The 72,089-nt window shown below is 37.4% G+C and overlaps 2 long non-coding RNA genes across 4 annotated transcripts in view; both read right to left on the reverse strand.

The window, feature by feature from the left end:
• Positions 1-2,571: 2,571 nt before the first annotated feature.
• Positions 2,572-36,420, reverse strand: LOC112661167 (uncharacterized). 3 transcript variants are annotated; one of them, XR_007405274.1, is made up of 4 exons: positions 13,056-13,160; positions 9,146-9,288; positions 6,966-7,106; positions 2,572-2,993 (listed from the first exon to the last, which is right to left on the reverse strand). It is a non-coding gene; the product is annotated as an uncharacterized LOC112661167 (long non-coding RNA). The 3 variants fall into 3 exon arrangements; XR_004808667.2 differs by lacking the exons at positions 2,572-2,993; positions 13,056-13,160 and adding exons at positions 6,615-6,812; positions 36,359-36,420; XR_007405273.1 differs by lacking the exon at positions 2,572-2,993 and adding an exon at positions 6,615-6,812.
• A 24,845-nt stretch (positions 36,421-61,265) lies between these two features.
• Positions 61,266-72,089, reverse strand: part of LOC125753443 (uncharacterized) — a 16,834-nt gene continuing 6,010 nt past the window's right edge. The window contains exons 2-4 of the long non-coding RNA XR_007405313.1: positions 71,990-72,089; positions 69,749-69,833; positions 61,266-61,923 (exon numbers count right to left, since the gene is read on the reverse strand). The exon at positions 71,990-72,089 is cut by the window's right edge and continues 73 nt beyond it. This is a non-coding gene — a long non-coding RNA (uncharacterized LOC125753443). The remainder of the gene's footprint in view (positions 61,924-69,748; positions 69,834-71,989) is intronic.

Consider the following 72,089-nt stretch of genomic DNA (forward strand, 5'->3'; position numbering starts at 1 on the left):
TCAAGAGAGGAAATAACTTTGCAACCTATTTAGGGTTCCTTTTGCTGAGCAAGCCTCAGCAAGAAACTCAGAATTATGAGGTAGTGGGTGTCTAAGAAAATGACCAGATCAAGGAGCATATGAGGCCCAAGAGCCACCCTTCTGCTTCACCATTTACAAAGTGAGTCTTGAGATGATTCTTGATGGAAATAGGAATAAAAAGAAAGCCTTCCTGACATAAGCCATAATGGACAAGACTGGGTGGACAGGAAGGGGCCGGTTTGATTGAAGAAGGGGATCCACATTGGGAGCAGTGAGATTGGGACCTGTAGGATGAGATGAGACTCCTGGCCTAGCTAATGAATCAACAGATAGGAAGACTGGAGGTGGTAATGAGCCACTGCATATTTTAGACCAGAAAAGTGATGGAATCAGGACAGCCATGTGAATGGCTTAAAGGGGAGAAGCAAAACAAAAGGCTTCTGGCACAAGCTCAGGAGCTGATGATCTTCATTGGAGTAGTGATCACTGAAATGGAGCAAAGGAGAGAAACCAGGGGAATATGCCAAAAGACAAATAAGCAAAATTTGGGGATGAATTTAAGCTTGGAGGACTTAAGTCCTTAAACCAATGGACAAGTTAAAAGTTTGGGAGACGAGGTGAGTTCAAATCAAGATTATTGTAAATATGGCTTCCTATTGATAATAATTCAAAGTAGACTCCCTGATTTTAAGTTAAACCATCATCTAAAAAATTCTTTTAAACACTAATCAAATTATTGAATTAAAATAACACTGGCCGGTATGCATAGAGCACTTTATAAATTCCTAAGCGCTGTTATGTATTACTTCATTGAGCTGTAGAAGTTGGGACTTGAATCTATGACTTCTAATTCCATCTCGATTCCATACCGACCTCTTCAATGTGCTTGTTGGGCCTCAATAAAAGTGATTGGAGGATATAAAATGGCCACATTAATCTAAAAGAAGAGTTTCAGCCATGGGTGAGAAGGGGGTATTTGTCTACAAAAATGCCAGCAGCTCTTATCGAGACCTCTTTAAGTAACTATAGGTTGGCAGCTGTTTTTCCTGCAAGTTGAATTTTCTCGGAATTGTAACCACTGTGTGATAGAGTAGGCAGCTTTGTTATCTGCTCTGCCCTTTACGATTTTGGTACTCTTTCTTTAAAATGATACAGAGTACTGGTCAATCCCTAATGTGAGTAATGAATTTCTCTGGGGACAAAAGGTCCTGGTTAATGTGGCTGGCAAATAACTAAGCTAGTATTGGAGTGATAGATCAAATGACCCTGTCCAGGTCAGGCACATGGGGATATGCTATTAAGTTGTCTTCTTTTTAAATAGCTTTATTGAAGTGTAATTTACATACCATAAAACCCACCAGTTGTAAGAATACAACTCATTGATTTTTCATAAATTTATAGTTTCACAACCATCACCATATGCTAGGTATTTTTTTGTTCTTAATTTTTTTAAGTAATTCTATCCCAACATGAGGCTCAAGCTCATGGCCCCAAGATCAAGAGTCACATGCTCTACCTACTGAGCCAGCCAGGTGTCCCCATATTCTAAGTTGTTAATACTTCTATCGTTCCAAAACATTTTCTCATGACTAGTTCCAATTATTACCTGGGCCCACCCCCAGCCCTAGGCAACCATTGGTCTGCTTTCTATCTGTATCAATTGGCCTCTTCTAGATATTTCATATACATGGAATTATACAGTGTGTAGTCTTTTAACATTTGACTTCTTCCACCTAGCATGGTTTTTGAGGCCCTTCCATGTTGCAGCAAGAATCAATACTTCATTTCTTTTTATTGCTAAGTAACATTCCAATGTATGTATGTATACCATATTTGGCTATCCATCCATCAGTTGTTGGACATGTAGGTTATTTCCAGTTTTTGGTGATTATGAATAATGCTGCAATGAGCATCTGCACACATATCTTTGTGTGGACATATGTTTTCATTTCTCTTGCGTAGATTCCTAGAAGTAGAATTCCTATGAGGTATGGAAAGATTGTTTTTAAGAAACTGCCAAGCTGCTTCTAGAATAGCTGTAACCATTTTAGGTTTCCACTAGCAATGCAGGAAGTTTCCAGTTGCTCCACACACATCCTTCTCAACAGTTGGCCCTTTTTAATAATAAGGTCTTTCTAAGGGGTATATAGTGCTATCTCATTATGTTTTTAATTTGTGTTTCTCTAATGAGTAATGATTATAAGCATATACTTATATGCCTATTTGCCATTCAAATTCTTCTTTGGTGGAATGTCTATCAAACCTTTTACCTGTTTTATAATTGAGTTGTATCTCTTATTATTAAATTATCATAATTCTTAAAATGTTCTGAATAAAGTTCTTTAGTAGATATATGGTTTACAAATATTTTCTCCCAGCCGATAGCTTGTCTTTTCATTGTCTTAATGATACCTTCTTTAAAAAAATTTTTTTTAAATATTTTCTGAAGCACAAAAGTTTTCATGTTTGATAATGTCCAACTTATCAGTTTTTCCTTTTAAGGATCATGCTTTTCTTACAGTAGATAAGAATTCTTTGGTCAACCCAAGGTCACAGAGATTTTCTATATTTTACTCTAGAATTTCTATTGTTTCACTTTCATACTTAAGCCTACAATCCACTTTTGTAGGAGAACGTTTTAAATTCACCTTTTTGCATGTGTATATTTAAAAAAAAAATTATGACAGTTGCCTAAGGGATAAAGAAGCAAACCTGTGTGTATTGGAGTTCAGCAGAATCTGACATCTTGTCAATGTAGTCTGGTGGTCAGGGATAAAAGAATCCCTAAAATTTGAGTCCTAGAAAGTGAGCATGTCTTTGGCGGGGGAAGTGGTTTCTTTACGTGACTTGGGTATAAGCGCAGAGGAGAAGAGGATGGGACTGGAATACGCTGCAAGCGTATCATTTTTCAGGCCAACCACTCAGAATGTGCTAGATGCAGTGACAAGTAGAACTGGCCATCTGGTTTCAGCCTAAAAATGAAGAGTAACTATTTAAATTTACCATCTATACTCACTAGGCATCACCTAGTATATCTACTTGGTCAATAAATAATAACCACTATAAATGCCATTTCTTCTCACAAGGCTGTGTTCATTTGATTACAGGGGTGGTGGGGTGGGGAGGAATGAGAGGACCAGGAGATAAACTGGGTTAAAGTACATGTAAGAGACAAAGTCATTTTGATTAATTTGGAAAATCGAGGATTTTGTGTGAGTTAGTGGAAGAGAGATAATTCCGAGAGGACAGAGACGTTCCAAAATACTTCCCCTTCCTCAGGTATCAGCCACTTTAAGCCATGCAGCAGCCACTAGATTCCCAGCCTCTCTCAAACTAGAGTTTTCATATCTTTCCCAATTACAACAGGAACATTCATAAACAACCACCACAGGGCTAATAAATAACACTTTAACGGAAGATAAACAAATAGTGATGATGATGGGAACAGAGGAAAGGTAATATGCTAGAAGGCTGGCTGCATGCAGATGAAGCAGGAGTAGAAGGATCTGCCCCCTCCAGGTACATGGGGCGAGGTCTCTGTGCTTCTCAGAGGGCAGAGCCAAATCAGTGCAGAACTAAGAAATGATACTGCAATTAATGTTTTAAAATTAATTTCAGGGGGATCCCTGGGTGGCTCAGCGGTTTAGCACCTGCCTTTGGCCCAGGGCACGATCCTGGAGTCCTGGGATCGAGTCCCACGTCCGACTCCCGGCATGGAGCCTGCTTCTCCCTCCTCCTGTGTCTCTGCCTCTCTCTCTCTCTCTCTCTCTCTCTCTCTCTCTCTCCCTCTCTCTGTCTATAATAGATGAATAAATAAATCTTTAAAAAAAATTAATTTCAGGGGGACCTGGTGATTCAGTTGGCTAAGCCTCTGCTTTTGGTTCAGGTCATGATCCCAGGGTCCTGGGATCCAGCCCTACATCTGGCTCTTTGCTCAGCAGGGAGCCTGCTTCTCCCTGTGCTTCTGCCCCTCCCCCTTGCTTGTGCGCTCCCTCTTTTCTCTTTCTCTCTCTCTCTCTCTCTCTTGCTCTTGCTCTCTTTCAAATAAATAAATAAAATCTTTTTAAAAAATAAATTAATTTCAGTTACAAAATAATTCTGTAATATATAAACCTTCAAAAAGACATTATTGCCAATAAAAGTAAAAATGTCCTTTATACCATCTCCATAACTTCCAGAGCCACCCCTTCCCTCTTCAGAAATAACCGATTATTATGGTACTTTTCAGAATTTTTCAATACATTTACATGCATACATGAGTTCCCATGTGGTGTATAAGCGCATTTGGAGCTTTTTAAACATAGGCCATATGACTCACTCTGCACCTTGCTTTTCATTCATTAATATTTATATTATTTATGTATTTGCATTTATATTATATAATATTTTTTTCTTAGAGATCTTTCCACATTAGGACATAGAGAACACCCCATTCTCCTGCTCTAGGCATGGCACCTTGAAATGGTTAAGAATGCGTCCCCTGAGGCCAGACTACGTGGACCCAAATTTCACCTCTGCCCCTGCTCAATCACCTTGTAAGAGTTATTCGGTCCTTCTATGCTTCAGCTTCTGCATCACTAAAATGGGGCTGAGATAGGTCCTATGTCATATTCAAAAGTTAATACATGAAAGCACTTAGAACAGTCTGGTACCTTGTACATTAGCCAAGAAATGTTATTTGTTGTCTTCATTTTATTGGCTACATGCTATATCTATACTACAGTTGTTTCCTTACTGATGTACATTTAGATTGTCAACAAGTTTTGCTATTATCAATAATGAATAAATACTTCATGACTGTCCCTCAATATACTTCCTTATGTATCCATGTGTTTCTGTAGGGTAGATACAAAAAGCACAGTTCCACAGATGGAATTACACATGTAAGATGTAGCAGTAATGCCAAATTGACTTCCAATTTATACTTCTGTCCATGAAGTACCCATTTCTCTACACTCCTGCTGTCAATTAGTGTTTTAAATATTCATCCCCTTAAAGAACAAAAAATAATTTTGCTTTAATGTTTTTATTTAATTTTATTAAGTTTTTGGGGTGCCTACATGGCTCAGTCAGTTGTGCATCTGCCTTCAGCTCAGGTCATGATCCCAGGCTCCTGGGATCAAGCCTTGCATTGGGCTCTCGATTTGGAGGGGAGCCTGCTTCTCCCTTTCAGCCCCTCCTCCCTGCTCGTGTTCTCTCTCTCTCTCTCTCAAATAAATAAATAAATAAATAAATAATCTTTTTTAAAAAATTAAAAAAAATTTTAAGTTTTAATTTTAATTCCAGTATGTTTTCATTTGAATTTCTGAAATTATTAATGGAGATAAAAGATTTTCACATATTTATTGGTCAGTGAGAAATCCTCCTAGGTGAATTCCCTCCATCGTAATCTTTGGCCATTTTATAATGAGTCGTTTGATTTGTAGAGCTTCTATATAAGTTCTGCATGCTAATACTTGGTTTGTATGGCAAATATGCTTCCCCCAGTTGGAGTATTAATTTATTAAAGTACTCCAAGGAAACCTTAACCCATCATCAGCTACTCCTAATGGGATCCCAGGAGAATTAAACCACACAGAAGCCTCGCTGGTCATGTTCAGACCACAGCTCTATGAAAGATGACATGGATGAACCAGGTGCTGTGGACACGGTTCAGAAAAGAATTTGTAGAGCAGACAACGTTCATCCTCCACTGGTTCAGACCTAAGTGGTGCTAAGAGTCTCTGAATTTTGTTAATCAGATTACTTGTATGCCCTGAACTATCATGGGGTTCCAGGTGAGGAGGTGGTGACCTGCAAGCCCTTGGGATGAAGCATGATGAGCTCTGGCATAATGATGTGAGAGATGGCAAATGAGAATAAACTGCCATAAAACTCTTCTGGGACCTTGTTACTCCAAGTAGCATCATCATCATCACCAGGAGCTGCTAGAAAAGCAGAATCTTGGCCCCTGCCTCAGACCTATGGAATCAGAGTCTACATTTTAGTAAGATTCCCAGGTGATTTGTGATATTATGGTTGAAGAAACACTGCTCTAAGCCTGCTCAAAGGGCCAGAATTGTCAATTAGGTGGATGGAGTTTCATATACCATCTGTAATGAGTTGAATGGTGGCCCCTCAGAATTCGTATGTTGAAGTCTTAACCTCCACTACACAGGAATGTGGCCTTATATGGAAATAGGATTGTTTCAGATAGAATTTGTTAAGATGGAGTCATACTGGAGTAAGACAGGCCCTTTAGCCAATGTGACTGGAGCCCTTTTAAAAGGGGGCATTTGGACACAGACTCTTACACAGGAGGACACCATGTGAAGGTGAAGGCAGAAATCAGGGTGATGCAGCAGAAGCCAAGGGACACCGAAGATTGCCAGCAACACACCAGAATCTAGGAGAGGGGCCCGGAACAGATCCTCCCTCATGGCCCCATCAACAGTTCCATCTCAGACTTCTAGCCTCCAGAACCACCAAACAATAAAATCCTGTTGGTTAAGCCACCTGGTCTGCACTTGTTAGAGGAGCCCTAGCAAACAAAGATACTATCCCTGAGGATGGAGGGCCTGGGCATGTGGTGCCCTAGAAAAGACACCCTCACATCTGTCTTCTGGATAACACAAAAACTTAGGGGGAATAGATAGGCCACAAGATGCCACCTCCCTCTCAGGCCCTCATAGTCCCTCCATCAGCACCTCCTGCAGGCTCTTCACTTTTCTTTGCAGGGTCAGGTGATGCCTCCAAGGCTTTTAGCTGTCCAGCACTTGCTCGCACTAAAGAGTGCATTTAGATTTCCATGCCTTTAAATAGAAGTGGGAAGAGGTTGGGTACAGAGAAAGGCTGGCTGATGAACAAACCCCATTATCTTTGCTTAGGTGTTTTTACTCAAGTCTTTTAATGAGTGGGCTATGTAGAGGCAGTTTGCCCTGGTGAAATTAAAAAGAAAAAAATACCTTTGAAAAGTATCCATTTGGAAGCAGTGAGGTCCACAACTCACAGCCCGTTTAAGCAGAGTCTGTGGTCTTTGTTGAGATCACAGGGTAGAAAGATCATCGTCTTTGGATGAGTTAGTTATTTCTGAAAATGGACAGTACCTGGGAAACAAGATACTTTTGACACTGACTGCCTTTCCCTGAGGTTTGTCTCTATGCATCTGAATATAAACTTTCATTTGCCCTATATATTCTTTTAGGGTAATGCCTGATTCTTTTCAGATGCAATTTTTTTCTAATAATAACAGCTAATGTTTATTGAGTAGTTAAAGATGGTAAGCTCAGAGCTCATACTTGACACATGCATTGTTACACTTAATCTTCATTACACCCATTTGAAATAGGTGATGTGGTGATCTCCATTGCCCAGCTCAAGACATGGGGGCACAGAGAAGTTAACTCAGTTACCCACACATAGCTGATAAGGTGTGAGGTGTAATCTTGCCAGTCACCTCCAATGGCAAATATACAGTAACAGGTCTATGACATACATTATTACATATGATTCCAAAAGATCTTTTGTCACTGGCACTGCATGGCGATGGATGGCATGAGGAGGAGAGTAATGGAAGGTAGAAGGGATGGGATGATGAGCTCTTGCTCTGGAGATAGTCAGTTGCAAAGGCTAAACCAAACCAAAAGATCAAATCCATTCACCAACAGTGCCTTCAGCAAGAAGTACATTCACCAAGCCTGCATCTGAGGACCATACTTCGAGAATTACTGGGCTAATACTTAAAAGTGCAGTTCCTAAAGTTGCAAGGAGATAAATTCAGTCCCAGCCTTGCTGTAGACCAGCTGTGGGACCTTGAGCAAGGTTTTAGTCCTCATCCTTCTGTTTTCTTCAGTATAAGATGGGCTAAACATGGTACCTGATCTCTTGTTATTTTTGTGAGGCATGAACAAGGTAAGGCATATTTTAAAAATTAGCAGAAGACCTGGTACTTTTTCAGTGTTCAACAGATGTTAGCTGCCACTACTATCACCACCACCATCAACCCACTTTTTATTCCTATACAGATGGTTTAGTCTCATACCTCTGTTCTTTGACCTTTTTATATTACTGTGTGGAAAAAAAAAAAAAGATCTTCACAATACGTTCTATGTTGTAGGTTTGTTGTCAGGATTAAATGACTTGCTCTGTACAAAGAATTGAGCACCATGCCTCATACATAGTCAGAATTCCCTATTTTTAATTCCTCTTCTTGCTATCAAATATGCATAGTACTAATGGTTCAATATGCATTTCGTCATTTCATCCTCATGGTAAATGCTGCAAGGTGGAAGGTGTTAGAATAACCTTATAAAGGATGAAACTAAAGCATTAAAGGCTAAGTTACTTGCTCAAGACCACTTGGTAATTGAGCTGAAGTTTAAACACAGATCTATGGGACCCTACAAATATTGCCCCTTTATACTATGTCACACTCTTGCCCAACTTCATAATTCACTCCAGAATGGAGTGAGCCCACCTGGATAGGGGAAAGTGCTAAGAAAGAGCAAAAATTTTTGATTCAGAAATGAAGGTTTAGAAACATAGTTTCACTCAATGGTCCGGGAAATAAATCAAAGCTTGTTGCTATGATAAATCCCTTCACTTTTGAGACAATCAAAGTGACTTGCAGCTTGTAAAAATTCACTCAGAAAGAAAACTGAACAGCCACGAGCGAGGCTCATACATATTTTCCGCATCACTAGCTGAAAAACGTTCATCTGACTCCGGGCTCTACACCTCGTTCCCTTGCTGGGTCATCGTCTATCCACACAGCCAGACATGGGAATGTTGAAATAATAGTTATAATAATTTGAAACTGTCATATGCGATGTCACAATGTTTGACTCAGATTTCCCTGAAGGAAGAGGTACGTAAGGATAATCTAGGCCCCTGCTTTGAATCCACCTGAGTTAAGTCTAAGATGAAAATTATTTTTCTTTCTGTAATTACTGAGACAGTCCCCAAAGATGCTTATTATGTTAAACCGGTACCAAGTGTCAAGGAGTCTTCATCGGTAGCTTTCAAGGTTATCGAGGAGGGAACCACAGGCTTGACCTGGGAGTGGAATCCCTTCCAACTGATGCATGTGGTTAATGTTTGTAGGGAGGAGAAGCCTCCAGCAGTAGAAGATCAAATTTCTATTTACCTGGAGGCAAAAAGCAATCATAAACAGGTGCTCTTGAACGTTCAGCCACTCGGTCTGACTTCTCAACCAAATACCTCTTCAACTACCTCAGGTTCCAGTGAGGAGAAGGCAATTTTAATTCTCTGCTCTGTGATCTCTGGCTCCTTTTAAAAATATAAAATAAAATCTTTTAGGATGACAGAACATGTGTACAGAATGTGGTTGTAGCCAGAAGTTATCCCATAGCTCTGGCCTGTGACCAGTTTGCCTGGGAGGATTTATTTTAAGCTATTCTTATCTGAATTCGTCTGGCTGCGCCAGCATGGGAGCTAATTCTCTGACAATAAGCCTGCTGGGGTGTGTTTGGGTCTCTGTTTGTTTGTTTTGATGTGTACAAAGACTGCAAAATGGATAGCAGCATCGCACTCGGCTCTAAATGAGAGGCACAGGCTGGCACGACGGGGGGAGCTTGACGATATGGGGAATCTGGGTAGCGAACAAACAGGCACTTCAGGGAGAATGTAGGTAGGCACACTCTCTCCCTGCAGGGAGACCCAGAAGTGCAGGGTCTCTTGAGATGAATAGGATGACTGGAATTCAAAATACCAGCCTGTCAAGATTCCTGGGAGGAGACATCCCAAAGTCTCTGACTGAGCGGGCGGGAGGGGAAGCAGAAACGCCAGGCTCTGAGCTGAGGTTGCTGTAAGGAGGCCCCCAACGCAGGGCATGTCGCAGCATTCCCACATCCAGCAGTGGGGGTGGCCCCCTAGCTCACAGTCTTCTCTGTCCCCAGTCTCCAAGGTCAACGTTGATGGAACATCTGCATTCAGTTTCTTCACCTCTGCTCCAGACACTCCCATCTCAGCCACAAACCTTGTCTCCTCAAAACTGCTCCAGTGCCCAGACTTCACTCTCTAAAGTTCTCTTCAGCTCCTGTCCACTGAGCACAAAGCTTTTCCTTTTATTTTTCCACTCTTATCACCCCAGTTCTGATCTACCCTCTCTCAGCCTGGACTTTCCTGCTCCCTTGTTATTTCCAAAAACCCTCTTGTTTTTGGAAGCGCTGTGGTCTGTGCAAGCTTAGGAGGTCAAGATATTGATACTGGGCTGACACAGTCTACCATCCCATCATGCTGTTGGACCACAGGTGGGCTGTTAACCTATACCAACATATTTGTATTGCTCTTGAATCGACTCTGCCAATTCCCCACAGTGCTTTGTTCCAAACTTTGTGTGTCTCTCATACTCCCACATCAGCCCCTGGCTCTTCATTAGAGAGAAATAACCTGAGTACTTAGTCGGCCTTGCCAAAGACTAGGAGCATACAATATAAGAATCTCGGTCTCTCTCCTCCTGACCTCAAAATCACTCTACTCTCAGCTTCCCTTTGCCCTTATTTCAGAGGAAGAGATATTTCCCTTTTTTTTTTTTTTTGCCAAACTCACTCAACCATATCCTATGACTGGATCCTATCCCTTACAATTTTAGCTATTATTTATCTCGTCTCCCATTACTCTGTTGAGTCAAACTCTTCTTGCTAATTCCTGCACATGCTTGGATCTGCCATACATTTTAAAAAGCAAAATCTTTCCTTCACCCTATCACCACCTTAAATAACCAACTTTTTTTGGCCCTTTGAGATCTTTCAACACATACATACTCCCTCTCAATCTCTCTTCTTTTCGCATCCGAATTCTATTTTTCTCCCAACCACAACAATTTGCTCAAAGATGACCAATGAAAATGACAAACCCAAGGGCTGCTGCTTATGTGGTCTGTGGGATGTCCACCATCTTGTTTCTTCTGTCTTTTTAATTGGTTAAACTTTCAGTGTGGCTTTACTCAAGGTTCTACCTTCAATTCTTCTCCCTTCTCTCTCTATGCTGTCAACGATCATATCCACTTTTCTGGTTCACCATTCAGAGAACTCCTCAGATGGGCTCTAACCTTTCTTCCAAGCTCCACCTTACAAATACAACTTTCAGGAGGGTCTTAGATGAATAATACTGGCAAAAATAACAGCCACGATATATTCAGTACCTACATGTTTCAGAGTACTAGGTTGTTCATTCAAGTTGTCTTATTTTGTTTCTACAACTTATTTCCACAACTTTACACATAGATAGTATTGTTCACTCCTTACATATGAGAGGCTCAGGGAGGTTAAATAACTTGCTCAAGATCATATATTTTATTGCTCCAAGTCTTGGTACTTGGACCCTGATTCTGGAAAAAGGATTGTGCTAAGGATTAGAGGAGTAGAAATCTCTTCCATGTTTTGGCATTAACTGGGTCTGTGTTTTGAATGCATCGCTTAGCCTTACTGGGCCATTATTCTCTTATCTGTAAAATGAGAGTAAAAGATCCCACCAGTGTTATCCAACATTAAATTTCCAAATTTTTATAATTCTAAGATCATGCTGTGTATCTTTGGCACCTCAAATTCAGTAAGACTAAAACAGTTACTTGATTACATTTGTTTAAATCTATTGTACTCCATTTGGACTTAGTTCACAATTATGGACAAGTTCCTCTACAAAGGTTTCCTTTGCTAGATGTAGGATTTGCTATGCCAAAGACTATTGTTGCAATAGAAATAGAAAAAAAAAGGGGGATCCCTGGGAGGTTCAGCAGTTTAGCGCCTGCCTTTGACCCAGGGTGTGATCCTGGAGTCCCAGGATGGAGTCCCACATCAGGCTCCCTGCATGGAGCCTGCTTCTCCCTCTGCCTGTGTCTCTGCCTCTCTCTCTCTCTGTGTCTCTCATTAATAAATAAATAAATAAATAAATAAATAATAATAATAATAATAAATAAATAAAATCTTAAAAAAAAGAAATAGAAAAAAATTCAGTTGTCATTTTTTAACAGGATGATCACTTCTCTAACCATCTGCCAATAGTGAATTTGGAATATTTTAAATAAGGTGTTTGAAAGTAGTTCATTAGTGCTTTATAAAATGTTATTTATGATGATAGATGCTACATAGACCTTTTGTGGTAATCATTTCATAATATATATAAATATTGAATTGTTATATTGTATACCTGAAACTAATAGAATATTATGTGTCAATTATATCTAAATAAAATGAAATGGCATTTAAAAACAATATAATGGTTTCAAAAACTTTTACCTTTAAGTCAGTCTGTGTGATATCCTAGAAGATAAAATGATCATTGAAAAGCACATAAAATCACGCAGAATAAATCACTTCATAACCAATCAGGACCTACTAAATCAAGTGTTTGAGATTTTTAATAATGTCTACCTTTTTTTTCTCTTCATAAAGTTAATACAAACTTTTTTAAAAAAACCTAGAAACTATAGGTAAGAAAAAATAATTCATAAACCTACAACCCAAGGACATCAATTATTAATATTTTTGTGTGTAATTGTCCAGTTTATTTTTCCTAAACATTTTTTTTCAAAAAAGTGAAATCCTATTCCAAAAACTGTTTCTAATTGGATTTTTAATTTAAAAATATATCTTAAACATCTTTCTATAATGTCACATACTTTGATTCAACCTCCTTCTTGAATTGATGACAATAATTTGGAGTCAGAATGTATTATAATGTATTTAACCAATCTCCTGACATTGGCTATCTAATCCATTCCAAGTTTACCCTTCAAAGTAATGTTCATTGAAAGCCATGGATATATATCTTTGCACAAATCCTTGAATATTTTGGATGTATTCCTAAATATAGAATTGGAATGTCAAAGAGTTTGCAAGTTTTAAAAATCTTTGGCATCATTGCTTCCAGACTGTTTCCAAAAAGATTGCCCTCGTGCATTGCCCACCATCAGGACAGGAAATTTCCTGGTTTCTTACACTTTCACCAGTGCCTCATATTATTAAATGTTTCAATTTTTGCCAAATCCAAAGTTGTTTTAATTTGTGTAAAAAATATTTTGTCCAAATTTATACCATATTCTTCTTCTTTCTTCTTCTTTCTTGTCCTTCTTTCTTGTCCTTCTCCTCCTCCTCCTCCTCCTCCTCCTCCTCCTTCTTCTTCTTTCTTCTTCTTCTTCTTCTTCTTCTTCTTCTTCTTCTTCTTCTTCTTCTTCTTCTTCTTCTTCTTCTCTTTCTTCTTTTTAGTGTATTCTTTGTAGCTAGAGGAATAGGTCAGAAAAAGATAAAAGCAACCCCAAAGAGTCTGCAAAACTGTTACTGACATGGAGTAAAATTTATTTCTTGAAGCAGTGGAATGGACCAAAACAAATAAAGCAAAACACACACATACATGCACACACATATGCACACTCCAAAATCCAAACCAGAAACCAGAAAAGAATATGTTGATCACTGGAGAAATTATGTCTCTTGGGGAAAAATATTTCCTAATGATTCTATGTGAAACAGAAAGATAGTCAAACTATATATGAAAATGCTGATGGAGAGAGGCCTTCAACACAGGAGGCCAGAACTGGACACATTTTCTGCTAAGAATAAAGCATGTCCTAAATTGTTACAAGGCTTCAACAAAGAAACTCTTGTGTCTCAACAAAACTCTTGGATTCATCATTGGAAAAAAAAATTCAGCACACCAGCTATTAGAATGAGCATCTTATCAATAATTTAGTTCTAAAGAGCCAAAAGGTTCATACCTTGATAATCTCAGTCTTCCCTAAAAAGAAGACAAAAGAGTGGACTTTAAAAGGTTCCTAAGACTTTGGTTTGAATCCTAATGCTGTCACTACCTAGCTGTGTGACCTCTGTTGGGTCACATAAATGTCCAGAGCCTCAATTTCTACTCCAGTGACATAAGGATGATAATATTACCTTGCTTTCCTCGTAGAGTTGTCACAAGATGAGAAATGTGGAAAAGATCTTTGCAAACATTGGGGCTTGAAGACTATAGGGTTAAATATGGTGAGCTTTGAAATCCATAAATTTCACATGACAAAGTTAAAAGGATACCCACAGGATTTTTCAGGTCCAAAATATATCAGTCGGATTTTACAATTCCAAAGTCTGGAAGGGCCACAGGGTCCATTTTTGCAAAATATTTTAATAACTACCAAGATCAAGTAAGCTTAAGTCTTCCTGCTCTCTGGAAAGCTTGACTTTCTTAATCTTGCCTTGGCAAACACATCACAACTTGAAAAACTTGTTGGCTCAAAACCACCTGACTCCATCCCCAGAGCATACAATGTCCTATTTTATTACTGGTGCTTGGCCTAAAATTCCTGAGTCCCTTGATGTTTGTCACTTTTATCTCCTCCCACTCTATCAAATTAACTAAGAAAAAAATCCTTTAATGAAGATATACATAAAGTTCTTTAAAAATCTCATAGAGGGGGTCCTGGGTGGCTCAGTCAGTTAAGGGTCTTCCTTTGTCTCATGTCATGATCCTGGGGTCCTGGGATTGAGCCCTGAGTCTGGCTCCCTGCTCAGCAGGGAGTCAGCTTCTCCCTCTTCCTCTGTCCCTCTCTGCCCCAGCTCATGTGTGCGCTCTCTTACTTTCTCCCTCTCTCTGTCTCTGGCTTTTGCTCTCACTCTCAAACAAATAAAATCTTTAAAAAAAAATCTTATCAAAACTATACAATTAGCCATGTAGTCCCCCAAAACTCAAAGTCAGAATAAAGTTATAACTTAAACAGCTGAGTATCTTGAGGTGCTAATTTTTATTCTGAAAAATAATTTAAAATAGGACTTGTTTACTATTTCACAAAACACAAAGTGAATGTCCATTAATAGTTTTCTTCTCTCATATTCAAATGAAATAATTGATGTTGGAATTACAAACTTGTGGGCAGCCTGGGTGGCTCAGCGGTTTAGTGCCGCCTTCAGCCCAGGGTGTGATCCTGGAGACCTGGGATTGAGTTCCATATCAGGCTCCCTGCATGGAGCCTGCTTCTCCCTCTGCAGCTCTCTCTCTCTCTCTGTATGTGTGTGTCTCTCATGAATAAATACATAGAATCTTAAAAAAAAACAAACAAAAAAAAAACAAAACAAAACCTGAGCAAGTATTAACAGCACACCAGAAGACCTATTTTCAATAACTTCTGAGTAGTTGACACCACTTTGGTGATGGCTTTGCTGTCAAAATACTGTCTCTGACTTTTTGGTTTCATGCAAGATAAGAAAACAGATCAATTAATTTATTTATCCAGTGTTTATTGTGTAGCAAGTTACTCTTATAGCCACAGGACTATGATGTTAATACAAATAGACAGGATCTTCTCTGCCATGGCCCTTGCATTCTAGTGAAGAAGATTTATTATAAACAAGTAAGACCAGTGTCTGTATGATGCCACAAAATGATGGGTGCTGTGATAGTCAAATCTTATGTGTGCCCAGTTGTTCAGTCAAACGTTAGCCTAGATGTTGATATGATGGTTGATATTGTATTTTGTATTTTAAATTATAACACTTAGAGTCTGTTTGTTTGTTTGTTTGTTTTGTTTTTTTATTCAGAGGCGGAGAGAGAGAGAGAGGCAGGCAGAGAAGCAGAGACACAGGCAGAGGGAGAAGCAGGCTCCCGACGTGGGACTCGATCCTGGGTCTCCAGGATCACACCCCGGGGTAAAGGAGGCGCTGAACCACTGTGCCACCCGGGCTGCCCGAGTCTGTTGGTTTTAAATAAAGGAGATTAAATATGATAATGTAGTTGGGATTCATTCAATCTATTGAAGGCCTTTAAGAGCAAAAACTGAGGTTACCTGGACAAGAAGAAATTCCTCCACACTCTGACAGAAATCCTGCCTAACTTTCCAGCCTGCTGATCTGCTATACAGATTTCAAACTTGCCAACCCTTACCACTGCATGAACAAATTCCTCAAAATAAATCTATTCATGTTCATATGCAGAAGGATCCTATTGATTCTGTTTCTCTGGAGAGCCCTTAGTGGGGGCAGGGGGGGGACATGTACTATGAAGAGAATGAAGCAGGGGGAATGGAGAGATGCTGTGGAAATGGGAGGGGGATATAGTTAGGTGAGGTTGTCAAGACAGGCTCCCTTGGGGAAATGACATATCAACAGAAGCCCGAATCAAGTGAGGGGGTGAGCCAGGCACAGATACAGAGATAGGACCTTCCAGGTTCAAGGAGTGGTAAGTGCAATGATGTTGAGGTGGAACAAACCTCAGCTGTGTTTGAAGAAGAGCAAGAACGTGAGTCCAGTTAGGATACAGTATAAGGGGAGAAGAGTGATGCACAATGAATTGAAGGAATGGGGCAGAAGAAAATCAGGTAGGATCCTATAGATCATTAGTGTGATCAGAAACTATTGGAGAGGGGCACCTGAGTAGCTAAGTGGTTGAACGTCTGCCTTTGGTTCAGGTCATGATCCCAGGGTCCTGGGATTGAGTCCCACATGCGGCTCCCTGTAGAGAGCCTGCTTCTCCCTCTACCTATGTCTCTGCCTCTCTCTGTGTGTCTCTCATGAATGAATAAATAAAATCTTAAAAAAAAAAAGAAACCATTGGAGAGTTTTGAGCAGGGAGGCAATGTAATCCTAAAACATTGTGAAATAATCACCACTGTAGCTACTGGGTGGAGAAGAGACTAACAGTGAGCAATGGGATAGCACGAAGAGTTAGAAGTCCTTTCAGGCCAGCTTGATAGTGGTGTGGATGAGAGTGGAGGAATGAAGATGTTGAGAAATGTTCAGATTTGAGATAGATTTTGAAGGGAGAGCCAATATCGCCTTATGCTTTTCTCTTTTATAGGGTATGTGATAAAAAGAGAATTGAGGATGATACCCATGTTTTTAACCTAAGTATCTCAGCCAAAATGATGCCATTAAAAAGACACTGAAGCCTAAGACTGGATAGGTTTTGGAGTGCGAGGGAAATCAAGAATTTTGTGTGGACATGACTTGTTTGAGAGACCTATATTAGACATCCAAGTGGAGACATCATGTAGGTGATTGCCTATCCTGGAGAATTGTCCAACTCAAAGTATTTTTGGGGGGTTTAAATCATGCAGCTTCATTTTGCTTTCTGGGCATTGGCTGTCCATCAGTGGTCCACAAGTTGGTATACTGACTATAAATTGCTCTCAATAGGCTCAATCTAACAGTATGTTTATGTAAAGATGGCTGTTCTCCTGGTTAGCTATTCAAATACTGAAACAAGTAGTTTAGGACAGTGATAAATTATAATTATAATTACTTTTTTGCCCAGGCCAATGGTTGTGGGGTTTTCACGTAGCCTTTGAATATGATAAAAACTTTTGATAAGTGCAATGATTAAAGAACCAGTACAAGGTAAAAATGAAAGAAGCAATCTATTACTTTGTTAATCACTGGTAGATATAAGTAATATATACATATCTACCTCTAAGCAGGTGGTTCAGAAATCTCCATGAAGAGATCCTAGGTCGAGATTCTAGGGGAATGTGGTCATAACTAATTTGAAAGGAAGGAAATTGCTAAGGTGCTATCCAAATGTTAGTTTCAGGCATAAGCTGGAACCAGCTTCACTTGAGCAATAACTTCCTCCACAAATTGTAATTGTAAGAAAATTCCCAGTAAAGCAAGCTGCCTACTTAATTGAGAGAGCTTTAAGATCTAAAAAAAGTTGAGCTTTAATCTAAAACAACACCACAAATGGCCCTTTATTTTCTTAGGAAGCAGGCCCCGTCAAGCCTTTCTGTTTCGTTCATGCCTGCTCTGGACAAAGGACCATAATCTGAGCTTGTCGCATGAAATCCAGCCAATTCTATCAGACTTTGCAGGAGTCCAGATCTACTCTCACTGCCGATGCCTTTGGAGCCACAGAGTGATAGTCAGCCCGGCTGTTATGGATGCCCAACACATGGCGGACCTGAAAATAAATGTTATGAAAAAGGCCACAGGGCCATAATAGAGTTGTTATTAGAGCCGAGCTGAGTGCTGCAAAATGACTGAACATCCACTATCCAGAGAGGAACAGAAATTTCAGAGACTGTTTGGGGGTGGACAACGGATGGAGCCGGCTGGTTCCAATTTCCATTTCTGTGCCAGACACACAGAAGCTGAAAAAGCAGAATGTATATTCACATGCCTTTAAAAACAATCCAAACTATGGGTGAGTCTGGTTTCCAATCAGCAAAGGGTGAAGAGCAAATGATTTGGAATGCTTTTCTATTGTATCCTATGTTTCCTATAAGGAATGAGGGCTTATGCTTGGAAATCTGAGCTCTCAGTAAGGGAGGGATCTTGCTCTGACAGAAAGAGAGGCAGGATTCATGTATGCCCAAAACTTTAGAACTCAGATCCTGCAACATATTATCACCATTCTTCTATTCTCTTCCCTTTTTAGAAGTGTTCGTTTTGGTTTTTTTAAATTAAAAAAATTTTTTTTTGTTTATTAGAAGTGTTAATTTTGAAAGGAATACATGGGTTAAGGTTTTTCCTTCAAGATTGATGAGGCTCTATCAAGTGGTACAAAATGTCTTCAGCCAAAATGTCTAGGGTACTCTTCAGAATGGCTTTTGGAACTCACTGCAACTCGTCCTCAGAGTATAGACAGGTTCTTCTGCTCCTATGAGTAATTCAGGATCCAGTTTTGAAAATAAAAACTAAAGTCACATTCATGATCACCACACATTTTGTTGAATGTCTATCCAAATGTCTAATTGACCCAAAAGTTTTGAAAAAGTTAATTTGCTGACCCTTCCTCTGGTGTCAGTCTTAATTTTGCCACCTTGACATCATGTTGACTCTTTCAGGAAGCAGTGTTAGGAAGAGCGAAAATGTGTCAACAGGCAGTGTTGTGGGTGAACGTACTAGTCGGCAGGCATTAAACTTTTATGGATGTGTTTATGTATTATACATGTACAAGTCAGCAAGTCTGTATTAGAAATAATCTGCAGAAGCAATAAATTAATGCTGTATTATTAATATTTGTTTACATGTTCTACAAATGGCTCCACGTTCGTGGCCAAAATCCCCCTCATCATGAGCTACCAAACACCACGATGCCCCGGTGTCCAACCCTCACCAGGCTGAAGCTGTGATGTGCCCTTTCCAGCTCTGAAAAATCTCAATTTGCATAAAGATTCTCAGCCTTCTAAATTATCTTTGTTTCTGTGTGGAATTGTAAAGGTTGAGTAGTGAGGGCTTAAAGAATCCTCTTAAATAATTAACTGGAGTAAACAAAGTAACATCTTGAAGAGTGAGTTTTTGTCCCTCCCCTTGGGGGAAAAATAGCAAATTTCTTAAGATAATAAATTAGATAGAAAGGGGCCAGCGTTCTTAAAGAGTAGAAGAAGAGGTTTGAAGGGGCAGTACAGGTTTTTGGTTAGCTGCTTCTGGTGCCAGAAAGGATTTCATGTCTTCTTTATCAACCTGGCAATAACAGCTACAAAGTGGAGATTTTAAAAAATACATGGCAGGCTTGCTGTAGAAGATAAAGATACACCACTAATGACATAAGGGTGTGCGTGCGCGCACGCGTGTGTGTGTGTGTGTGTGTGTGTGAGAGAGAGAGAGAGAGAGCGCATGCGCATGCTTGTATACTTAGGAGAAAATGGAGTAATCCTTCTCAAAAGTGCTTAATGAGAGAACAAAGAATCTAAGGCATAAGGGATTTTCTGAGGTATCAAGCTGTGCTGCCTACCAGCTGATGAAGAAACTACACATGATTTTCATGAAAGATGAAATTTAATCATAAAAAGTGGAAATGGGAACATTTTCTGATGCCATTAATAATTTAGTGAAAATACATATGTGCAACTGAGTTTTACTTTCCAGGGGTTGAAGGGGGGCATGTGGACTTCCACAAGAGGTTCGTTTTGCTGAATGAGGCAGCCCCAGACAAAACCTAGAGCCCAGCATTTTCTCCTTTCCTTTCCAGGGTGCCTATAACACTCTTGGGAATTTTGACTTTGCAAGACAACCTCGCATGCACTTGAACATTCAAGACGCACAGCATATCCAGATTCACTGTGGCATCAATAGGTCCTTGTCATGGCTAAATTCCTCTGCATAGTGGCTTCAAACTAACTTCTACCAATTGCCTTCCCTTCTTTCCTGTGAATCTGAAGTTCAGACCTTAAGCTAAACAAAGTGATACACTTCCCTCTACAGGTATATTGCTTACTTCTTCGTTTCCCTATAGAAACATATCTTCCTACCCCAAACATTGTCTTCTTTAAAATTCTGTGCAAAAGTCCTTTCTGCTATAACCTTTATCCGGTTTCTTTTCCTTTATTGCACTATCCCTCCAGGGCTCAGTCACTCACACACATTCACAAAACATTTTTGGGTGCTCTCTGTACCAAAAAAAAAAAAAAAATGGGGCAGAGAGAAGAGCAGGTTGCATTCTCTACTCTCAAGGAGCATGCGGTCTGATTGGACAGAAGGACCATATATTGTGGTTAGTGTGATGATCAGAGGAGTCCATCTAAAGGGGTGCCGGTGGGAAAGCTAACAGGGAAGTTTCCCGAAAGCTATAGTCTCTGTAATGCATCTTAGAAGATGAGTAGAAGTTAGCCAGGCTGGGCATCCAGGGCATGGAGATTAGTGCCAAGACTAGAAACAGGATGACAAGAACAACATTTATCATTGTAGCTTCTTTTATCCAAGTGTTCATGAGTCTGTCTTTTCTCCCCCTTCAGACTGACTTGCCCTTGGGACCATAGGCAGATCATGGACATGTGAAGGAGGAATTAAATGAGATAATGTAAATATCACAAACTAGTAGGAGATGGTTTCTAGAATTCTTATCGTTATAGTAGTTCCCCTTTATCCATGAGTCCACTCTCTGCAGTTTCAGTTACCCACAGTCAACTGTAGGTTGGAAACAGATGACCTGCCTTCTGACGTCACAGTGCATACATCATTGCCTCATGTCATCTGATCACATAAGCATTTTATCATCTCATGGCATCACCAGAAGGGTGAGTGCAGTACAGTAAGATATTTTGAGAGAGAGAGAGACCACATTCGCCTAACTTGTTACAATATATTGTTGAATTATTTTTAGTAGTTATTGTTAATTTTTTATTGTGTTTGATTTATAAATCAAACTTTAGCTTGAATAGGTACATAAAGGAAAAAAACATAGCATATCTAGGGTTTGGTACTATCCATGGTTTCAGGCATCCAATGGGGGTCTTAGAGCACAACCCCCAACCTCGCAAGGGGTGCTACTATATTTAAACCTGGTTTACCATTTATCTTCCTGAAGTACCATTAAAGTGCTCTTTTTAAACAAATATTCACATCTTGCTGCTTGCCACTTTACTCCTCTCATCCCTCTGGTAGCTGGCAGGGCAAGAGGTGGCCCTGAAGCTAGACAGAAGACTCAGTGAAGAAAGAGAGAGAGCCAGGTTCCCAAACTTCCAGCTAGAAGCAGCACTCTGTTAGTGTCACCGGGGTGCTGACAATAACGTCCAGGGGAGAAATGGGCTGTAGAGAAGCGTAGCAGCTGGCTTCATTGCTCCCTCCCCAGCAGAGCACCTCTAATAAATCAGCCAGGAGGGAAGTATATGTTGGGCAGGAGGAGGGAAGTTGGGGGTGTTCTTCGGTAACTGGTTTGGAACTCAATAGGGCTTTGCAATCTCCTGATAGATCCTGATCTACTGATTTAGGAACGCTGCATAAAATCTTTTACTTCTCTTCTAAGCGTTACCACCAGTAAATATAGGTTTTGTAATCTGGTTTAAATGTGAGGCCAAAAGACACATGATATGATTTTTTTTCTAAGTAATGTGTTCTTGAAGTCTTTATTTCCTTTTAAGCAAATGGATCATCACCAAAATCGCAACATTAAAACGGGTGGTAAAATATATGCATATCATTTTTAATATAAATCTCTGCTTCTTGATCAGTTTCCACATCGCCTGCACATTTATATCAGATCTCAGAAGCCCACTGAAAATTAGCAAGAGAAAAAGTGTGAAAAGACAGAAATAGTATCCAATCCTTGCAGAATCTCTCATTTAGTAGAGTGGGGAAGCTGAGGAGACGAAGTGATAGTACTACTTTTTTTTTGTTTTTTTCTGTGTGGCCCCATGACTTTTTCAAATTATTTTCCACCTTTCATTTAGCTGTGACCTCCCAGCTGTTTCTGACAGATGGAAAAACAGAGGCAGGTAGCAGCCAATCAAGTGACACCCAAGCCGCACTTCCTGGAGCAGCTGCATCCAGGCTCAATCCTTGCTGTTCTCTGCCAAATCCCCTGCTTTCTTCACAATGAACGCAAGTTTCCGATCGCACCTCAAAATAGCCAGCACGTTCCTCACACTGGTTTTCTGACCAACGTCAGGAGCCCAGAAAAGCTCTAGGCAGAAGTCATGGGATCCAGCACCCATTGGACCAAGGGGGTGGGACAAGGGAAGGGGAGTCAGGTGAAGGCGCCGTGCAGAGCTGGAAACCCAAGAGAGGGCGTGCCCTGCTCAGAGGTGGTGCTGGAGCTGGTGTGCAGGGCACCCGAGTTGATGGTACACATACATCTCTTCCTGAATCCCCTTGCAGCATCCTCACCTTGGTAGCTTGAAATCAACCATTTATACCGCAGAATTGGCAAACAATACCCATCGGGGCTTCCATCCTGCCCCCACCCCCAGGGAGCTGCTTATTAAATATGTACCTGCACACTACCTCCTGAGCTCATTCAAACTCCATTTTTATCAATGGTTATTGTCAAACAGAGCTCATGTGCTCCCGTAGCCAGCTCTGAGTTTAGACCCTGGCTCTAGGTGTTAGACTCTCGGGTTTGTCATGTCCCTCCTTCCTTGTCTCTCTTCTTTCCCCTCTTTGTACTCTCTGTCTTCCCAAGGAAAGACAATAAGGCAGCCCTTCAAAATTATTCCAAAGGATAGGAGGTAGAGGAAAGAGGACAACTTGCCAACAGGTGTTTGAATAACTCCAGGCTCAGAGTTACCTTCTTCGGTTGCAACTCTTTAGCCCACCTCTATTGTTAACACCTGTGAAATTGCTCAATAAAACAATCCCACAAGCCCTGTTCTGTCTCTCGAATGTGTAGTCTGTTACATTTCTTGTCAATGAGGCAGCACATAATTCATTTAGAAGGCCATGTGAAGTGTTCAAGAATAACAAATTAAGATTTAGTTCAAACATTCCTGATGGGGTCTTGGTGTGCTTACCAGGTTTATGGATCTGTTTCATGGGAATGCACTTTACAAAGTTGCATTTGTGAGTTGTTTATTCAGTGAATATAGGTATCCATTATATTTTTGTCACTGCTGTAGACATGAATGAAAGGGAGGAAAATTATCACTAGAAAAAGCTATTTCAGATTTCTGCAAGTTGAAGTGCTGTGTTAAAAAAGAAAGCGAAATAATACATCCAGCACTAGACACTTTGTTGGATAAAATGAAATAATCTGAAGTATCACTGTTTTTTTTTCTCTTCACACACCAATTTTTAGCCAACATTGGAAAAGCTCAATAAGTAAAAACTATCTAAAAACAAGTTCTTAAACTGGGGTTCACAGACCCTAACAGGTTTATGAATAGAATTCAGGATGCACTGTGAACTTGAATGTGAAGACAATTATATTATCTTCACTCACCTCCATTTGGAATTGAGTACATCTCCCAATTATGTATATAGGGCAATAACCGATAGTAATATTAGCAGTACCTGTCTCTTCATACCCCCCAAATCACAGATATTTTCCTATCAAATTACAGTTCTTGCAGATATCTGAAAACATTGTTTATATTCATCACTTCACGATTATAGTAATCATTAGATCTGCTAAATTTTTGTCTTTTAAAAGCACGTATTATTACATTACACATATGACTTTTATATATTTTGATAACTATAATTCCATATAATTGGTTTCCTTTGTAATCTCTATGTATTCTATTTTATGCATTTAAAACTATTAACCTGAGAAGGGGTCCGTCGTCTTTACCAGATTGCTGAAGGGATAGGAAACCAGGCCCCCAAAAGCCTTAAGAGCCCCTGTTCTCAAATTGGCCCCAATTCTCTTTTATTTCCTTTCATTTGACACAACCAACCTTTGAGTACCTTCAACAGGCCCTATAATGTTCTAAGCATTAGGGATATAGGAACAAACAAGACAGAGGATCCCTGGGTGGCTCAGCGGTTTAGCGCCTGCCTTCGGCCCAGGGCGTGATGCTGGAGACCAGAGATCGGGTCCCACGTCGGGCTCCCTGCATGGAACCTGCTTCTCCCTCTGCCTCTGTCTCTGCCTCTCTCTCTCTCTGTGTGTGTCTCTCTTGAATAAATAAGATCTTAGAAAAAAGGCAGAATTCCTACTTTCAAGAACCTTATATTCTAGAGTAGCAACTTAATTTATATTTCTAAGTACAGTAATTTCTTAATCGTTCAGTCCCAAAAGAAACAATAGAAATTCACAATTAGCATAGATCCTTACTACTCAAAGTCTGGTGCATGAAACAGCAACCCTGACGTCACCTGGGAACTTGTCAGAAATGCAGAATTTCAGAGCCCATCCCAGAATCTGCATTTTTAACAACATCCGGGGAACTGGAGAACTTGAGAAGTGCTGGCTTAGCTTTTAGATCCCAAACTACCACACTTACTAGTCACTTTTTCCCATTTGCCCTTAATATCTAGAACAGTGATGAAAGTCCGAGGCATTAGGAGGCCACTGATAAAGTCTAGAGCAAACTGGTTTTTCTAAAGCTCATGAAAGAGAGGATGGCTCTCCAGAATTCTATTTCTAGCGGCACAGAAGAGTAAAAATTCAAGCTGGAAAAAAAAAAAGTCACGATTGAAAATCTTCTCACATTTTCTCATGCTTAATTTGGTCATTCCTTTGTATGAAATAAAACAAGCTCGTCTTGTTTAGCGTTACCTCAATGGAGTGAAATTGGCTACACCGTTCTTTCACTCAAAGCACTATTCATAGATTTCTATTCTCAACCATGTTATTTATACTCTGCCTAAAAGTAGGTTTCACAGTTATTTAGAATCATGCAGCACCAACAGAGAACTTCTTTAATTTTGATCTGAAGAGTGAAATACATTTGAATTTCCTAATATAATATTTGGGGAGAACCCCAAAGTGCGAGGATGGAGAGGAGAACAACAGTACGTAAGAGAAGATATTAGAGCCCAGTGATTGCTTAGGAGCTTAAAATTGATTGAGCTCTGTGTATGGCGGAAGCTTCTGAAATTAATGCAGATCACAGTAATGTGGCGATAGTGATCTCCCATAATGGTCTGGGAGCAGTGTTCTCTCCTCCCTGCAATCTCTGATCCTGCCTTTATCTAAAACTCTTGACTTTTTCATCACACATTTTTGGCATTAATTTTTATTTTTTTAAATATTATATTAAAATATTTTTTTATCTTGATTACTGAGTTTTGGGGCATCCCTTAAATTGTGCACCCAAGATCATAGTCCCAACCTTCCTGGGCGTAAAAGGTGAGGAAATAATTACAATCGGGATAAATTTTACAAATAACAAAAATGTTCATTCTTCACGAGTAGTCATCTTACTCTTCAATGTTATAGATGATATTAGAATACTTTTTAAAGCAATCATAATATTTGTGTCACAGCACATTCATACACCACTCATAAGTATTGAGATCTGTTGTTTTCAGCACATTTTACAGTCAAAAAACTTCCTTTTAACTAATAGGTAAACTGATATTTGGATCATTAACTCGTAAATTCATGGTTGTTCTAAGCTGCTCCTGAGTAAAATGTTTACCAAAAGATAACCCCATAGTAATATAAGAAACAGAATTTTATGTTTGAACATTGTGTGAAATGCTATTGTCATCAAAGTTAATCACCAAGAAAGGTAGGGCTAATAAATAGCTTAGATGAATTGGAAAATTTGATCTTGGATTTCAGTTAATGAAATTATACAGTATCAAAGACAGCACCTCACTAGGGCGATTTAATGTTAACAACTTTTGTAATAGTCTCAAAGGGCATTGTTAAGAGGAACTCTCCAAATTGCCTGATGAAAAATTGCATTGTGCCAGGATTTTTGCAAACAAAATATAACACCGAACAGAAAGGGGTACATGATAGGAAAAATAAAAAACAAAGTTAAGCCCTATCATCCCACAGAGCCACAAATAATCCCAAACATCTCCATTGGCACATAGCTGAATAAAAGGAGTCTGGTGCTATACCATTAATTCTTTAAAAGGCCAGAGATATGTAAATAAGACACCATGACCAAATCCCCCATTTGCTATTGTGTTCAGCTTTGGTTTGAAGAAGCAGAGCCTAACTCAAAGTGGTTCAAGAGAGGAGAGGATAATTTTAAGGATGAATAAGAAGCAAGGTAGAGGACAGGGATATAACGAAAATATGGCTGGTTCTAACTGGGATGTGCTATACATGCAAAACACACACTGGATTTCATAAAGTCAGTGGTAAAAAAAGAATGTAACATATTTCAGTTTTATATTGATGAAATGTTGATATGATAATATTTTGGATATATCAGCTTAAATAAAATAAATTATTCAAAAAGAATTACACCTATTTCTTCTAACTTTTCATAATGTGGCTAAGAGAAAATGTAAAATTATAGAGGTGACTCACATTTGAGGTTCCTGTCCTATTTCTACCGGACAGCACAGCTCTAGAGATGTCTCTGTTGGGGTTTAGGTTAGGAGGGATTCTCATTGTACAAAACAGAAAAGCAGCAGTGACTGAGAGTGGGGCAGTTTCTATTTGCATGTATGTATGTATGTATTTGAGAGGGAGATAAAGAGAGTGAGCACAAGGCAGGGGGAGGGAGGGAGGGAGAGGGACAAGCAGACTCCCCTCTGAGCACAGGCTGATCTCCATACCCTGAGAACACAACCTGAGCAGAAATCAAGTCAAGAGTCCCAGACTCTACCACTGAGCCACCCAGGAGCCCTGGGGCAGTTCCCTCTTGAAAGGAACATGGCATCATGGATAAAGCTTTCTGTGGACCCAACGAAGAGCAAGGGAAACCAATAAGGAAAGAGACCCTCTAGCTACCTACCACTGTCGGGTGGAGAACACATCTGCTCCCTTGTTCCATTTCCTTTCCTTCCTTTCCTTTCTCTGATTTCCTCTCTCCCTTCTTATTCCACCTTCACCTTCTCTCCCTCTTCCTTCCTTCTTTCTTCCCTGTCTTTTTTTTTTTTTTTTTTTTAAGAAAAGAGAAAAAGTCTTGATTATCTTGAATGGGTCCAACAGAAAAGCAAGTGATGATTAATCACTTACTATATAATAACTTCCCAGAAAATCTGCAAGTAAAACAGATAACATTTTAAATTCAGCCTTTGGTAAGATAAAAGCCAAAGAGGAATTCCGAATTGTCTCCTTGGGATGGCAATATCTTGCTTGTTCTGGAGAGCCTGTCGCCCACGCTTTTCCTGAATTGTTTCTGCTCCCAGGCTCCACAATGTTGGAGGTGATTCTTACAGGTTCGTGGAGACCATCGTTTATGTATATGTCAAACAGATTGCATTTGTAACATTTAATGCCCACAATAACAATAATAAAACATGCTGGCGTGTGTTCTCTGTGTAAACACTTTCTTCTGAAGATAGAGCCAGTGAAATGTTTTAGGAACTTTGACATTTATGGCTGTATTTATAATCTTTTTTGGATCATTTCCTCACAGAGTCACATGTTTGTATATTTTAAATTCTCTGGAGAAATAAAAATGTTTAAACATAATATAATGATATGATATGCATTTTATGAGCCCTTGTTCACCATCTAGGCAGAAGAAGAGAATTGAACGGTGAATCCTGAGAAGGGTTTCTATAGGAGTCTTAAGTTTTCTAGAAATGGGCTATAATGCCAAGGTGATTAGAAAGAGAAAGAGGAAGTATATATTCAAATCTGACAGAAGCTTTCATTTGCTTGAAGCTAGACTACCCTAAAAGTGGGAAACTAGACATTTACTCAGTGCATTTTTTGTAATTCCTGAGTTGAACTTTATTACCATATTTTATATTCATATAAAATTCATACAAATTTACCTACTGTTTATTTTTTGAAATTTTCTGGCCTATAGCATAGCAGCCCTAGATTTATTCTTTGTCAAAAGAAACAGATAATAACTATGATTATTCAAATAAATCCTTTATTCATAAATCAATATTTTTTAGCTAAAGTAATAAAGCTAACTATCACACTGAATTTGATATATACCAAGTATCTCACATGTGTTAATTTATTAAACAGTCAGAACAAGTCTAAATAGTAAGTGACTAGGATGGTATTCAAACCAGGGGATCTGACACCTAAAGCTGTTTCTACTCCAATATGCCATCCTGAGTGAGAGAGTAGAGACTTTAGAACATATCTTCACATTTTTCTGTGATTTTCCCTATGGAGAGGTGATCTATAAGTATTCCTGAACAGGTAACCTGTAAGTGTTGTCCTTGAATCTGAACTAAGCTCAGGGAGTGGTGGACCAATACGGTATGGTAGAAAAGACTGTTGTCTTCAGAGGTTATGCTGTAGGAAAAGGCTTTTCAGCATCCATTCTGTTCATTTGAGACACTCATCTTTGCAGCCACGAATGGTTGTGTAAGATGCACCAGGTGGCCATGTTGTGAGGAAGCTCAGACTAGTTTTACAGTGATCTCTTATGCGTCTAGAACAGAAGATTTTTAACTCAGCTGAGGGTTAAGGGTTCAATCAATATGAAGCCTTATCTCTTATTATTTTTAAAATACCAATTCTTATGCATGCTCCATTCTTTTTCATTTTCCTTTTAATACACAAGCAAGAGTTATAACTAGTACTTACATGTCAGACTTCGTTCTATAGACTTTTCAATGTATTGACCCATGAAATTGTCAGCAGAGTCCTGTGAGGTAGGTGTTATCATTACCTCTAATTTTACATATCACATAACCTAGGCCCAGAGAGGCTGTTTGCTCAAGATCCGTCAGCTATTAAATGGAAGAGCCAGGCTTTGAACCGGAAGTTCAAAGCCTGGCTCTGAAACACAAAGTCTGTGTTTTTAACTACTTCTTTTATTGCCATGAATAAATCCTCAAATCGCAAAGATTACATTTTTTAAAAGAGTAATAAGAAATAAGCACTTCCCTTATCTGGTAGTTTGAAAGTGCAGCCAGTTTCTTTACCATTCTCTTCACTGAGAGGTGGGATCTAGATTTCCTCCCCTTGAATTTTTGTGTGGGCTTGTGAAGTCTTAAACCAATACAGTACAGTGGAAGTGATGCTGTGTGCCTGTCAAGGTTAGGTCATAATAGGTCACACACCTTCTACTATTTGCATTGGAATATTTGCTCTTGGAGCTCTAAGCTGCCATAACTCCTCCAAATACCCTGAAGCTACCATGCTACAAGGATACCCTAGCCACCTGGAGAAGTCACAAGTGGCTGCTCCAGGTGACAGTCCCAGCTGAACAGGTTTTGAGCCTTCCTAACCTAGGCACCAACATGTAAGAAGTCTCCAGATGATCCAATGCCAGTCTTTTGAAATATCCGCAGCCCTCTGAGTCTGCCCAACTGAGGCTTCAGCTATTTTAGAGCAGACACAAGCTATCTCTGTTGTTCTGTCTAAATTCATGGTCCACAGAATCAGAGAAAATAATAAAATGATGGTGGTCTTCTGCCCCTGAATTAGAGTAGTATGTTACACAGAAGAGGATAAGTAAGATCCCCTTCTTCACCAGTAACTTCTGTACTTTATTCCTATAAATCCACACTGGAAAAATTTGCTGCTTCATTTCAGGTCCCTTTTCTATACTTTTAAATATATGTACCTATTCAATTTTAAACATTAACAAGACTATTATATTTACATTGTTCACACATTTGCTTTTTTTTTTTTAACAGTCATTGACTCAAGAAATTTTTAACAGAGAACCTTCTACATGCCAAGCATTGTTGAAGGTGATAAGGATATAGGATGAACAAAACAAAGTCCTCAAGTTCATGGACTAAAGTAATGTCTTGCTTTAAATGTCCATATATACAGGTCAATATAGTTCCTTTTTTGTGTCCACATAATGTTTCTTTCTTCTGTCCACATACTAGAGTACTAAAGATGATTCATATTGTCAGATATGTATGATGTTTCCAATGTTTGGGTATAATGAACAATGTTTGGCTATGATGAACAATGTATTTTCCTTCAATGGAAAGCCCATAAAGCATAATTGGGGAGAATTGCATGTTTACTGCAAAACTGTCTTCACCAATTTTTATCCCCACCAGCAACACATGAGAGTGCCTATTCCCTAATCCTCACCAATACTTGAGTCAGTGTTCTGGGAACAAAACTCTCTCATTTTAATTCACATGTCCCCAATTAATAATGACATTAAACATCTTTAGGGGCTAATTATAATTCTTTTTCAGTAAATTTTTATTCTTATCCTTTGCCCGTTTTAAAAATTGGTTGTTTCCCTTCCTTTACTATTTAAAGGTGATCCCATTTTTCTCAGATTATGAATCCTCTATTAAATATGGTACAAAAACAGTTTAAGCCTAAACCTGCTTTAAAGCTTCATATTGTTTTTTGTCATACAGACAATTTTGATTTTGATGTGGGCAAATCTATCCATCTGTTACTTCGTGTCTTTTGGATTTTATATCCTACTTATGAAGGCCTCCATGCCAAAGTTATAAAAATATTATCTTTGTCCTCTATATTTTTAAATGTTTAAAAAATGTCACAGTTTTTAATGCATATGGAGTTTTCTCGTAGTGAATAGGGTGGGATAGGCATCTAGATTTCCATTTAGATCTATTGATTGATTGGGCTCCTGACTAATATCGTACTTTTTTAGTTACTAGAGATTATAGTTTATTTTCACATACTGCAAGGCAAGTTGCTCCTTGGGCAAGTTGTCCCTTTAAAAAAAAAAAAAAAAAGACGACTTTTATTTTTAATTCCCAAGTGTGGAAAGTGATTTATTGAGTTCCTTTCCAAAAAATTCATATGTGATTTTTTATTAAGATTTAATTGAATTTATAGATAAGTTATAGGGAAGTAATATCTATAATCCAGGAACATGGTTTCCTCTTAATTTATTCAAGTTTTCCATAAAGTTTTCTAATATTTTTCACCTAAGTCTCAGCATATTTCTCTCAGGTTTACTGCTAAGACTTTAATTGTTTTATTGCAATCATGATTGGGACAATTATTAAAGTTTTATTTGATTATTGCTGGAATAGGAAAAAGCCACTGATGACTGTATGTTGATCTTGGAATCAATCTTTTATCAGTTGTCACTTGACCCTCTTCTAGTTCCTGAGCATAGGATGGTGTCCTCTGTGGATAATGACTGTTTTGTCTTTTTGCTCCCCCAGGTTCATAGCTTTTTTTTTTTTTTTTTAATTCTCTTTATTGTTTCATTAAGACTTCCAGTGAGGTTTGAAACATCAAGGTAAACATACTTTTCTTGTTCCTTCATTACCAAGTATAATGCTTGCTGTGTGTTTCTGGTGGAAAACTTTAGCAAGATAAAAGGGCTCATTCTATCTCAGAGTTGGATGAAAACTGGATTTGAATTTTATCAAACTTTGGGGGGCATCTATTGAGATTTTATGTGATTTCCTCCTTTAATCTGTTAATATAGCAAAATAAAAAATTACTTAATGTTCATTCATTCAATCAAAGTGTACTTACTGAGCACCTATTATATGCCAAGAACTATGATAAATACCAGGAATATAAACGAGAACAAGACAGACAAGTTTTCTGCCCCCAAATTGATCAATCTTTGCATTCTTTGAATAAATCTTATTTGTTCTAGATGTGTTACTCTTTTAATATGCTGCTAGACTTGATTTGATATTGTTCTGCTTAAGATTTTTGCATCTACATTCATGAGTGGAACTAGATTATGTTGCTCTGAGCCCCATTCAAAACTGACAGCTTTACAAGTTCTCAGTAAACAAACTGGAGCAAAGTACAGTGTTTCTCTCCATTTATTCAAGTCTTCTTTTAAATCTGTAATACATTTTGTAGTTTTCTTCCTGTGAGTCTTAAACATTTCGTATTAAATATATTCCTAGGTAATTTATTCATTTCATTATGAGTGGGATGTTTAAATGAAATCTTCAAGTTAATTATTGCTTGTATACATAAAACCAATTGATTTTTGTATATTTAGTTTGTGACTGGTCGCTTAGACAAAATCTCTTATTAAGGATATAAATGTTTCAACTTCTTTCTTGTTTTCAATACTTCTGGATAGACTATCATAACATCAGTAAATAATAGTATTTTTCCTCTTTCTGTACAATTACTAAACTTTTTTTTCCCTCTGATCTTATCTTGTGGATTAGATATTGCAGAGCAGAGTTGAATAATATTTATTTTTTTTTTAAATTTTTATTTATTTATGATAGTCACACAGAGAGAGAGAGAGGCAGAGACACAGGCAGAGGGAGAAGCAGGCTCCATGCACCGGGAGCCCGAAGTGGGATTCGATCCTGGATCTCCAGGATCGGGCCCTGGGCCAAAGGCAGGTGCTAAACCGCTGCGCCACCCAGGGATCCCTGAATAATATTTATAATAAAAAAAATCTTTGTATTTTTTTTCTTCTCTTAAAGTGAATATTCCTGGAGGTTATTATTAGGTATCATCTACTAAGATGAATAATCTGTACCAACTTGAAAAAGAAGACTTCATTCCTATTCTTGTCCTACTTATCAGGTGCTTTTACTAAAAATGGACATTGCATTTTTTTTCAAATTACTTTTTGGTCATACTTGGAGATAATCACTTCATTTTTCTTCTATGACATATCAATGTGAAAAATTGTATTATATTAATGAATTTATAATATTGAATTATCTTCATTTTTGAAACAAAACCTACTGGGGTTTCTTTTCATTATTTCATATAGCTGGATAAATTTAGTATTGCACTTTAGATTTTGGCATTAAAATCTAAATATGTATGAGGCTGTTGTGCTTTCTCCTTTGTGTTAGTTTGAAAAGTTTTTAGCATTAGAGTTTTGTATTTGAATTGGGATTTTCTGTCCATATATTTTAATAGACTTGAAGAGTTAACAAAGTGAGAAAATTATATGCTCTTTAAATTTGGAAATAATTTTCTTTAATCCTCTAAAGGGTAAATATTTACATTTGTTTTTCAATTCATTCTTAAGAATGTTTCCTGCCTCTTCTGCAGTTAATATTCACATTTAATATGAATGGAAATGATTCATTATATCAAGATTTTCAAATGTTTTTGTATCTAAGATGACACTTCCTTTCTTATCCTTAATTTTTCCTCATCTCTTGTTCTTTCCTTGATTAAAATAAATAGAGGTTTGTATATTTTATGCTTTTTGTTCTATTTATTGCTTGCTTTTTTTTTTTTAAAGAACTACTCTAAGATTTATTTATCTATTCTATTCCCTTTTGTTCACTAAATTTTAATTTCTGGCTTCATCTATAATAATTTCTTCTCCTTTTTTCTTTAGGCTTGCTTTATTTTCAAGCAAGCTTCTCAAGTTAATGGCTTAATTCATTTGTTTCTTTTATTATTTAAGAGTAATAAAAGTATGTTTTGTGAATTTGCCCAATTATGGCTTTTCAAAAAGATTTATTTACTTATTTTAAAGAGGGAAAGAGCATGTGTGAGTAGGGGGAGGGGCACACGGAGAGGGAGAGAGAGAATCTCAAGCAGGCTCCCCACTGAGTGTAGAGACCAATGCAGGGCTGGATCTCACAACCCTGAGAGCATGATCTGAGCAGAAACCAATAGTTGAAAGCTCAAGCAACTGAGCCACCCAGGCACCCCAGTGAATTTGCCCAATTAGGGCTTTGACTAAATACCATAGGTTTGAATGTGTAGTATTTTTATAATTGTGATTTTCTAAGTATTTTGTAACTATATATTTTTAAAAAGTATGTTTTAGGGTTTTTTTTTTTTTCAAAATTTTATTTAAATTCTAGTTAGTTAATTTGTAGTGTAATCCTGGTTTCAAGAGTGGAATTTAGTGACTCATTGCTTATGTATAACACCCAGTGCTCAACATAACAAGTTCCCTCCTTAATTCCCATCACCCATGTAGCCAATCCCCTGCCTACTTCCCCCTCTATCAACCCTCAGTTTGTTCTCTACAGTTATGAATCTTTTATGGTACACCCCAATGTTTATAGCAACAATGTCCATAATAGCCAAATTACAGAACGAGCCCAGATGTCCATCAACAGATAAATGGATAAAGAAGATGTGTATATACACAATGAAATATTACTCAGCCATCAAAAAACCAAAATCTTACCATTTGCAATGATGTGGATGGAACTAGGGAATATTATGCTAAGCAAAGTAAGTCAATCAGAGAAAGACAGTTATCATATGATTTCACTCATATGTGGAATTTAAGAAGCAAAACAAAGGATCATAGAAGAAGGGAGGGAAAAATAAGATGAAACCAGGGAGGGAGACAAACCATAAGATATTCTTAACTGTAGGAAACAAACTGAGGGTTGCTGGAGGGGAGGGGCATCAGGGGATGGGGTAACTCAGTGATGACACTAAGGAGGGCACATGATGTAATGAGCACTGGGTGTTATTTAAGACTGATGAGGGATCCCTGGGTGGCGCAGCGGTTTGGCGCCTGCCTTTGGCCCAGGGCGCGATCCTGGAGACCCGGGATCGAATCCCACGTCGGGCTCCCGGTGCATGGAGCCTGCTTCTCCCTCTGCCTGTGTCTCTGCCTCTCTCTCTCTCACTGTGTGCCTATCATAAATAAATTTAAAAAATTAAAAAAAAAAAAAAAAGACTGATGAATCACTAAACTCTACCTCTGAAACTAATAATACATTTTATGTTAATTAATTGAATTTAAATAAAATAAACATTTAAAAAACATTTAAAAAGAATCTCTTATGGTTTTCTTCCCCCTCTCTTTTTCCCTTCCCCTAGGTTTATCTGTTTTGTTTCTTAAATTCCACATATGAATGAAAATTTTTTTTTAAAGATTTTATTTATTTACTCATGATAGTCACAGAGAGAGAGAGAGGCAGAGACATAGGCAGAGGGAGAAGCAGGCTCCATGCAGGGAGCCAGGCGTGGGATTCCATCCCGGGTCTCCAGGATCGCGCCCTGGGCCAAAGGCAGGCACCAAACCCCTGCGCCACCCAGGGATCCCTGAATGAAAATGTATGGTATTTGTCTTTCTCTGACAGACTCATTTCACTTAGTGTAATATACTCTAGCTCCATGCACATCATTGGGAATGGCAAGATTTCATTCTTTTTGATGGCTGATGTAATTACAACTTAAATCTCCTATTTGATCCAGAGTTACATAGAAGAATTTTGTTTTGTTTTGTCATCATCTAAAGCTTGAGAAATCTTTTTAAAAATTATTGTTGTTCAACCATTAATTTTGTTGCATTTTGATCAAAGAATATGGTTGTATAGCTCTACTTTGTAGAAAATTCTGATGCTTTCTTTTTATGATCCAGTATATATGAAATTTTAAGTGTTTCTAAGATATTTAACAAAGAGAATATATCATCAGTATGAGGGTTTTAATTTTCCTTGTGTATTTTCAAATCAACTCAAGTGACTATATTATCAAATCCTTTATTTCCTTGTTTATTGCCTGCTTTAAGTCTGGAGAGCAGAACAAAGCTTCATTTTCTTACTATGCATCTATTTTAGTCAATTTCTCTTTCTAGTTCTTGTGTTTGCTTTATGGTTGTTACATACTCTGTCATTTAGCACATGAAAGTTGAAGCCTGTTACATTTTCATTTGGGATCTTCTTACTAACAACAACAAAAAGAGTACATATGAAACATTTACATTTTTTCCTTGAAAATCTATTTCATCTTATATGATTGTAATTCCAACCATTTGGTGGGGAGAGTAGTTATTATTTTAACATAATCATATACTTTGAGTTTTCCTGAGTTACTCTTTCTGAGGTATCTTTGGTAGGCAAATATTGATGATTATGATCTAATGCTAAAGTTTTATTTGCCATAAATTACATGTCTGTGCTTACTCAAACCAGCACATTTTATTCTACTTCAACTTCTTTGCTATTTCTTTTGATATTTATCTTTGACTCTCTCATATCTGTTTTCTTTTCACTTTTCTCTCTTCTAATATAATAGCATACATCCTCCTTTTAAGTTTGCTAATTATTGTCTTTTAAAAATAAACAGTTCTACTTTTCGGTCCATGTCAAGGAGAATAAATCAGTGTCTACCACTTTTCTTTTATGCACAATAGAGATACTAGCATACTATTTTTTTTTTCTACATCTCCTTCTCTGCCTGCAAATTTAGACTCAACTTCTAATTTGCTAAATGGTATTACAGTAGTCCTCCCTCATGCAGTTTCACTTTTTGTGGTTTCAGTTACCTGTGGTCAACCATGGTCTGGTAGGAGAGGATCTTCCTTCTGATGAATTGTCAGAAGGTCAGTAAGAGCCTAATGCTATGTCACAATGCCCACATCATTCCCCTCACTTCCTCTCATCATGTAGGCATTTTATCATCTCATATCATCACAAGAAGAAGAAGGTAAGTATAATACAGAGGTATTTTGAGTGAAAGAGACCACGTTCACATAACTTTCATTATAGTATATTGTTATAATTGTTCTATTTTATTATTGTTGTTGATCTCCTACAATACTCAATTTGTAAATTAAACTTTTCACAAATGTGTGTGTTTATAGGGTTTGGTACTGTCTGTGGTTTCAGACATTCGGGTGTCTTGGAATACATCTTCTGCAGATAAGAAGGGACTACTGTATGTACATGCTATACCTTCTTTTTCAAGGATTATTGATGAAGTTTGCAACTTCTGTTTTAGCTAAAGTGTATCTGCTCCAATTTGTACTTGATTCCTCACTAAAATATATTAGAACTTACTGCCAGTCTTTTGTATAAGGTCATCTTCCTTTTTTAAGAGATTTATTTATTTTATTTTAGATTGTGAGAGACAGAGAGGGAGTGTGTGAGCCAGGGGAAGGACAGAAGGAGAGAAAGGATTCAAAGTAGACTCCCTGCTGGGCATGGAGCCCAATAAAGGGCTTAATCCCAGGACCCTGAGATCATGACCTGAGCCAAAACTGAGTCAGACACTCAACCAACTGAGCTACCCAGGCTCCCCAAAGTACATCTTCCTTGTACATAAATTTTTTTAAAAAATTGAGCTCATTTCATAGTTGTCTAGAAAGCTTTGATTTTTTTCTCTCATGAAGAGAACCTGAATGATTTAGTTTTTGACATTTGGTATCAGAGAATGACCTTTTTCCTTCAAATGTGAATGATAACATGTCTAGATTTAACATTCTTAGATCTTAGTCTTCTTCTTGAATTGGGCCTCCAAAGATGTTGCTCCATTAACTTCTGGTCCTGATTTTTTTCTTCCTTGTGGTTAATTTGTTTATTGTATTTTTTTTGTTTTGTTTTGTTCTCCTATCTTCCAGGATTTTATTTTGAAAAATTAAAATTCCAAATCTCCATAGGAACTGGTCTCTTCATATAAATTGTGTCTAATACTCATCAAGCCCATTTGATCTGAACATCTACGTATTAAATTCAGGAATTTATTTTTAAAAACTCTGGAATCATTGCAATTTTTTCTATTTGTTTGGGTGCCTTCCTCGCAGATATTAGTTTTCTTCATGTTGCATTTCAGTAGAATTTATCATCTCCTTTCTCAATATTTTTATCTCATATTCACTTTCTTTTAATTCTGGAAGAGTGCTTCAAATTTGTTCTCTATATTACCGATTAATTATAAGCATTGTCAATTAAGTACTTTAGTGCTTCTAATATATTTTCAATTTTCATATTTCATATTCAGCTTTACAGCATTTTCTCTTCTTTCATCTTGCTCTCCCTATATTCTAGTTTCTCAGCCAGTTTTCTACATACCTCAATATATTTTTTGCTCTCATTTTTCATCTCCTGCTTCATGGGGTCCTTGAATGTTATTTAGATCACAAAGCATATGCTGTTTAAAATTTATTCCCATTTCCTGTAGTAAATCTTTTTCAAAAGTATGTTCTTCCTCTGCCTCTTGAGTGCTATATTTTCATTTCTTAAAGTTACAGAATTTTTCATATGCCTCATAATGAGGTTTTATTTTGCCTGTTTATTCATCCTTGAATGATGACTATTTTATCTGGTCTGTTATTTCTCTGCAAAACAGAGTGAATAGATTTTTCTAGGATCCCATTATACTTTACTTGGTTTTTGTTCTAATCTTCTCTTAGGCCTTACAGTATACAGCACTTACTCATCCAATGGTTAAACATCCTGACAAAGAATTTATCCTGATTTTACATGAGGTGAGGTCATAGCTTTCTCTGTATATGGCAAAGCCATTGTGCCAGGGACCTGATCTGGAATGGTCTGGCCTTATTCTTTTTGATATCAAAAAACAGAAAACAGACTGAAAAAGACCCTTTTGATGTTATGGAGAATCCCCTACGCCCTAATGCAACTGCTAACTACATGGCACAGCCACAGGTACCTGGTCTTAAGCTGCGACTGCCCTTAGGTTCTGTAGAACCTGCAAGCGAGAAATTCACAGCTAGCTCCACCACCCATTGGGTCCTCCCACCACAGACCTATGTTCCAGGGTTTTATTAAAATGTCTTCAAGATCTCCTTCACTTTTTTCTTCGAGAGGCCATCTCACTTTCTCAAGAAATATATAGTGTTTCTAAGAAATAGGATTCCATTTGCAAAAAGTTCCCTGACATTTCTGCATGCAAAAGGTGTTCTACTCTAGCCTCTAACACTGATGCAAGGTTCCCCAATTCTTCTGTTCCCTTTGACACTTTCATTGGCATTTGGAAGATTCCTGGGCCTAAGATGCTATCTTTGCCTAGAAGTGAACAGGAAAATCTTAATGTGCAGAGTGTGTCTCAGAGGCTGCAGCAATCACTCTGTTAGGGCTTAGATTTGGGGTGCCCATGCAGATCTATTATTTACTGGGTCAGCCATAACTGATGGACTCCCACGTGGCTCCCAGAAATCATTTGCTACCAATCCCAGCTGGTCTCTTGAGTTACTGTTAAATTCCAGTGATTCTTTTTCCTGTTTCCAAGTTGGCCTAGTCCATACATCTATCTGAATTTCTACCTTGGCTCTTACTTTTTTTTTTAGCCCAATTATATGTGCATACTTATGAGGTACCAGACTCTTTACATGCATTTTTTTTCATTTAATCTTCACAAAATTGTATAACATTGATATTATTATAACCCCCAATTTACACATGAAGGAATTAAATCCTAGAAAGGATTTAAATAATTTGGGGTCACTCAGCTAGCACATATCAGAATCAGTACTCACTAGTCTGTCACCCTCCAAAGCCCATGTTTTTAACCAGTATTTCAAAAGCCTACCATGGCTAGAAATTTTTTTTTTCAAGAAAAAAATTTTGCAGAGTTCCCACTTTACTCATGAATGTTGACAGCCATATGGATTCCCTGCCACCATGTCATACTTTCTCCCCTTGAATCAATCATCTACTAGATGAATATATATTTATATCAAACTTATTCTTCCCTTCTACCTCAGAATAAAAGACACCTCTCTTAAGAATAAAAGACCTACCTCCCTGTGTGCTTGAGATTCCATTCCCTTCCTTCTCTTCCATTATTCTCCCTCTTGTCTTGCTGTCATCTCAGCATATAAGCATGTTCAAGTCTGGTTCATCTCTTCTCAATATCACATTGACCTCTAACCAACACTCTATTTTTCTTTCTCTTTACTCTTACATGGTGTCTTCCACTGTCATGGGAACCAGTTTGCACTAGCTTTTTCTATTTTCTTTTTGTTCCTTGATTTACCCAATTTTCATTAAACAACTCCACTAAAAATACTCATGCTGAGATGACCCATGGGTCATCATCATCATCATCCCACTTGGGAGATCCCATAAACACTTTGTTCTTCCATTCTCATTTTCTGCTATATGTGGCAACTTTGCTTCCTTTATGAAACTTTCTTCTCTCATGTTTCCATGACTCTATTATCTTCTGTCCTTCCCCTGCCTCCTTGACCTTTATTTTTCAACTACTTTCCATTTTTCTCTTTTTCCTTCCATACAAATGATAGGACAAAATGTTCAGCATTCTGTTCACAGGGGTCTCTTTTTCCTTTTCTTCTTCTTTTTAAAATTTTATTTATCGAGAGAGAGAGAGAGAGAGAGAGAGAGAGAGAGAGACTGTATGTGCACAAGTGGTGGGAGGGGGAGAGAGAGAATCTCAAGCAAACTGCATGCTGATCAAAGAGCTCGAGGCAGGGCTCAATCCCATGACCCTGAGATCATGACCTGAGCCGAAACCAAGAGTCGAATGCTTAACCAACTGAGCCACCAAGGTGCCCCTTCCTGTTTTTGTTTTCTTTTTTAAATCATAGAATGATTTCATTCATGCCCAAAGCTTCAGCTAACACCTGAATGCTGATTGTTTCCAAATCTATGCCCAAAGCCTGGCCCTTCTCTTATGCTCTAAGGCCATACTTCTAGCTGAGAGAGGCACCTCAATGATTTTATTTCTCCTCCATCCTCTTGCATTTCTATTGGAGGTACTAGTAATGCCATCCACAAAATCACCCTCTTCTCACCTAAGCTTTAGCCTTGCTAAATAGCCAGTCACCAAGTTCTCCATTTTCTATTATTTTGTCTTTTTTTTTTTTTTTACTTAATAGCTTTTTTCCATCCTTGTTTAGTTTAGGCCCTCTTCTTTCTTGCTTAGATTAGTTGCATGACCACCTACTGATGTTTCTACCTTGTTCATAATTTTAAAAGAGTGGTTACACTAAAATGTAAGTATGATCACATCACTCCCTTCTTCAAACTATCATTTTCAGAATAAAATTTCTATTCCTTAAGATTCTTATTGAATTTCCTGAAATGTCCAGACTGCTCACACATGATCTTTTACTCTGACTTTGCACATGCTATTCATTATTTTTGGAATTTAACCTCTCTTCTTTTCAAACTTGTCTTTTTGGGAAATCACAAGCCATCCATCAAGACTCAACCCAAACATTACATCCATTTCAAATTTTGTCCATGCTTTCCAGAAACATTTAATATATCATTTTTCTATGTTCCCCTAGAACCTGGTGCCCCCTAGAACACATTCATATGCCATGATTCAGCATATGGCTTAAAGTGGATTTGTTCATTTCTCAGTCTCCCATCCAAGACAGTAAGCTCTTTGAAGACCAGGACACAGTTTTTAATGACCCACTTGACTCTCCAGGGTCCATCGTTACAGCTGGGCCACATATCCTAGCTATCCTGCATTGTCATACAGATCTTGAACCATATCCTAACTTCTTCCTTTGCCCAATGCTACCATGATAACTCATGTTGCTCTATGTTATGTCTAAGTAGTAATCAATCACAGCCAAGTATTGGAGGAAGGGAAGAGAAATTCTGCTATCATATAAGATTCTATTACTAATCCATAAAAGGGATGACTTATTTCTCAAAACTATAGACATTCATATTAAGTATTAGATAGACTACAAGGAAAATATATGGTATTATTAGAAACCAAAGCACTCTAATAGAAGCACTTTCTAGGACAGAAATCATTGATTTTCCAATTTGCTTCTATCTATAAGTAGGAGTGTGGGTCATACACAACCTGTAAAGGAATGGTGTCTAAAGATGCTTTAAACATAAGTTGACCTCATGCCAATGAGGTATTGGCATTCGATTGAATCTGGAGACTTCCATGAGGAACTTGCTGTGTACTAAGCTTTCATCAAATTCTAATTCTGCGATGGAGAGCTGTTTCCATTTTCAAGGCATTTGTCCTTGTTGTTGTGTATTTGTCTTTCTGTTTATATCCACTCTATTTGTATTAGCCTCCTTGGTTACCATTTATCTCTCTGGCTTCTGGATTTCAATATTTAATCATTTTCATGACAAACATTTGTTCACATTTTTAACATCTCTGAAATTGGAATGTGTCAGACAATTACCAACATCTGATGGTCATTGGTTGGCTAGAACCCTTCATGACTTTGTTGTCCTTGTCTGTGCAAACTTGGTTGTTACTCCTTGTGGCCTGACTAACTTCAGCCCCTTGACCCAGAGGGTAATATTTGTGGTAGCTCCCACCACAAATACAGGGCAGGGTTATCTCCATTGTGTACCTTCCCAGAATAACTGAGTTCTCTATTTCTTTTATCTCTTGTCAAGAAGCTTCTTTGCCAGGGGCTAGAATGGCTACCAGTCCAGAGTAGATGTGAGCTGAAGAAAATGAGAACTGTCCTGCTCACCATTATCCCAGGGTAAAGATAAATATCATTCCATGCAAGAGGGACAGCTAACTCCAGAGTTCTTTCTCTGTACCACAGAGACTGGGAGCAAATGTTTCTGTATTTCACTAATACAATGTCAGCATTAGCCTCCCCAGATTCCAGTGTTACTAGATGTGTGTTTGAAGGAAAAAGAATGTTACCTCATGGTGGCCTCCAAAGCAGTCGGTGACTTCTATTCTACTCTGTCAGCATCTGCCCATTACTCTCACCTACCATAGGTATATCTGTCAGTGTTCATTCAGGAAGGTAGATGCCATGCAGCATATTCAAACAGAAGGAATTTAATACAAGCAATTGGTTACACAGGTGTTGAAGATTAAAAGAACAAAAAGAAGGCCTAAAAATAATTGTAACTATTGGAAGCAGGTACTACTCTCAGGGTTGAGGAAAGCAAAGGGTAGATTGTTCTCACAGAACTTAGGCGTTGAGAGGAAGGGCTGGCCCTATGTTGCTAGCTCTCAGGTAAGAAGATGCCACATGACTGGTATAATCAGGTCTCTGAGGAAGATGAGGTAGAGCTGGTATACTTATTATCACAAAGGAGTGCAGCCATAGGGCTAGTGATGGTATCTATAAAGCAGTGCCACAGGTTGGGCCTAGAAGTGTTTTAAAAAACTGGAGACCAGAGAACGAGTTGCTCTCTGCTGCTGGAGCAATGTGCCAGGAGCTGGAAACAGGAAGCCCTTCTCCCATCCTCTGAATCTCCTGTTAGTGCCACCCATTAACAGAACGAACCTAGTAGAAATCTAAGTAGCAAGGGAATATGGGAAATGTAGTTTACAGACTCCTAGTAGAATAGAGAGGAAAGGTGAGCCTCGGGCTCAGAGACAACAAGGAAATAGAGAATACATAGGCTGCTGTGTTCTCTGCAGGTGATGACTTTTCAGAACTGGGGCCTTTTTTCCCTCCTAGATGTGATGCTTCTACCAGTGCATAGACCTCAAAGAGGGTGATATGAAGAAGACCACATTTCCCTATGCTACCCCTTCCTGATCATCTTCCATAGCACTATAAACACAAGACAATATGTGCAGAACACACTCTACAGATGGGCTGAGAATTAAACCATAAGGAAAAGAACTTAAATTAGGATGCATAATGTAGTGATTGTTAATCTAAGATAGGACTTTTCATCCTTAGCACTATTAACATTTGGAGCTGGATAATCCTTCGTTGTAAGGGACTATCCTGAGCATTGTATGTATGCTTAGCAGCATCCCTGTTCTCTACCCACCATGCTCCATGCTGTGACAATAAAAAATGTCTCCAAACATTGCTAAGTGGTCCTTAAAGGGCAAAATCACCCCTGGCTAAGAACCACTGGTCTAAGGGTATATAACAAAAGATTAAACTCCTCCTGGGGTTTTCTGAAGGTAGTCCTTAATTCCTAGATTTGCTTCCCCTGAAAGATATCTATATCTATAATCTATATCTATCATCTATATCTATATCTATAGAGAAGAAAGAAGAAGAAGAAAAAGATGAAGAAGATAGGAGAAGAAGAAGAAGAAGAAAGAAGAAGAAGAAGAAGAAGAAGAAGAAGAAGAAGAAGAAGAAGAAGCAGCCCTTCTAATGTCTTCCTATTCCAACTATTTACCTCCTTTCTGGAACTCTTGATATCTTTTCCACAGGACTTGATTATATCATAGGCAGATGATCTACACTCTTTTCCTCATAAGAAAGAGGGGCAGATATGATAACCCACAAATTATACTTCCCAAAGTCTGAATTATTTTGTCTAAGATAATCCCCTTTTAAGATCTCCTCGCCCAAGTGTGGTGACAATGTTTTTTCATCTTCTATAATATTCAGGAGGGTATCTCCCTCACCTAACACACACTACCAAAATAAAACTATAATTCTCAGAAACAATGCAGTGCACACCTAAACTACAAAAGAGGAAAAATTATCCTGTATGTAATGTAATCTTCTTCTTGTCTAAGCAGAAATAATGCTTCATTTCGTGGTGCAGTACATCACTGGTTCCCTTCTATTTGTTCTCTGACTTCCAGACCACGACTATAGGCTTGCTGGTGTATAAGGGTCTTTACAAGTAACAAAGCTATTTAGCCCTCTTTAGTTAGGTACAAACACTGAAATGACATCTTTTTTGCACAGTGTTAAAATCAGATTTTTAAGTAGGATAGCCGCTATAACCCTAAGTGGAAAGTGGTAAGAATAAATATATATTTTCATTTTATCCAGAATTGGAAACTAGGGTGGGAGGATGAAAGATTGTTCTTTCAGTTATACTGCTGCTAGATTAATGAACTCTCTTGTAGGGTTGTATCCTAGATGTTTATACAGACATTCTAGAGCACGATTTTGTGGTGATACTCATGGATAACTAAAAATGACAAAGGCTTGTTTATAAGCATCAGTGGTTTGGTTCATCACTACCATGATCTGGGTAAGATTACAAATATTTGGAAAAGAATTCTCTGTCAAATATCAAATAAAAACTGAAAGCTGACCTCCTTTCCATTTTGGAAATACAAAGCCCTGTATTTCACTTATAACTTGAACTCTCCACTGTATTTTAACCAGCATGTGTCTATTTCAGAGAGTAATGTTGTAATGCCTTTCTAGGCTTGGCAAAAGAACTAATTAGTATTATAAAGGTGCAGTGGAAAGGTTGATAGATTTGGAATTAGAGGAGTTGAGTTCTAGATGGTCTTTTACCATTAGCCCACTGCCTCTCATTTAATCTTTCTGGCCTCAGTTTTCTTCATTCATAATAAGAAGAGAATAAATGAGATGATCTCTAAGTTGGTTTCCTCACTTCCCTAATTCTGTGAACCAAAGATCATCTTCGTAAAACATGGATAAGATAAAAACTGCTTCCCCTACATCATTATTCAAAGGGAAGCCTACTCATTGTGATGAAACCTTATAAATCTTTGTCAGAAGATTTGATACAAGAGTTACCCAAATCTACTTTCATTTCAGACAATACATTAACATGAATAGCCAGATAGTAAACAGAACCTGGACAATTCTCTCCTCTTTAGGCTCATTCATTCATGAAGAGATTTACACAGTACAATATTTTCCTCACATAAGCTGTTTTTGTTGCGGTAGTAAAAATAAGAGATGATGAGATGAAGCCGTAATCTAACACTTTAGTGGAATACACTTTCCTCCAAATCACTGAGAAATCTTTATTACAAAGTATTCTCTTCTGGTATGAATAAAAGCTGATCAATATGTAAACATTGAGATTTCTTTCCATAAATTGTGGATTTTGCAGAAATAATTGGTATATGCCTAAGTAGTATTTGTTACTCAAGCTCATAATTACTCCATTTATTTCCCCATTCTCTCTTCATCAGTTTGATCATTTTTTTTCTCTTTTGAGGCCCCAAAATACAGAAAGAGTTACAGCGAGTTTGTGAAAACAGCTTTACATGAGGGAATGATTATATTTTTAATCATCAACAAAGAACTAAACAAAGACTTGAGTTGTAGGAAAGCCACCACACATCACTAATTTGGTATCTATTTGCCAATCAATTATTTCCTAAAATGGAGAGGGGTCTTTAAGTTTTGTCATCTCCTTGACACTTCCTTCAACATGGGGAACTGTCTATCTTTATACTTATTCAAAATATACCACAAAGTTAATCATAGTCAAAGAATTCTGTGCCCAGCAATCAGATTTTGGAGACCCAGAGCACTCATAAAGTTTCTGTCCTTTGGATATGTAATAATATTAAGTTGGAACTACTTTTAGCTAAGGTCCCAAAACAATAGAAATAGCATTCTAAGCCAAAGTGTGAGACCTCCATGTAAGAGCCATACAAAGGAAGTGTTTGATGCCCAATTTTGCAATTCTTAGCTGACCACCCACCTTTATCCCATGAGAAAGGTGGAGAAGATAAGGAAAAAAAGAATCGATGAAAAAACAATATTTTGGAAAGAGTTTTTGGTGTGCTATGAATCCCACTCTGTGCTCAAGATGAAAACCATGAGGGTCAGGGGATGGATTTTGGGGGAAACCACTTGAAGAACTCAAGATGTGTCTTTTGAGCCTGGATGTCACAGTGACTTCATGTCTTCCTCACTCCTAAAATATCTAATATATGAAAGGCTGGTTAGTGGTAGAACGAAAAAACTTGGATATGGTGAAATCAGCCTGCATATACAGGTTTTGTGACTTACAACTGGCAAGTTTTCTATGAAAAGACAGAGAGCTGAAGTAGGGGTCATGTTAGATACCAACCAAGACGATTCTGCCAAAGGGACAAAAAAGATTTTAGCAGAAAGAGTTTGAAAGTGTACCATGGGAAGCCAAGAAGCCTAAGAGGTAGTCAGGGATCAGCTGGGAGGATGCATTTACTTGTGCTAAGGGGAACTGTGGCAGGGAGCTCCCTAGCGATGGGCTGTTTTTGTACGGGTTACCCCAAGTCACAGAGCCGGAGGCTGACTGGTAGCTTAGTTAAGAAAGCAAATGAAAACAGTGGGGAATGAGTGAGAAAGAACAACAAAGAGGGAAAGCCTATACAAGTATATTCTTGAGCTTAGCTGTGAGCAACTGGGATGCAAGACTGCCATGACCTCCTTGGGTACAATGCACATCAGAATTGTCTACAGGAAAAAGAGCATTTATCCATGGGACATAAATTCCTTCAGACTTACATGTGAGTTTCAGGTGGGTTCCCAGAAGTATTCTACATAGCAGCAGCAAAAAATCTTCAGCACAGAAAGAAAGAAATGCATGGTCTACCAGAGGTGAGATGGTACCAGGTCACCCCTTCACTTCGTGCTTGCCATAGCAATGACTGAAACACAAGGCACTTGAGTTAAGGTGTGAGGTAAGGAATGAGAAATGTCTGATACATAGGGTGTCTCCAAAGATTCTGAAAAAACATTAGTTGAAGAAGAGTTCAGTTTTAAATTTGACAAACTCAAAGACTATGGAAACTATTTTATCACAACAGTATTTATCAAGGTAGAAACTATCTGCTGCTTACCTCCCTACAATTCTGGTTTTTAATATTAGTCTTATTATTATACTAGACTGGAGATATTAATTACAAACCTGAGTCTGTATTTTGTAACTTGGAGAGACTGGGGGACATTTGATTATCTAAGATGACTAGAAGAATCCTAGGGCTTGCCCTAGATTTCACATAAGGGCAAGGCAAGAGCTTGGCCCTACAGAACACATTTAAAGGAACAGTAGATAAAGAGTAAAGTACCTTTAATGATTGAATATGCCTCTGTGGAATCTTTGCCCTTTTTGTGGAGGGTAAATGAGAGGAGGAACAAGAATCTTTCTTGTATTTCATGCAGTTGTTTCAGCATAGTGAACGTGGGATTTTCAACTGTATGGCTTCATATGTCTATGGACACCACCATTCCACTGCATAAAACCTTCCCATACAGCCTCCTGTAGCTCCAAGAGGTACAATTCCAGAGGCTCCTGTTCAACAGAGCAAAATATGAGGGGTGAAAATGTGAGGAACATTTGCCAGCAAGCCTCAAAGCTTTATCCCAACTGTGTCTTATATCACAGTTACTGCATTGACCATCAAATTCTGAGCCTTCATCCATCCATTTTCATACAGCTTCTCCTCCTTGTGTGGGGGAAAGAAAGTCTTAATCTGGCCCCATCTCACATACTTTTATCTTCCTTTCGAGTTCTTCCCATTGGTGCCATCTGAAACTCCAGAGGGGTCTAGGTAATGTTAAGCATTCTCCTTTCCTGACCATTCTTGAATTCCCCCTTTCTTTCACATCAAATTCACTGCTTTCTGTTATCTGTCAGCCACTTCCCTTAATTCATGGAGCACAGACAAGCCTCAACATACCCCATAACATCCATCATTTTTGGTGATTTCAATATGTAGGTAAATGAGCCTAGCTTCTCAGTTCCTTGACCTGAAGGAGGGAGGGAGAAGCCAATTCAGCAGAATGGCACTTAATGTTCAAGTAAGCAGGGAGAGAAAAAAAAAATATTCTTTGGATTTGGCAATGTAGAGCTTGTTGGTGATGTCTCAATATCAGTTTTTGGTGGAACTGAGGTGAAACGAAGCCACTTTGGAATGGATTCAAGAGCATCTAGGACAGAAAGAAGTATGGACAGTGTATTTAGAAAGCTTTTTGAGAACTTTTTCTATGAAGGAGTCTGAGAATTGGGATTGTGAAGGGGAATGTGGGGTCAAGAAAAAGTTTATTAAAGATGAGAGGTACTAGAGCTGATTGAAGTGATCCAGTAGAAACGAAAAGGTAGGTGATGCAGGAGGAATCAAAAGAGAGGAGAAGAGAGAGGATGGAGTCTGGAGAGATCAGTCTGTGGGGAAATAGAGGTCACTCTTCTACTATGGATCATGGGTGCAGTAATAGATGAGAACATTTTCCTCTCTGCTGACTTCTGTTTTGCAATGAAATATGAAGAATGCTCATCAATAATGGCAGCAGTTGAGCATCTGCCTTCGGCTCAGGGTGTGAACCCAGAGTCCCGGGATTGAGTCCCACATTGGGCTTCCCGCATGGAGCCTGCTTCTCCCTCTGCCTGTGTCTCTGCCTCTCTCTCTCTCTCTCTCTCTCTGTGTGTGTGTGTGTGTGTCTCATGAACAAATAAATAAAATCTTTTAAAGAATAATAATAATGGCAGAGGGATATGGGAAGTGTTGAGGAGAGAATATTTTTATCAGTTAAAGTTCAATTAAAGAAGCAGAACTATATGGGTTTACAAAATAAGGGATTCATTACCATGATTAGACTGTACACAATTGTGGGAGCTGGTGAAGTCCATGGAAGGCTGTAGTTCTGTATGTAGCATCAGACCTGGTATCATATTTTCTACTTGGGAAAGAAATTTAGAAACTAGACATGAAGTGGAAGACAGCAAGGACAAACTAGAATGCATGAACACAGGCCAGAACCCATAAGGACAAACTGGAATCCATGAAGAGAAATTGAAAAATTCATTTGTCCTCACCACCTCCAACCATCATGCTAAAGTGAGTTTAATAAGGAAACATAGCAGTATTGTTGTAAATGTCTATTTGATTTTGAGATCATTGATTTAAGTGAAATCAGTCAGTTTCCTAGACTTTTCTAGGAATATTTGTGAGTACAATGAAGATTAATTTTAATGCTGGACCATGGATTCTGAACAAAAAGGTAAGTGAAGATAAGGAAGAGAGGATTAACCAGAACTGGTGGGGTCAATCCATTGGAAGACTTAATGTGGCTAAAGAATTGCAGGAGATCACTTAGCCTAGGAACTAGCCTAGGTGAGTAGGAAAGATACAAGCCTAAGAACAGAGTAGTTCAGGTTCAGAGTTGGAGAAATTTTTAGTGATAAGAAGATACTATATGTGATGATGGCTGTGGTGGTGGAGAAAGTGTTGGATGAGGAGGAAGTTAAGGAACTGAGAAGCTAGGCTCATTTACCTACATATTGAAATCACCAAAAATGATGGATGTTATAGGGTATGTTGAGGCTTGTGTGTACTCCATGAATTAAGGGAAGTGGCTGAGACAGATAACAGAAAGCAGTGAATTTGATGTGAAAGAAAGGGGGAATTCAAGAATGGTCAGGAAAGGAGAATGCTTAACATTACCTAGACCCCTCTGGAGTTTCAGATGACACCAGTGGGAGGAACTTGAAAGGAAGAAAAAAGTATGTGAGATGGGGCCAGATTAAGACTTGCTTGCCCCCACACAGAAAATTTTTCTGTGACATCACACATGTTCTTGATTTTTCTCCCACCTCATGGACTGTTCCTTCTCTGTTTCATTTCTGGCTTCACACCTCTATTTTATCATCAACTGTTGGAATTCTATCGAGTTCACTCCTGGGCTCTCCTGTTGATTTGCACTCCATCCCTAGATGTCTCAACCACTGTCATGTTAATATGCTATCAACTCCCTGTTTTCCTCTTCTTATCAAAATTTTCTCTGCACTGAAGATCACATAGCCTAACTATTTGACAGTTTCCTTGGCTGTCTCATCAGAATCCTTGATCTTTCCCAAGTCATTCCTATCTCAATAATGATGTTAAAAGCCCATCTAATTACTAAAGCCAGAAATCTGGAAGCCATTATGAAATGTTATATACACTTTAAAATGTAAAGCAGATTATGTCATCCCCTTGCTAATACTGTTCGGTTGCTTCCCATTGATCCTAGAATAAAATCTAAGCTCTCATTGTGGCTAACAACATGTCACATGATTTGGCCTCTGCCTATATCCCCAGCTTCATCTTGGGTTCTCCTCCCAACAACATAGCTCTTCTGTTAGGTAGGAGAACGTACCTCCAGCTTAAGTATCACCTACTTAGAGAGAGTGTCCCTGATCATCTGTCCTCAATAAGTCCTGAATTTTCTTTATCATACTACCCTGCTAATTTCCTTCCTAGACTTATAAAGAATCTGTACTTATTTCATGTAAGTTTATTTTAAATTAATTTATTAACTTGTTTATTCTCAGTTTCATCCATTCGAATGTAAGCTTTATGAATACAGGGATTGTGCTGTAGCTATGCACTTTGTGTAGTGTTGGGCATCTAGTCCACACCCACTATAAATACTAAATTAAAGAATGGATGATGCCAGATGTCCTTCTTTGAGGGAGGCAATTGTGGAGAATAGTGGAGAATACTGAGATTTTTTCCCTCTACCTGCATTTTTCCCCCTAAAAGTTGGAAGACCTCTTACTATCACAGTCCACACGCTACCACAGATACTGGGGCACCTGTTGAGAGATAAGCTTACTCTTTTGAAATACATCATCTTCATGAAATTTTGTGTTTGTTTGTTTTAAATTTGGTAATTAACCTCATTTTTAATTTACCAAACAGAGTCAAAGTGCCTAATCATAGCTCTCCAGTTTGAGTCCTTGCAATCATTTTTTTTCAGCCAGCCAATGGTGCAGTCAATCCTATGCCTCAACTACTACATTTCAATCATTTCTCATCTTTAAAAACTGAAGGGAAAAAAATTAAAAAGAAAACTGAAGGAATAGTTTGTATGGCCTTAAATAGTTACAATAGATACAAAGTTTGGGTTATATTAATTATAGAGTTTAAATATCATCACCCATTCATGGGTTTCATCCAATTTGTCCCTTTTAAAAGATCAACAGATAATTTGTGATGCCTTTAGCAGACAAAATAAATATCATCAAATTTTATTTAATATATCATTAAAATATTGTCACTATCTCCTTCTCTAATAACTAAGAAATTCAGTTTGAGTTACCTTATTTTAGAAATAAATATTACCTCCTTTTAGCAAAGGAAACCTTCAGTCTGAAGAGTTTGTATACCTAAACTGATAATGCCTAACATGAATTGGTCATACAAAGAGGGGGCATTATGAGATATATATAGATCATATATATATATATATATATATATATATATATATATATAGAGAGAGAGAGAGAGAGAGAGAGATTTATAGATATGTTTTTTTAGAAATCTAACTAAAAACACCTATTACTACTTGTATTATCATTCTAAAGGGAGACGGAGAACATACTAATGGAAAAGGAGAGAGTGGGAAAAATTGGGGACAAATCAGAGAAGAGAAATAGGAAAAGTCAAATAGGAAATTTTAAATTTGGGGAGAAAATGTTTTAACTCTTTGGCTTTAAAAATGCTAGAATTTTTCAGTTCAGTGATACTTGCAGCATTTGTGCCACATTAACATTGCTTTTTGAGTATATAAATTTATGTTAATTGCCAATATTTTTTAAAGTTTATTTATTTTTTTTTAGAGAGAGAGAGAGAGAGAGAGAGAGAGAGAGAGAATCCCAAGCAGGTTCCACACCCCATGCCCCATGCAGAACCTTGATACTGGACTCAATCCCAAGATCCTAGATCATGACCTGAGCTGAAATCAAGAGTCAGATGCTCAACCAACTGAGCCACCCAAATGGCCCTGTTAATTGCCAATTTTTAGAGTGGGATTTCAACTTCACCTTTTGGACTAGAGTTGACCTAATTAATACATTTTTCAGTAAATGTTAACCAAGAAAATGTTTACTTGAAATCCACTTGTGACAATAAATACATTCAAAATCACTTTTCATTTTAGTAGACTAACCCACTAAAATTAAATTAGTGGATAGTATAATAACATTCAGAAGTATACCAAATTTTACCAGGAGGCAGAAATCCTCTGAAAAATAACATTGTATTATCATTGTGAAGTGTCAAGTCAAATCAGATTTAGCTTTTTCCAGTTTTAAAAAAGAAGAGGAAGAATTATTAGTGGCAGCAGTAGTAATAAACCCGAATAGACAAAAAAAAAAATTGAAGAAACTGACCCCAAAATTATCTACATGAAAGTTTTCAGGTCTAATAATACAGGCAATTATGTCCAAGATTGTGTAAATGTTCCAGAACATGAGAAAAGTGGAACGTTTCCAAAATCACTTTAGAACACAGCAAAATTCTGTCACTAAAACTCAGATCTCTAACACCAAGATAATCAGCTCAACTTCACCAATAAAAATACTACAACCATGTCCCAAATAATAATAAAAAAAACACCTAAAACATACACAGCATTATCCCTCTAGTGAAAGGAATAATATTCCACAGACATAGTTTATTTCAGAAGTACAAAGATAATTCAATAAGAGGAATTTTATTAATGTGATACATAATGACAATAGACCAAAGAGAAAAAGATATTTCTCAACTTCCAAAAAACATTTGATCAAATTTATAGGTTCCTGGCAAAAGATGCACCGTAACCATAGAGAAAAAGATCTGTCAAAAAAATAGAGGTTTCACTGTACTTAAGTCTATACAACTAGACATTAAAAAGAAACAAAGGTAAGCTAAATTTGAATGTAGATAAAATCTAAAGCAAAGCCTAATTATATTCTGATGATATGAGATACATATAAAAAGAAATAAAACAGAAAGGTTGAAAATAAAGGGATACCCTATTAGTTGGGTTTTAAATTGACCACGTGTGGAGAAAATTTCATATTAAAAGGCTTTAAGCACATGGGTTTTATTTTCTCAGAAGGTTGGTACAAGGCTGCTCTAGCAGTTCCGTTGGTTTATCAAGGACACAGTTTCCTTCCATCTTGTTCTTGTCAATATGATTGGAGATGGCTGTTGGAACCCAGTCATTATGTTCACATTCCGGAAGCAGGAAGAACAAATATAGGAAATGGCAAGTCTCCACTCTTTAAAAACGAATTTGGGGAAACCACACATATTTCTCACACTTATATTACTTATATGCCATTAGCCATAACTTAGTCACTTGCCACAATTAGCTTCTTTCACTAAGAAGTGAAACCTGTCCCCTCCTTTAACTCAAGGCTGACCTTGTGGCTTGTTTTGGCCAATAGAATGCAGCTGATATATCATTATGTGATTTCTGAGACACTGTCTTAACATACCTTATAACTTGCATTTATGCCCTCCTGGAACCTTGTGACTGTTGTGCACTGAAGAAGCTTGATCTATTCTCACTGGAGGATAAGAGACCATGTAGGGTACTGAGGCCCTCCAGCTGACAACCAGCACAATTGCCAGACATGTGAGCTAGGCCATCTTGGATTTGCCAACTCTCCAGCTGATGCAGCCCAATGAATAAACCCAGACAAAGCTAGCGGTGGAACTAGTAAGCCAATCCACAGAATGAGAAATAACAAATCACAATTTTTTAAGACACTTGGTTTGGAGTGAATGGTTGCACAGCAATAGGTAACTGAAGCAAAAATCTATTTTCTAACATCATTTCTCTCCAGAAAAACCAGATGGATAAGGAAGTAAAGGTAAGATAGGGTTTTACTTCTCACTTCTCACTTTTGTATCATTTGTATGTATTACCTTTTTTTAAAATATATTTTATTTTGTTATTTTTGTTAATTGTTTTATCCTATGGGGATTTTTTAAATGAGATATAATTGACATAAAATATTCTATTAGTTTCAGGTGTACAGTATAGTGATTTGACATTTACATACATTGTGAAATGATCACCACAGTAAGTCTAGTTACCATCTGTCACTATACAAAGTCAACACAATATTATTAACTATATTTCCCATGCTGTACATTACATCAATAACCTTTATTTTAATAAAAAAATAATAAATTTTAATTTTGTAAAGCAACAAAAAGGAGATACAATTGTTCCCCTATGGAATTTAAAACATCATCTATCCCTTGCACTAGTGACAGTGTGGAAACAGAAATTTTTCAGGAAGATTTCTCAAATGAAATCTGGATCAAAAATCTTTAAAATGGGTGTGTCTTTTGATCCAGCAATTCCTTTTCAAGAAACTTACCTTCAAGAAATGACCTAAGCTCTGAGTAAGCATACCCAAATGTGCTCTAACATGTTTATAATAGCTAAAAATAAAGATTTTTAAGTCTAAATATTCAATAATAAATTATCTGATTGTTACTTCCATATAGTAGAATACAGCATTCTAAATCATATCATGTAACCTCATTTATTCATGAAAGAAAATACTTATATTATTAAATTTTAAAACATAATAAGCTGCTATGTACCATATAGCTACTTCACACAATCCCAGAGACTACAGACGGCTGAGTTTATGTGTTATGTAAAACATTTTGCTAGACTAATACCTGATGGGCATAGAAAGGGGTCATCCCTGGACATCTGAATTATGGCTGACTTTAATTTCCTTGGACTGTTATAGACCTTCTGGAAAACAAGTCACCAGTGCCTTTTAGACTTTCACAGATTTCTGCATCTAGAGTGAATTTTTCTATAATAAGAAAGATATGTTATATTGCAAATAGTAATAAAATATTTAATCCTATATATAAACTGTACCATTATAATGAAATTTAATTAGATGGGAAAATAATTTTTTTATACAACATCCTTTAAAACAATACCTATGACAGTTTTTTTTAATCAGAAAATTAATGGCATCCTGGAAGTCATGAACACATACATTCATGGCTTGGTGCATGGTTGTGTATTCATATCTATATCCATACATTTATACTACACACACACACTAAGCATATGTTGAATTTTTTATTTATAAAGAATTTATAAAATAATTTTGCTTCTACAGTCATTACTGAATCATGGTTCTTAGGTTTAAGCCATATATTAATTACTATAAGTCAAGAACAGGCGAAGGAATCCTTGGCAAGAAGAATTATGGGATTTTCTAACATCAATAAACATCTATCCAATAGCCATTCTCCCCCTTGTTTTAACTAACAAAATTCCAAGTCTGTTCAAATATTGGATAGCCTTCTGCTTCAGGAAAGGATGAACCCCAGTGCAGCCCCAGCCCCAAGAGGTGAACACTGATCTAAGACATCATGGTAATTTTATTCTTGTTTCCAGTTATTGGTTTAAGATGAACACTTGACAAAAATTCTGGCCAGAGAGATATGAATGAAATCTCCTAAAAGAGCTTCTGAGAAAGGTTTTCTTGTTCTTAAAATAGTCCCAGGGAAGGGCCATGCTCTCTTCCCCTCTTCTAGTCTTTGACATGCCTATCATGGTGGCAATCGTCTTGTAACCACATGAGGCATACCTGATATTTTGAGGATGAAGTACAGAAAGACAGAAGGAAGCTAGATCCTTGATGGCATTAGTGAGCCAAAGTATTATCCAGCCTGGAACTTTACTGCCTCTGGATTTCTTACTAATTGAAAGAATATTTTTTTTTCTTATTGTTCAGTCACTTTGGGTTGGGTCTTCAGTTACACATAGCTGAGAGCTCTCTGATACAGCCTTGAAGAATAACTATGCCTCACTTGACAACTTCCACTTTTCCCAAAGTCTCATTGCTATGTGAAGGCATTTGAATAAAATATACCTTTGTTAACTTTAATGGGGGAATATTATGCTGCATTTCATTTCAATCTAAGGTATCCAAATAATTTCATGGATTGAAAAAAATCATCAATCAAACAATGAAAAAAATCACATAAATAATAAAAAAGATGACACTAAACAAATATATTTTGTGCACAAACTGTAAGGTAATAAGGTTTATTGTAGTCATCAAAAGTAGTGATTAGTGGTAGTTATTGGAAAGGTATAAAACAGTGTTGCAGGCAGGGTCTCTTTCTAGGGAGCAAGATTCTGAAACAGAGATTAGCATGCCAAAAGTTTAAGGACAGATTCCAGGATCAATAAATTGTGGAAGGGAAGGAAAGAAAGTAAGATTAGACATAGTGGTCTCAAGTTCTTCAACCAATTTCACTGGGAGTTCTGGAGTTGGGATGGACCTCCTAAATTGCCCTCAATTGAGATGAAGGGGCTTGGATTTTATACCCTCACTTTGACCAGTCATTGGGGTGAGGCTGCCCGCCCCCTCCCAGGAATGTGGCAATAGCTTGGTCAAGGTACTTCAACTTCAACTAGGGCAATTTCCAGAGAAGATTGCGAGTTGAGGGCTGTCAGAAAATAATTCTTCAGCGCTACAGGGAAACCTATGCCGTGCATCACAGCATGCACTACAGAGGAGAGCCTTTTTTGGAAGGTGATGGAAAGTCATGAAACTGATTTGCATGCACACACTCAATATCAGAATCATGCAACCTTGTCTTTATCATTTTTTTCCTTTGAAAATTTGACCAAAAAAGAGTAAAGTTGAGCTTTGACACACATGGCTATAGGATCATAGGAAATGCTACATCTTTCTCCCTTTCACTTGCTTTGTACATACAACACAAAACTTAGGGGTTCATCCAAATATATCATGAAATTAAAATTTGTTCCACGTGTTATTCTTTTGACTGGAAACTTATGTTGAATGAATTAGTATGTTTTTGCCTGAAACAATAATGTCAAAACATCATTCCTAATAGCATGTTTAACTCATGGGTATGGGGGGTTAAAAGTTGATGCACACACACAAAATAGTTGTTTGAGAAATAGTCTTATCATAGTGAAAATTCATTAACTGGACAATTGTTATATGTAGTAAGTCTGTATATAACAATATATCCTAACTACACATCCACAAAATATGCCTTCCAATTTTAAGATAATTAAATTTTGTTAAATTTTCTCTAGCTATCCGTATATCATCATTTACCTCCTTGCTGATGGTGTTAAAAGTACAGAGTAGAACACTCCCTTGGAAATGGTCACTTTATTTGACCATTTAAAAAGTTGTCATTCTATGGGATTTTTAAGCAGCAAAGATACATTCAAATATAACATAATTAGATTTAATCTGTGACAAACCCAGTATCTTTAGATTACATTATCTTGATACTGAACATTGTAAACCCCATCCGCCCCCGCCAACCAATTATCTAAAAAGAGGACCACGCTAAGCCAACAGAAGCATAGAATTTTAAAAAGTCACCCATCTAGCCACATTCTCTTCTAGAATAGACTCGAGTTCTGGGTGACCCACTAACATACCCAACATGCTTCCCAGAAGCAGAGCCCACTGGTGAACCACTCTCCTGGACATAGGACAGATGTCACTATCTCATGGACAAGGAACAATTGAGCCAAGGGTATGAAGAACAGAGTCTAGACACAAGATTATTAAGAGAGAATATTGGAAAGAGAGAGTTTAAATGACAACCCTGTACCTAAGGGTCCTGTCTCCCTTTCCCAAGATTTAGTCCAGCTCATTACAGAAGTGACCTTTGGTAGCTAATTGGTATTGTAGAGCTTCTGAGCTGTGACCTAAAAAGGAGATGATGTAAAAGCCAAATAAATGACATAAAGAAATTCCCATCCTGGCCCTAGGGTTGTCTGGCGAGCTATTTCCATACTGTATGTACATAAACAGCTCTTCTTGGGTGGCGGTTTAATGTTGCTATACCTTCACTTGCAATTACACTGAATGGAGCCGCAACAAATCTTCGTAATGCCAATCTCATCTTTCCACCTCATTGACAGCTCAGGAAATGCATCTGAAATTCATAGTAGCCTCATAGCCTATGGCAAGAGAAATCCATGCTGCTAAAATTTTATTTTAGAATTCAAGCTGGTTTTCCTCAGTTTAGGATGCTCCATTTTTTAATCTTTTGCTGCCTACCACACTGTATCAAAATAACCAGCCAATATTGTTCAACTGTCAGGGGCCTCAGCTGCCTCTGAATTTTATCAGTACAAATAAATACTGGAACATGTTAAAAATAATCCCAATAGATGGGAGCTCATATTAATAGAATTAAATGCAGGAAAAAATGTGCATAAACTTTGACTTGACTGCCCCCCACCTTTTCTTTACTGACTTAAAAAAAAAAGGTTGAATAGATATTCAGACTGATTTAATGTTTAGGCTGATAGGGATGCTAGGCTGGGTCCCAAATTTGTGCAATGTTCAAAGGGAGAGAGATTTTAAAATCCTAGAAAAAGAGATATTTCCAAATTAATGGCATTGCCCGAATGCCTTGGCTCCCTGCACCCCACCAGGAAGGTTTATTATTTTCTGGTAAAATGTTGCTCGGATGGGGAGTGGTAGTCAGCGATGCGTCAGAGCTGCTCTTTGAACACATTAAAAAGCTGAATGCACAACAAAGAACAGATGTTCCAGCATGCCTTATTTATGCACCCATCAGCAATCTTCCAGTGACCACAAAACACAGCCTTTTTTTCCCTCCTCCTCCCCAGAATATTATTTTCTGATAAACTCACCCTCTTTATTAGTTGATTTTTTTTTTTGACCCCAATTGAACTCCTGGGTAATTGTGTGTGTGTGTACAAGTGTGCATGTGTGGATGTGCGTGCCTGTGTGTGTGTGTGTGTGATTTGAAAGTCTGTCTCCATCAAAGCTGAATTCTATTGAACTGTGGAACAGGTGTGGATTCTGCAATTAGATCACATTTCAGAGAGAGAGACACTGAGGGTAATAATGGCGGTGAATTCTTCACAGTCGAATGCAGCGCCATAGCGACCAGCAACAATGAAGGAGAAGAGGTATTAGTATTGGGGTGATTATTTTTAGTTTATGGGATCATCTGATAGAATACAGCCATAAGGCACTGGGAACGTGTGTTTGGGGCTCACCAGCTGTAAGGCAAACTTGTTTTACTGGCACTTATCTGAAATGCCTCACTCACCCACCCTCTCTGCTTACAATTGGAATGGAAGTAGCGATTAGGAAGTGAGATATAATGCAGATTAAATGTTATGATGGACCAAGATCCTGTTGGGTTATTAAAACCCATTTGCTTTCACTGGTTTTAAAGGCATAGCACCTTTATTTAAACCTTCAGCCCTAGATCTCTGAGCTTTAAGAAGTGGGAGGCAGAGGAGTGGGGGTGGGGGTGGGGGGAGGTTAGGTGGAGAAAATAATTTAGGATGTAAAGAGAAGCAAGAATATTTCCTCTTCCTACACAAGAAAGCTGCATTTTTTCAGTGAGTGAATCTAATCTGTGACCTCAATTTGAGCTTCAGAAAAATCACAATACATTAATAGGAAAAAATACCCCCACAAATTGATTTAATAAACTAAAAAGAAATAGTGCAGGCAATTCTCACAATATTTGGTCAATTTTGGAACTTCTGATTGTAAGTGGTATTTCCTTAATATATTTTCCGTATTTTCTATAAGTGAGAAATATTTGGTACCAAACTCAGTGGTGTAAAATCAGCCCTTGGGAGAGTTCCAGCTGTTCCCTGAGGCTTCTCAGAATGGTGCTGTGGGCTGGCTGGCAGCAGCTGCTGTCCCTGAAAGAATAAAGGAAGCCAGACAACAGAGGGGAGGGGTTTGCACAAAACGAAGTCACGGGCATCCTATAGCCACATCAGGAATCTGAGCTCAGAAGTGGGGGAGCTTGATGAGATACAGATTCTCCTCTCTTATGGGTCTGGGAGCTTAGCATAAGAACCTTTGCTCTTTGTCCAGTGGTCTTGAACACTGGATGGCCAAGGTCAGAGATCAGCATCATAGGATCCTGGATCATAGCCAACACACTGCCAAGGGCAGATTTCTTTTTCTGGCACCAAAATGAGCTCTTTGGATGAAACACCTGAGGGATGAGAAATGGTTCTATTGTCCATAATGCTATCTCACATTGAGAAATCTGTTACCAGGACAGGAATTTTCTGTTTTGTCTAGGTGATGTAACTAAGATTCTTAGCAAACAAAAAACATATTTTCTGGCTAAGAAACAATAAAGCAAGAGTGACAGTGGACATATATACCATTTTTTAAAATGTGTTTTTTTCGGTTACTATACAGTTTATTAATTTTCCAGCCAGAGTTCTATTTAACATGTATTATTTCTCTATTTAGCAAAATAATTCCTATATTATTAATCACCTGAATTTAGTTATATGACCTTGTCGTTGGGTATATCACACCTGGCTGGTCTAGTTTTCTGTGAAATGAGGAGCAAAATTAAACGTTAGCAGTAGAACATCTTTTACAGATAAAATATTGGGTAAGGATTAGAACAGCTATATTCAAGAGTGGGAGTGGGACTCCCACTCAGCTCTCAGCCTTCTTTGCGGGGCTTGCGTTGCTTTTAGTAATATTTGGGATTACTCAGAACTAGGTATACAATGTCTGAACTAGATATTACTGAACCCTTCCCTTCTAAGGGAAAGTGTAATCCAATATGCCCATCTTCCCTGAAGTATCCCTAGGTGGGGAGGGAGCAGGTGAGGGCAAGCACTTCAGATGGTGGAGCATGTTCTACAAGCACTGGTTAATGGTCTCTGCTGTGAAGAGATTTTTGTCTCCACCGATATCAGGAAAACAATTTGACAGCCCTTCTTCACTACATTGTTTGAAGAGACTGACAGGCCCAGTTGTCCTGAAGACACAGACTTGTGTTTCATTTCTTTTTCTCCAACTAAAAGCAGAAAAGTAGTTTTCAGTGAGGTCTGACCTGTTTTGTCTTCTCCCTCACTTACCATCAATCACTTTAACAACCACACAGAGAGCCTAAGGATTGGGTGGAATTGTCCTATGGTGTTAATTTTAGAATATTTCTCTTTTTTTATTTTTTTAAGATTTTATTTATTTATTCATGAGAGACAGAGAGAGGGGGAGAGAGAGAGAGAGAGAGAGAGAGAGAGAGGCAGAGACACAGGCAGAGGGAGAAGCAGGCTCCATGCAGGGAGCCCGAAGTTGGACTCGATCCTGGGTCTCCAGGATCACGCCCTGGGCTGAAGGTGGTGCCAAACCGCTGAGCCACCCAGGCTGCCCAATTTTAGAATACTTCTCAATCAAACTCCAGACAACTCTGGTTCAACCATTCTGGGTCTCTTGGCCGATCATATTGAGCGTTTACCTTGAAATATCTGAATATACCTTCTTAGACTTCCTTTTCTTTTGCAAAGGACCCTTGGTAAAAACCAGAATGAAGCAGACAGGTCCTTCCCATATTGGCTCTGCAAGAGTGTCCTTCTTGGCTGAAGCAACGGGAGAGAAATGGTGGCATCACTTATTGTTATTGACACAGTGATGCCTGTGTTAAAACGTCGATATTTTGCAGCAAATCTGTGTTGTAGTTTTAACATGCATTGATACCCCTTGCCATTTAGTCATCTGAGTGAACACTGACAAGAGGCATGGCAGCCCTGTGTTGGCAGAACGTGGGAGATACTGTGTGCACGCTGTGAAAATGAGGACGTCAGACCATAGACTTCTGATTGAAGGCTTGACATCACGGGACCAAGTGATCCAAACAAGATGTAAATCATAGCCTCTGAAATAGAAGAATTCATTAGCTCTCTGGTATTCAGTGTAGCAACAAATCAGTAATGGAATTAGCTTGGAATCATATATTCTTTGCCTGGTAAAGGAAATTGGATTTGTAAGGCAACAAGAGGTTTGATAAGCAAAGAGATCTTTAAAAAAAATTTTTTTTCTCTAAATTTTACTAAGCCTACTCACCCTTCCAAAGACCAGGCATAATGATAAAATAACATTCATATTATGCTTCCAATGCCAACCTGATGCATAACGTAGTAAATGGTTAGTTACAGGCAAATAACTTTCAAATGGATCAGAACTGGGATTTCCGAACATTGCTCTTGCCACTACACCTCACTCCCTTCAAGCCTGGGAAAGAACTTATGTTTCAACATGTTTTGTGTTAGGCTAAATACAATAAATCCAATGTAAATACAAGGTATTGATTAAATACAGAGTATCAATAGCATGTAATTAAAGTCTGACTCCAAATTCTTAACTTTCAAGCCATTTCATTCATACACATTGAGATGAAATCAACAAAACAAGTAGCCAAAGCATTTGGTCAAAAAGTAAAATTTTTTTCCTTGACTTGTAATGTGTTTAATAAATTATGTCAGTCATAATGACCATGACCACATGGGTCATGCTTTCAGGCAACCATCACTCCAACTTTTATTTCCCATCACTGAAAATATAGTTGCTAAGGAGCTATTTTTCTCCTAAAATATATGTACAGGAAAAGATGAGAAATTTCTATATTAATGGCATGATAATGACATTGTGAAAATAAAATGGTGATGACATATCTACTGTGGGAATAATATGCCCTCAGGCTAACAAAAGCAGCTTACCTGTTTAACTTATTAGAATATTTTATAAACATATTTGAAATGAGCAACTCAGTTTATCCTGAAATAAAACAATGCTATATTTTCTTTTATGCATATGAAAAGAGAAGATGATAATTGCTCACCTACAACCCACCTAAGAAACCGATGGAAATACATTTATAATAAAATCAGAGCAATATCATTTCCAGTACCTGTATGACACTCATTCTGGTGAGTCATCCCCAAAGACTTTTTAAAAGAAAATAGAGTTCTGATTCTATGTTTGCCATTAATTTGTTACAGAGTTGGGCAACCACTTGGCTCCTCAGTTCCCTTCCATTAGAAAGAGTCAAGAGCAATTATTTGAGAGGAGTGTAAAGTGGATAGGTGTGAGTTAAAGAACTTCAGAATTGCAGAGATAAAAGGTTTTCCCTCATGGAATGCCATTATTATTAATATTATTGCCATCATCATTATTTATGCTCCCAGCACACGTATTGTGAAAATGTGTTATTCGCGAAACTGCTATGCCCTCACCATGTCATTTGCAAAATCACCATGTTCTTCTCACAGAAATGTCACTGAAATGTCATTTTTACAATAGCTGCATTATGAATCTGCTATAACTTGAATTGCTTTACAATGAAAATGCAATTTCTTAGCAATTAAAATTATTCCACCCACCCCAGTCAAATAATAGAAAATCGCCTCCCTGTCCAATGTTGCTTATGGTGCATTGCAGAACACTGCAAATTTAACAAAGTATGGCTTCTTACATGCCTAGGAAGTTCTATGTCTTAGCCACACCAGCAGTTGCATTGTATCACGTGTGATAATCTGCTAAACCTGATCTGAACTACTGTAGCATTATTACATAAACTCTTACAAGATGGGAGGATTACACTCACTCAGATTCTTTTTGAGTTTTCCCAGGACTCTAACTATATCTAAGTTTATAGGTATAACAGCACTAGATCAAGGTATGTGAGAAACTAATGTTAGTTTTCATTAAAGAGAAATTTCTTTATCAATACAACTCATTATCATTAGGTCTACTTAAATCCCTTTCTTGCATTAATTGAAAGTTTTCTTCTTAATAACTGCTTCTCAGAAATGGGTGATTTGACATATATTAATATCATCATTAATAAGAATGGAGCAACGTACAAAGAAGCATAATACAAGTCACTGGGCAGCTGCTCATAGAATGAAATTATTAATGGATATGGGGTCACATTTAAAGAGATTTTTTAAAGGCTTATGTATGAATTCACTTGTTTTTGTTACATAGAAACCCAAAATGCAACAGGCTAAAAATGTAGAACAATGGAGAATGTTCAAGATGAAAGTTTGGGCCCAGACCCTTAGAAATAAGAAAAAAATATGTATTTTTACAAATATACTTAACTAGACTGAAAAATAAAGAGCTGGGTCATGTGATAAGTATAAGCATAAATAGACAAGACAACATATTCCAAGTCAGCATGGAATTCTGGCTTCTCTCTGACCCTCCCTTAAGCTAAGCAGCATATGTGGTTGTCATATACCTTCAGACTAAAGCAGATGGTGTGGCTGTTTGGGCCAAAGAGACAGGACAATATTTCAAATAGCCAAAGAATAGGGAGAAGTGAGGAAGCTTCCACCCATGAAATATAAGTTATAGGTATATCTCATCTAGAAGCACATCCAACTCATACTTGAAGACCATAGAAAATATGCTTTTATATCAAGGCCAGGATCTCTACAAAAACAAAGATGTATTTTCAAACACAAATATAAGAAAGCAATCAAAAACTCACAAACATTAAGGAAATTCATCATCACAGAAGAGATGAATGAATTCTCTCAGAAGAGCAGAAGAATTAACTCTTGAGGAAATGAAGCTAACAAAGTGAGTGTACACACACAAAAGCTTCAAAATAAATATGTTGAATATCCTTGGAGAAATTCCCCAAAAAGTTACAAACATGAAAAATAAATAGCTCTAAAAACTAAAAACATTAATATCAAAATTAAAATATCAGTATATGAACTGAATAATAGTATTAATATAGATGAAAAGCAGGTTATGAGCAGTAAGACTAGAACTAGAGAAAGTACTGTGACTTCAGATTAAATATCTCACTGAGTGTGAAATAGGATAAATAACAGTAATTTTTAGAAATACTTAAAAAACAAGAGGAAGGGGATCTCTGGGTGGCTCAGTGGTTTAGCGCCTGCCTTTGGCCAAGTGCATGATCCTGGGGTCCCAGGATCGAGTCCCGTGTCGGGCTCCTTGCATAGAGCCTGCTTCTCCCTCTGCCTGTGTCTCTGCCTCTCTCTCTCCCTCTCCCTCTCTCTCTCTCTGTGTGTGTCTATCATGTATAATAAGTAAATAATTTAAAAAAAAACCCAAAAGGAAAACTTTAGAATATAAGAATAAAGCCTCTAGAGGGGATTTGGGAAGCTAAAAAGAGAAACAAAAATCAGATTAGAGTCTGAGTTCTCTTTGGCAAAAATAGATGCCAGAAGGTGAGTCAGGATTAAGGTTGTGAGAGAAATTTTTGTATACTTAAGTCCTATATCTTGCAAAACTAGCATTCAGTAACTTTATCATCTACAGACTACCTCAGGGAAAAAAAAAGTGTATTCTAGCAAAATGAAAAATGAATCAAAAAGGAGTAAATGGTATCAGCCATCAGAAATGGTAATGAGAAAAAAAAATCAATCATATTCCTATTTAAAAGGTGTTTTAATATACATGAAAAAATAATTATTAACAATCTGAAACTAATGTCCCAAGTGATCTCAACATGGGAGGGGTTGTAATAAGGAATCTGAATTTATTTTTGATATTTGTCCCACCACTTCCCCTTTCTGTTCTGCTCCACAACTGGGCAAACTGATAAGAAAGCTTAGATTATCTCTCCTTTGGTTTTGGCAGGAAATTTAAACCACACAAGCTACTGCAATGTGCAAGAACCCTTACTCAAGCTCCAACCCCTAGCCATGATAAAAGTCAAACCAATCTTTTTTCCTTGCTTTCTCAAGCTGTGTTTAAACCAGTTTGAGGGTCAACTTTGTTGTCCTAGAAAACTTTATTATATGAGAATAAGCCTTGTCATATCATCTTGATGGGTGTGTGGTGTCATCAGTCTTGATATCCAAAACAAAATTTTGGGTGGGAGATCCATGTCACCTCTACAGGGTGACCCCAATATGTGTAGAGAGAGAGAGATGGGAATAAATAAGATGAGGGAAAATGTATAGAAAACTGTTTAACTCTAGGGATTAATTTTTAAAGTCAACATACTTAAATTATAAATATTAAAAGTAAGTCCTAGAAAATAGAATATATAAATTCAAAACAATGAGAAAAAAGAAATAAAGAAATATTTACAGTTTGAAAGAGAAGAAGTAAAAAAGAAATGGCAAGAAAGAGTTACTTGGAAAAAGAAGAATTTTCATGAAGAAGTCCATAATGCAGTAAATGTATTAAAACCTCTATTCAATAAATGAATCAGAATTTCTAATAATAAATAATGACTCTTACTTTTGGGTAAAAAGAAAATCTGTCTTCCTGCTGACAGACACAAACAAGACCAAATAATTTTTAAATGGCTAAAGATAAGTAATAGAAATAGATATACCATGATAAATACTAGCAAGAAGAAATCAATGTGACAATATAAATACTAAATGAAATGCAAAAGCATTAAAGAGAATAAAGAGGATATTTTATTTGACAGGTAAAATATACCAAAAAAAAAAAAAAAACAAAAAACCAAAAACAAAAATACAAAACAACAGAAACAAAAACCAACAACATCCCACAACAGTTGTAAATCTTGATGTAGATGATAACAAATCTTCACAATAAATTTCAAAGATAGTTTAACAAAGGAGTTAAGAGCAGAGACTGGAGTCAAACTGAGTTAAAATGCCAGCCCTACCATTTAGTAGATTGAGTTTTGGGCAAGTTATTTCAAATGTAGTGCATTTTTGTTATTGGAAAATGGGGATAATAATAGTACCACTTCAGAGTTATGTGAGGATTAAATGAATTAAAATATATTAAGTGGGTAGATAAATGCATAAACATAGCTATAATGTTCATTAAATAGTTATCAGAGATTACCCATTGGGAATGAAATAGGAAGGGTGAAGAACAGGGATACTTACTTTTCTTACCTTATATACATTTAAAATTTTAATTTAAAGAATCTTTATTCTAAAAATGTGTAGGAAGTAGTATATACATAAATTGGAGGAAAAGACCCAAAGTTCCACATATTTCTTTTTTAACCTCCTCTTGCTTCTCCTTATTCCCTGATAGGAGGTCCACCAGCCCTGGGTCAGTGAAAGAGAATTTGACTCTTCTAATGAATACATTCTCCTGCTTCCACCCGTCTAGTGAATAAACTCACTCTTTAAGCCATAAAATTTGAAGGACCTTTGGTCCTCCACTTATCTATATGGCTTAGGCAAAAGGGTTTTATATTTTGTTTGTTCATTTGTTTTGTTGTTTTAACCAAGTGCAATATACCATAAGGAAAAAAAGTACTTATTGTCTTTCTGTGTAAATGCTCCGGTTAAAAGTCCTTTTCCCCTATGTCACTCTACTGGTGGTGCTTTTGTAGTGATGGTCTCTAGATTTTGAGGAAAGAATGAGGTAAAATCAGTTATTTTACATGAAATGAAAAAAATCAATTTGGCATGAATCAAATGAATGTAAATCAAACATATTTCTTTAGAAGTAGGTAATATCTGTGGAATGACAGCAGAACTGAATGTGGAAGAAACTTCACTGAAAAATTGAAAATCCAAAAGAAATTCCTTGTATTTGTGGATGTATGAGAAGAGCAATTTAAGATTTCCATGCAAGCAAAAGTAACTGATCCAAAGTCAATAGAGGAGGGCTATCCAACAACCAAAGTTTTGGAAAATTTAAAGGCAGAAACAGAAAGAACTGTATAGGCTCCAAAAGTTTTATAAAGGAAGGTTTAAGATATTTAGAGATGGCAATCTGGCTAAAAGGGGAGGCCAAGAGATTTATCTTGAAGCTGTGTTTTCAGAGTATGCACATGGTTTTTAGTTAGATTTATGTTTATTTTTATTGGCTGAGGGGGTAGGTTTAGTGGTAGTGGTAGTAGTGGTGGTGGTGTGTGTGTATGTGCTTGGTAGGGGGAGGATGCAGTAGTGCTGCTTTTCTCAGCCAACCTTTGGCTTTGAAAAAAAGATGAAAGGTAGAGTAATGATAATATATTACTAACATAAATAGTTCTGCCATTTTTAATTATAAACTATGTCTAGAATGTAATAAAAAAGTTAAATGAGAAAGTCAAGTTACCATACATGCCTAAGTATAAGGTATTTTTTTCTCCAACACTTAAAGAAAAGGAATCACTTGATATTCAAGTGACAACAAAATCTCTCATGTTAGAAAGTTCTATCATTACTTATTGTGAATGACAAACTGCAATTTGTGAAAGGGCATCATCCAGAACCTGTATAAATCCAGGGAGAAGAGTTAGTTCAAGAAATAATGGTTTCCCTGGATGTATCTGCCAATTCCTGATGGCCTAGGGATGGTGTATATCATCTGGGACTTAAAGAGCCAAGCACATGGCAGAGAGAAGACAAAACCTGTAAACCACCACTTAAAAGTCCAGACCCCTGAAGTTCAAACTAGGAAAAACTGCCCCACAGAAGGAGGGCACCATGGGAGATTGTCAGTCTTGGCTTTGGATTTTTGCTAAACAGAAAAAGAAAAATGTCTCTTCTAAGAATTGTCAACTACAAGACTATATTTTTACATACTTGAGATAATTTTTAAAACTTTAAGCTGAAAATTTAAAGTTGTCCTTGATAAGTAATGTCTCTAAGCATCAAGCATAAGCAAACACAAATACTTCATGAAAAACATTAAAAAAACAGATGTCAAAAAATTCTTATATTCTAAGGAATGTAAATTGATAAGCAGATATCACAACACATGAGAAGGCAAAACACAATAAGTGGAAGTAAGTAGAAACAAAAAAAAGGTATAAACAGACACTCAAAGACTATAAATACTGGGGTTATCATCTGTGCAATATAAAATAAGTCTATTTTATATGTTTAGAGAAAATTTAAAGGTAACAAAAGTATAACAGAATAATAATGATTTCTCAAAAAATAACCAAGCTGATTTTTTTTCAAAAACCAAATATAGATCCTTGAAGTTAAAAATGTATTAATTGAAACTAAAAACTGGGCAGCCCTGGTGGCTCAGTGGTTTAGCGCCGCCTGCAGCCTAGGGTGTGATCCTGGAGACCCTGGATCAAGTCCCATGTCAGGCTCTCTACATGGTGCCTGCTTCTCCTTCTAAGGCCTGTGTCTCTGCCTCTTTCTCTCTCTCTGTGTTTCTATGAATAAATGAATAAAATTAAAAAAAAAAAAAGAGGAACTAAAAACTGAGGAAAACAGTTAAACAGTGGATTAGATAGAGATGAGAGGAAAATTAATGAATTGTAGGGCAGTTTAGAAGATATCGTCCAGTGTGTTGCAGAGACAAAGTGAAGAATAAATGAAGAGAGTATCATGAAATCTAACTGGAGTTCTAAGGGGGAGCTAATATTGAAAATGAGGAGAGGCAGTCCTTCAAAGAATAATGGCAGAGCATTTTCTAGAATGGATGAAAGATGCCAGACTCAGACTTGAGAAGCTCCTAGACTCTCAGCAGAATAAATAAAAAGAAATATAGATTGAAAGTACAAAACACTAAAGATAAAGAAAAAGCAATAAAGTCAGCCAAATAAATTTTATAGAAATACGGTAACTAGAATAACAAATGACTTCTCAACGGTGACAGTGGAAGAAAATTAAAGTAGAAAGATATCTTTAAAGTACTGGATGTAAATCAACTGTTGATTCAAAACTGTATATCAAGTTAAATTGAGCTTCAAAAGCAACAGTAAAATGAAGACATTTTCAGATGTTAAAAAAATGAGAAAAACTTAAGTGTACAATGTAATGAAGTCTCACCATTGTAATTCAATTATCCATGTCTTTTTGTGGACGTTTATTCTTTATCAGCTCACGTGAAACATTTGCAAAAAATGATTATTTGCTGCAAAATAAGATTCAACAATATTCAATGAATCAATACCAAACACAAATATTTTCTGAATAACAAAATATAAACCAATAAGGAAAATAATTTAAAATCATATACATTTGTACATTTAAATACATTTCTAAATAATTAATGGATTAAAGGAGAAACCATAATGGCAATTAGGAAGAAAAAGAAGATTTTTTAAATTGAATGTGATACTGTGACATGCAGCTACAATAGCACTTAGAGGAAAATTTATAGGCTTAAAGTCGTGTATTAGTAAAAATAAAAAAAGACAAGACATTCAACTTAAGATATAAGGAAAGAATGACAGAATTGATTTTAAAAAGGAAATTGTAATAAGCACAAAAATTAGTGAAATATAAAGTAAAGATACACTACAAAAGAACAATATATCCAAAGTTGGCTTTTTGGAAAGACTAAAAAGTGACAGGCTTCTAGCAAGATTAATTAAGAGAAAGTAATAAAAAGCAAAATTAAGTACTATTAGCAGTAAAAAATGATCATAATCGTTACAGAGATTACATCTTATATAAAGGAACGTAAAGAAAATGTTTTGAAAATACATGTAAAATTTAAATAAACTGAATAAATTCTATACACACACCCACATGTAAAACTAAACAAAACTGACATCAATGTTCTTTCTGGAGGCATGCTTTGTCTCAAAACTTCTCTGCCCAACTTGCAAGTTTATTAGGTATATTTCTGCTTTTCAAGTTATTGCAGAAGCAAAATGGAAAATGAGAATCGAGAAACTCCAGGAGCTGAAGGGTTGAAACTTACAACTATTGCTCATCTCCTGTTAGAAATTTGTACACAATCCCGGGGCTAAGATTGTGACCACTAAAATACAGTCTGGAAGAAATCACCAAATAAAAATCCTGATTGTTACACCTTTGTTAAGTCCTCTGAGTGGATCAAGATGGCTCCCTATAAATCCTCTTCAATTAGACAGAATGGTTCAGGGACTAAGACTAAGCCAAGAATCCTGATAAGCTCAAAGGACCATAATTCTGTTTAGAGGGAGTTCTCACAAAGAAAATAGGATGCCTCATTTTATACAGTGAAGGGAATCATTTTTAAAAATTTTTTGAAAGAATTTTGTTTCAAAATGCTGCAGCATGAATTAAGAGACTGTGTTCAACAGTGCTAGGCTGCAAACATTTTATAGGCAAGCACTAGACTGAGAAAGCTCCTCTTCAGACATGGCTGAGGAAAACCAGGAGGACGGATGATCCAAAGAGTTCAAATAAGAGCCAAAGTGGAACAGTGGATTGGGGCTGCTCCCAGGAACCAAGACCACAATCTAATCAAGAAATGCTTCTCACCTCCAGAATAGCAGAGCTCACTGCATTTTCCCAGAGGAATTTCAGAATTTCTATGGACTAGTAAAAATGATGAACTTCCAATTCTTCCTCTTTCCAATGAGGGTATTTATTAGATTCTAGTTACTCTGTTCCACATTATAGATGGTGCAAGGGAGATGCACGTAAGATGTGTGTTTTTGTACTTAGGTCCCAGAAGTAAGAGACATGAGTCTAGACATGATGCCAATCACTAGATCCTAGTCATAGAACCTAATGCCATAATTAAATGAGATTTCTCAATGTCTTACTGAGTGTATTTTACTTGTAGAAGGAAGAAAATTTTTGTTACCAAAAGTGTTGAATATAATAGGCTGTTATTAACAATTACCCATTCCCATTCTCTCATTGTCAAACTTCTCTAAGGAATATAGTCTCACTTCATTGACACTGACTTGTCCATGTGACTTGCTTTAGCCCATAAGAAATGAGAAAATATGACATTTGTCACATTTGGTTTGACTCATGCCTCTAATGATCCTACCCTCAGTTGTGAACATAGCACATGCCAAATATGAGTTGCTTTCTCAGCCTCATTTCTAGATTGAAAGGGAAGTTGGAACAGTGACCAACTGAACCAACCAAGATAATCAAAATTACAATATAGCAGGTAACAGGAGCAAAAAATAAATGATATTTAAGCCATTGAAATCATGGAGTTATTACTACAGCAATAGCTGATACTTGCCAACTTGTGTTATGAGACTAATATAAACTTATTATCAAACACCAAGAAAGAAAAAGAAAAAAAAAACAAGAAAATATATAGGTTTGGGGTACCTGGGTGGCTCAGTTTGTTGAGTCAGACTCCTGATTTTGGCTCAGGTCATGATCCCAGGATTCTGAGATAGAGCTCTGTGGGCTCTGTCCTGAGCAGGGA

Source organism: Canis lupus, chromosome 23 (assembly GCF_003254725.2).
Source record: "Canis lupus dingo isolate Sandy chromosome 23, ASM325472v2, whole genome shotgun sequence".
Classification (NCBI taxonomy): domain Eukaryota; kingdom Metazoa; phylum Chordata; class Mammalia; order Carnivora; family Canidae; genus Canis; species Canis lupus.